This window comes from Marmota monax, unplaced genomic scaffold (assembly GCF_021218885.2).
Source record: "Marmota monax isolate L192 unplaced genomic scaffold, Marmota_monax_Labrador192_F-V1.1 WCK01_AAM20220418_F8-fsc00414, whole genome shotgun sequence".
In the NCBI taxonomy this organism is placed as follows: domain Eukaryota; kingdom Metazoa; phylum Chordata; class Mammalia; order Rodentia; family Sciuridae; genus Marmota; species Marmota monax.
In genome coordinates, this window is record NW_026694289.1 from 377,634 (window position 1) to 449,722 (window position 72,089).

Genomic DNA, 72,089 nt, shown 5'->3' on the forward strand with positions numbered 1-72,089 from the left:
TATGGTTCTGAACATGATGGAGTAAAAATAATTCCTTATGTTTGGTAGAACTTAATTTTTCTAGTCTCATAAGTATCTCTCTGAAGACATGTAACCTCAGCAGAGGCCTTAGATCAATTTTTGCTTTCCATGTGCAGGAAACAATGCTCCCAAAGGTATGTAATGTACATCTGAGTAGCCCAGAGGGTGACCCAACTGGGTTCCAGGTGTAAGCCTGATGGGCATTGTGTCTGAAGAAGGTGAGTTATAAAGGGGACACTCTGCTATACGTGCACACAGCCATGGACAAAATCATGGATGAGAGTAGCAGCCTCCATTTAGGTGATATCCTTCATCACAATCAGGGGTGCAGCATGTGCAAGATGGCTCCTGTCATCTGAGTCAGGGATTAAGAAGGGTGTGAAGAATCCAGCCTAGCAGCCTCAGGAGACAGATCCCTAGAGCATCATGACCACTGCCTGAGACCTATGCTCTGCTTGGCTCATTCTCCTCCTTACTACAGGTGAGACATTAAGAAGGGAACTTTCTGGCAGCCCAGGGCTGACTGGTCTCAATCTGCCCAAAGTTCCTCTGGGGTGATGAATGGAATTTACCCTCTCCACATGCTCCTCTTCTCTCAGGGTTGTGGGTTTGTTGTGCCTAACATAAGCACTTTCAGAGTCTGAAACTTTGGACAAAATGTCAAAGTCTCCCACTCTGGAGGCAATGACATTAGGGGTTTTAATCATGTAACCTAGCACCTACAATTGGCACACTGCTGCTCACTCCCCAGATGTCACCCTTGAGCTTTGGGTCCTAGCTCAATTTTCCAGATATAAGTGAGACCACAGGACTCCCTGGCCTCCCCAGGTGGCACTGGAGGACAAGGATATGCAGTCCTGTTTCTTACTTTCTAGGAGTGATCCACACCCACAAGAACTGAAATCAAACATCCCTGAGCTCATGTACCCTTTCTATTTAGACACCCTGCACAGACATAGTCTTTGGTGTTTGATTATTCTGAGCAGAAATTCTGAGCATAACCATAGTTATGAGAATAGGATCCCCAACAAGCTAGGACTGCTTCTTATAAAAAGTAGAACATGGGGCTGGGGATGTGGCTCAAGTGGTAGCGCGCTCGCCTGGCATGCTTGCGGCCGGGTTCGATCCTCAGCACCACATACAAACAAAGATGTTGTGTCTGCCGAAAAAACTAAAAAATAAATATTAAAATAAAAAAAAAGAATTGTCATTTAAAAAAAAAAAAAGTAGAACAAATGAAATGCTCTGTGGAGGAAAATTATTTGAAACAAACAAACAAACAAACAAAAAGGTTGCTCCTGATTCTGCTGGGAGAGGCTTCAGGATAAAGACTCTCTCTAGCTCCTTGGTGACAAGGTAAAGGTGGTGAAGGGCCACTCCAGGCAACCTACATGGTACAGGGACTAACTTACCTGAAACGTCTTCTGCACACTGACACAACTCTGACTGGCCTCAGGTCCTCCAATACTTCCTTTTCCAGATGTCCTACTGTATCAGTCACAAGTTTCCAAACAAGTCTGTGAGCAATAACCAAAATGCTCCAAAAGCAATGAGATCATGTTTTAACATAACTAGTTAGGAAGCAACAGCCCCTGCCATTACTGTGGAGAAAACAGCACTGGAGCCTCAATCCTGCTCTTCTATATTTTATTAATATATTTTTGAGGTACTGGGGATTGAATTCAGCAACTCCCTACCATTGACCTACATTCCCAATCCTTTTTCCTTTTTATCTTGAACCATGATCTCACTAAATTGCTCAGGGTAGCCTCCAACTTGCCTTCCTCCTCAGCCTCCGGAGTTGCTGGGACTACTGGTCAGCACAACTACACCTGGCTTCGATCCTGTCTTTTGGGAGGGAGTCTACTTGTCATCCCAAACCTTAACACCAGTTTCTTTCAGCTGAACTGGAGGGCAATTTGAGTGGCAGACCCTGTGTTAGTCACAATTGCTCCTTCCCCTCAAGTACATTGACCTGCAGCCAATTTTCGGCCCTCCTCTCACCCTCCTGAGCTGCTAGCTTCTTCCTGGAATTCTGATGCCTCTGGCTGAGCTGCCCCCACCTCCTAGTACCTCCTGGATCCTCCAGAGGGGCCAATCCTTAAGAGGAGCTACCCCAGGCAGCAAATGAGATCAAACCGTAAACCCACACGCCTCCATAAGATGAATTACGTTGTCTAAATCGCTTCCCTATGGCTACTTCTCCGAAGCAGGTACTTTGGCTAATTCAAGTTATATGAAGTTATTATGCTCTTCATCTCAATTCTAAACTGTGATAACCCACTTTCGAATGGAAAACAGGGCCCTTGGGGAAGGGGTGGTAGCTGGGGAGGCGGCCAAGGTTGCCCTACGAGGAAGGGGAGGAAACAGAGTTTGAACTCACCCTTTCTTCTATGCCGCGGGCCTCGCCACGTGGCCTCTCTCCTCGCGCAGCTGGTGGAAAGAAGCAGACGCTGACTCAGCAAGTTCCCTAGAGCTCCGAGACCGGCAGATTGACCAATCCTGGCTTCTCTTTTCTTCTCGGGGAAATCTCACGAGATCAGGGCGGGGTCAAACAGGGAATCCAGAAAGTTCTCTAGGGCTGGAACAAGATAGGGGAGAGGGATGGAAGCTGGGTGAAGTGAGGATGAGTGGCACCCAAGGCTCCGCCTACCTTGGCTGGGATAGGCATGGATTGGAAATACACGAGGCAGGAGTGAAGCGGGTAGAAGTAGGAGGAGGCAAGGGTGGGGACTGTGGGGTGAAGGGGGAAATAGGAGGAAAACAGGAAGTGAGATTGAGGCAGAAGGGTGAAGGCAGTAGGGTGGAGGCATGGATTCGAGGAGGAGGAGAAAGTAGAAGGGGGAGGGTGTATGGGGTCAGATTAGGGACCCTGGGATGGGGAGAGCAAAGTCCAGACCTGGACACATCCCAGGGCCTGAGTTTGCAGAGATTGGAGGGGGAGGGGACTCCTTTTATTCCATGGCATTTGGGGTACAGGAGAACCTTCAGTTCCTTGATTGAGCTGCTTAGCTCCACCCCACATTTTTTTTTCCTGGACCAATACCACAGCTCTGGGTGGGTCTCATGACCCCATTTGTCTGGACTCATTTATGTAATGTTAAACTGAAGCAACCCAGACAGATTCAGTTCATTTTTCCTTGCTCTAGAGTGCTTTCCTCAGTCGTCCCTTAGATTTGTTTTCCCCCTCCGATTTGGTTTTCCAAGGTTGTTGGTTTTATTTTTTTTCTGTACCTGGAATTGAACCCAGGGGTACTCAACTATTCAACCATTGAGCTACATCCCTACCCCCCTCCCCAAAAAATACACATGCACACATATACATATATACATACATATAAATAATTTAGAGATAAGGGCTCTCTAAGTTGTTGAGGCTGGCTTTCAAGTTTCCATCCTACCTCAGTCTCCTCCTGAGTTGCTGGGATTGCAGGCATGCGTGGTCGCACCTGGCTAGGGCTTCTTTTTGGCTAGGTACCTGTTAGTAAGTTGGGATCTGGGAGCAGGTGAAAGATGTGGAGCTTTGTAGAGGCTCAGGTTGCACCTGTGCATCTTGACCACTAGGGGGAAATTGGGACCAGCAGGGACAGTTGGGGGCATGGAATCTCTGGGGAAGATTGCAAATCCTGTGTCAGATTTTGGTACTTGCTTCCTCTCAAATCTTTTTGAGGGGTTTGGGGGTCCGGGAGGCAGTCATACTTCTGGAGGGGTATGGAGGCTCCTTCTTTGGTGAAGAAGTAGAGGAGGGTTATCAGCAAAGTGGAGGCCACATTCAGCCTCACTCAAGTTGGGCAGGGATCTCTTTGGGTCTTTTGAATTCAGCTTCTTCACTCCTGCCTGGGCAGTAGCTCACATAAACTGTTTTTTCTCAATGAGAGTAGGAGGAATGGGGTCTAGGACTGCTTTCCTGTTATCTAAGAAATATAGGGTTGCTGTTTTTCCTGGATCTGTCCTGACATTGGGTAAACATCCCCAGGTTTGTTCTAGAGGGGCTATGAATAGACTGATTCAAGATTAAAACAAACGAAAGAAACCAGCGATTGAACTCAGGGTGTTTAACCGTCAAACCACTTCCTCAACTCTGCTTATTTATTTATTTATTTTTTAAAATTTTGAGATAGGGTCCCACTAAGTCATTCACACGGACAGGGAGTCTTCCACACTGCTGAATGGGGCCTGCCCTGGGTGGCCCTTGTTCATGGGGTCATGCTGTCCTTGGAGGAAATTCCCTGCCTTGAATCCCTCAGGGAAGACAGGTTCTAACAATTCAGGGCCCATTAACTGTTAGAACCAACCTGTGGCATTATGTGGCATTATACATGAGACCCCTCTGCTGAGTGCACTTGCAGGTCTGCTCACTAGAGTTGTCAAGACAGTAAGGCTCGGAAATTGTGACCTCATTGCAGGACTGGCTACACACTTTAAGTGACTGCTATGGTTTGAATGTGCCCTCCAAATTTCACGTGTTGGAATTGTAATCCTCATTGTAAGAGAGTTGATAAGTGGCATCGTTGAGAGGTAATTCAGTCATGAGTTCTGTCTCCCAATATCCTTTTTGTGGGAGTGGGCTTTTAATTTTGAGAATGGCTTTCGTATAAAGGTAAATCCAGCCCTTTGTTGGCTTCTCTTGCCCTCACTTTTTGCCATGGGAATAATACAGCAAGAAGGCTAATCAATTGCCTGCATCCTCTTCTGAGACTTCCCAGGCTTTAGAAAAGATAAATAAATGTCTTTTCTTTATAAGTTATCCAGTTTCTGCTGTTTTGTTCTAGCAACGCACAACAGTCTGAAAAAGAGACCTAAGGCAAAAAGAAATTTCGGACACACCTATGAAAAAAAGCAACAGAAAAAGCACAGTTACATATAATGAACCATGATCTTTTTTCTTTATTATTTATAAAGCACAATGTAATTGATAAAGATGCATGAGGAACAATACTTAAGAAAGTGTATGAGGACATTAATTTTTCAGTGCTAAAAAAAGAGAACAGTCCAAGGTCAGGAGTGTTTCAGAAAGGAGACTGTGATCATGAATTAGAATCTTCTTAATGTGTTTTTGAATGCAATTTGACAAGATTTTATTGAAGAATTTTGTATTTGTTCATCAGAGATACTGGTCTGGATAACTCATAAAGAAAAGACATTTATTTCTCTTTTCTAGAGAAAAGAGCCTGGGGAGTCTCCAAAGAGGGTGCAGGCAAATGGATTCTCAGGTGAGTACTATAATACCATTAAAGAATACATACCAATCTTCCTCAAATTATACCATGAAATACAAAGGGAGAAAAGACTCCCAAATTCATTCTGTAAAGCCAGTAATCACCCTCATATTGAAGTCAGGGAAAGATACATCAAATCATAACAACACAGATTACATGTTACAAATAATCTTTTTGGTTATCCATTTACAATACAACACTTCATCAATAGCTTGATAAATCCCATGATGTTTCTAGTTAACTTTTACATAAATTTACTGATTATGTCATGATATCATGTAGTTTTAGCAAGTGGATATTCAACATATCTTGAAAACAATTTTTGTCACTGTGGGAAAATGCATGATGTGACATACTGTTAATAATTTATGACTCTGAGGACAATGTCTTTGTGTTTCAAGCATAAGTGGAAGTATATATGGTATTTCCCAGAATGCAGATTCCATTTCCAGAACTTCCTCATCTTGTATCACTGAAACTTTGCCTGCCTTCACTAGCAGCTCCCCATTTTTCCAAGACCCACAACCATGGTAACTATCATTCTACTTTCTGCCTCTGGGGGTTTAGCTGGTTTAGATTTCAGATGTAAATTAAATCATGTAGCATTTTTTCCATGTCTGCTTATTTTCCTTAGCATACTGTCCTGTATATTCATAATCATTGTTGCAAATGATAGCGTTGTATTCATTTTAAGGATGAATGTTACTCTCAGCATCATATAGCTGATATCTTTTTATATGTGGACACAATATTTAAAAATCAATAATGAAAACTGAAGATTATTTTTTTCAGAATTTATTTCCAAGATATGCAAAATTGAACATGGGGGAAGGATTTAAGGACAAGCTTTGGGGTTCTGGTGACATACACAAGGCATCATACGTCATGCCTGAAAACAACAAAACCCATTTGCCAACAAAGTTGTAGGTCTGGTTTCACATGACCATGCACATGCATGTTTGTGGATATAAAGGATTTAAGACACAAAGACACACACTAACCAAATATTAGCTCTCACAGCTTAAAAAAATCACTTCAAAAATAGTCCCAGAAATAAAGTGAAAACTTATAACTCAAAATCAGATAACTCAAAATATAAGGATCAAAGGACAAAAATATTTGGTGAGAGAAATAAGCCAGTAAAAACTACTAGTCGATTATTTTACAATGAAACAGATAAATATAAAGAAGTAAATAATTCAGAAAGGAAATAACATTGTACATAGTAGGAAAGAAACCACTATAAATGAAAGAAACCATAAAAATGAAAGCCATTTTAAGAAAATGACTACAGATTTTAGGAGCATGGAAGCAGTTGTACCTTTCTAAGATAGACCTGACATGGAGAAGCAATAACTAGGTATGGGATTACAATAGAGAAGGACAGCTACAAAAGAGGTAATGAGATAGAAGAGTCACTGAAGGATGGGGGAAGTACAAAGCCAGGAATTGGCAGGAAGAAAGATGTCTTTGTTTTGAGAATTGCACAGACCCAACAGAGAAAAGCTCTGTTAAAATGAAAAGTTTTGCTGAATCCTGTTGCTCTTAAGAATTTATAAAAACAAATTTTATATAAAGTTGGGTGACAGAGAATGTTGATGGTAAACCATGTACAAATATTGTAGAGGAACAGGGAAATAAGTACAGACTAAGGCCACTATGAAAGTTCTCAGTTTTAATGAGACTTACTTTGGAGGATGAGTCTTTGTTAAAAAATGAGGTAAAGTTACTAAGAAAAATGATACAAAGCTTGAAGAGGCTTCATTGATGAGATTGAATTCCATCATAAAAGGATGGATAGAACTCCGGAGAAAATAAGCAGACACTGAAAAAAATCACTTGAGCAAAGAATAGTAAACCAGAAGAAATAAAGTGAAGGATATGCCTTAAAAGGAGATGAAAGAAATGGGAATATAAAAAAATCTGGAGTAAGAAGTGGGAAAAGATTGAGAGAAATGCCTAGAGTTGTTAAATACCATAGGAGTTCTCATGTATAATTGATAGAGTTGCCTGACAGAGAAAAAACCAAAGCTAAGATGAAAAGAAAATATGGAAACAATAACTCAAGTTGTTTTCTGGATATAAATAAAATGCTTTGCAATAGTTTCTTCAGGAGAATCCTGAGCACTGATTTGGAATGTCTATTAGAAAGTGATATTTTAATAAAATCTAGAATTTTAAAGAAAAGAGAAATTCTTTGGTCATCTGAAATCAAAGAGCAAATGATGGACAACAGAATGAGAAGTTCATTTGTAAGCTATTTAGAGAGAAATCCTCTGTGCTAAGGAAATGGAACAATATATTGAAGCTCTTCGAGGGGAACAATGGGGAATCAAGGAATCGATACACTAGGTATAAAGTTCTAAACATCTCAGTGATCATGGAAGATCTTGGCTAAATTTGTTTCCAAGGTCCCTTTTACAGGAACAGACTTGAGTCAACAAAATCCCTAGAGACAAGTTGAAATAAGGACATATGCAAATTGCTGAATTGAAAGTTAACATGAAAAATGTTGATACCAGTTTTTTTTAATTAAGACAAAATGAGGGATATAGGAGTGAAAGAGTGAAGTAGGAGTAGTAAATAGGATGGCTGCTTTATAATACATCAAGTTTTACCTTTGTTTTCCTATGATTTTTTTAATTGATAATATTTTTAATACATGATAGTGAAATGCATTACAATTCTTATTACACATATAGAGCACATTTTTTCACATTTCTGTTTGTATATAAAGTATGTTCACACCAATTCATGTCTTCATATATGTACTTTGGATAATGATGTCCATCACATTCCACCATCATTGTTAACCTCCTACCCTGTCTTCCCTTCCCACCTCTCTGCCCTATCTAGAGTTCATCCAGTCTTCCCAAGCTCCCCCCCACCCCACTATGAGTCAGTCACCTTATATCAGAGAAAATATTTGGCATTTTTCTTTTGGGGACTGGCTAACTTCACTTAGCATTATCTTTTCCTACTCCATCCATTTACCTGCAAATGCCATGATTTTACTCTCTCTTATTGCTGAGTAATATTCCATTGTGTATGTATGCCACTTTTTAAAAAAATTTATTCCTCTACTGAAGGGCATCTACGTTGGTTCCACAATTTAGTTATTGTGAACTGTGCTGCTATAAACATTGATATGGCCGTGTCCCTGTAGTATGTTGTTTTTAAGTCCTTTGGGTATATACCTAGGAGAGGGATAGATGGATCAAATGGTGGTTCCATTCACAGTTTTCCCAGGAATCTCCATACTGCTTTCCATATTGGCTGCACCAATTTGCAGTCCCACCAGCAATGCATGAGTGTACATTTCCCCACATCCTCACCAACACTTATTGTTGTCTTCATAATAGCTTCCTTTCTGATTGGAGTTAGATGATATTTTAGAGTAGATTGCTAGAATATTTTTTTTTATATATGCCGCAGTCTGGCTGGGCACAAAATCACAAGCCACTCAATCAGGAACAAACTTTATTTCCAAAACTCCCGTGAATGCCACGCACGTGGCCTTCTCTCGAGACACACTACACCAACAGGAAATCCCTCCTTTGGAATTCCCTCTTACCGCACTTCCCCAACCAATGGGAACTCTCCGTTTAGAATGATGTTGACCTGAGGCTTAGCATAGATAGCCTTTACGATGTTGAGATATGTTTCTGTTACCCCTAGTTTTTCTACTGTTTTGAACATAAAGAGGTGCTATATTTTGACAAATGCTTTTTCTGCATCTATTGAGATGATCGTATGATTCTTATCTTTGAGTCTATTGATGTGATGAATTACATTTATTGATTTCCTTATGTTGAACCAGCTTTGCATCATTTTAACCATGTACATCCTGAACTCCTTCTCTGAAATTTCTTCTGTTGTGGCTGCTAAAGATTCTAATGATGTGGTGTCTTTATTTGTTTGGGGCACTTTCTTTGCTTGTCTTTTCATGTTCTCTTTTGTCTTCCTTTCCAGCTCTGTGGGTCTGGGGTATTATTGTTTTTACCCTATAGGTTTGTAGTGCTCTTATAAGGTTCCAAGACCTCTTCTGGCCGCTGGAGATCTGGTCTGGGAGCTGCCCCCACCTAATATGGCAAGAATATTGAGCCCAGAGGGAGGCAGTCTGCTTTTAGTGCTGGGGTGTCTGGTGGGGTTGGGGGAGCTGAGCGATGGCATTGTGCTGTGGGTAGATAGCAGCTGAGTAACCTGCATGGGAGCGGAGTAAAGTCTTGGAGATCTGTAGATGTGTTGATAGGTGATTCAGCTAAGGCGCTTCTGAGTCCTGCATGACTAGAACTTTGGACTTTGGGTGTTGGGAGCCAGGAGTCCTGCTTGAAAGCTCAGTGTCCTGCTTGAACCCTGAGGCCTAGAGCCATGTGTGGGGTCACAGCGCTGGTGATTTCTGCAGAGAGCAGCTGTATAGGGATCTTCTAACACTCTCAGAGATAGCAGTATTCTTACTAGGTGAGATCTGGATCATGGAGTGACACAGAATGCTGCCTCCCTTTGGCCTGCCATCTTTAACCCTCCCTATTTTTTTTTTTTTTTTTTGGACAGAGAAAAAAATAGAAAAACAATTGGCATCAAGTGACTATCATTTAATACAAAACATCCAATATTGAAAACAGAACTTATTTACAAAAATTATTCATTATGCATACAACTACATAAATGATATCTAATTGAAACTATGGAAAGGAAGAGTAGGATATGGCTTCTGTCCTTGTGCTTCTTCCCTGATTGGAGCTTCTCATTACTAGGGAAGCCCCAGCTCTTCTGATCCCCAAGATTGCAGGTACTCTCCTCTAATGAGTGGGAATAGAAATCAGCAATACAAACACAGGTGTGTCTCCCTGGGGACATACAAGGGAGTAGGAATACCTGAAGCATGTTCAGGAGCACAGGATTCCTTAGGCCCTGAATAGTGACTTTGGGTCATGAGCACCCAGGACTCACATTCAGGGGGTACATAGCCTCTGCTATGGGTGTTATCTGTAGGTACATAGTGTCTATGAATGTCCTCCAGGAGCTAATTCACCTAGACATCCACTTGGGCAGCCTCAGGAGCTGTTCATCTAAACAGTGAACCTGATGCAGAGGAAAGGAAAAGGGAGTTTCTGACACTAGATTGGTAAGATCCAGTCTCACACACTTGGGACCCCTGAAGGTCAGAAGTCTTGGTGACATGGGAGGGGGGCTGCGAATGAAACGGCCCTGCCCCATAGCCCTGAACTCCCTGGAATGCATCAGGTAACCCAACATTAAATATGGAAAATTTGCTGTTGCTCATTCTCTTTTTCTCATGTACATTCCCATCAAACTGTCAATGTTCATTTTAATTGAAATAATGCATTGGCTGTGAGTTCACATATATCTCATCATTTTAGAATATTTCATCATAAAAAGAGTTGCAGAAGGCTATGCCTTTTAAATGTCATGAAACCAGGTATACTAATGTCATTGAATTCCAAACTGAGAAAAATGAAATAATGTAAGAAACTTGCAATATAGCTCCTTTATCCCATCCATGTGAGCATTACACTGTATCCCCTACAAGTGTTTGTTTTGTTTGAATTTGAAATATGTATTCAAGGGCTGGGATTGTGACTCAGTGCTAGACTGCTTGCCTAGCACATAAAAGGCACTAGGTTTAATCCTCAGCACCAAATAAAAATAAATATATTGTATCTATCTACAACTAAAAAAAATTAAAAAGAAATATGTATTAAAAAATTACAGAAAAAAAAATCCAATGAATCTCTGTATGAAAAAGAAATATTGCCATGAGGTGACTCTATGCCTCAATGGAGCTCTACACAGGCTGAGGGCCCCCAGGACTTGACCAAATTCCAGCTGATCTTGGAGAATGTAGTATGCCTGCCTAGATGCCATGTCTGTTAAGTATCCCAGGGATGCACACTGGGGCCTGGTTGGCTGTCATTCTTGCATGACAGGGATTCCTGGTTTGCTTCTCTCTACCTCACATTCTTCCCAGGATGCTCAAAAGGGTGGAGGGTCAGCATCATCTTCCAGTGTCTCCCCATAACTAATGATTCACTGGTCCCTCTTGATTTGGGCAGGAGTAGGTTCCTGTAGAGTGAGAGGTTGAATAACATTTGTGGCATATTCACAAAAGAGAAAAGGAGCAGCCCCCTCTGTATTCATGGGCATGTTGGTCCTACCAGTTGCTACAGCCTCTCCTGGTTGAATCAGCAATATGAACCTCAGCCTGGCAGGAATAGAAGCAGGTCATACAATGGTGTCCATTCCCTAGGAGCATATTCTGGTGCCTCCTTCACTTCCACACAGGGATTTTTATCACTCTCTTATCTCTACTTGCATGCTCACACACACCAGCTACCAGTGCAGTGTTCTCCTTGGTTTTCTTGATGTACCAAAAATAAAATGTAGGCAAGGTGTAGAGAAGATTGTGTACTTACCTACTCACCCTTCATATACTCCCTCCATACTCTCAAATGTTCCTCTTCCTCCTTGAAACCCCTAAATTCTGGCTGCTTTCAGTTACTCCAGATAAAGAGATGTTTGTGACGTTTGGAAGGAAGGCAAAACTGGTGTCTGGAGCTACCCAGAATAAGAACATGTTTATGTTACACAGAGAAGACCAGACTTTTCCCCATTTCATTCCAGGAGCATGGGTTCCAGCTCTTCTGTCCCCAGCCCAGCTGCTAGCTGGCCATGCAGGGTTGCTCAGTATAATTCATTATTGCAGCCTCAGGATGGGAAACTAGGATGATGGTAATAAAAGAGAGGGAAAGCAGTGAAATTTTATAGACATTAAGGGGTTGACCATAGTCATGTGCCCCCAGATGATGTGTGGGTCAGTGAAGCACTGCATAGGCAAGAGTGGACCCTTAAGATCATTCACCTTGTGAGATGTTAACTAACTTTATTTGCTTATGTACACTACAGGATATTCACACAGTGACCAAATCACATGAGGACAGATTTCTCAGAATCTAACCCCATCATTCATAGGAAAGTGACTGAATGAACTGCCTAGATGAAACCAGCTTGTTCATTAACTACCAAAAGTGGGAAAAAAGATCTAAAACCAGGAGCTCATGAACAAAATGGCAGAGGACAGAGAAAAATTGTGAGAGAAAATGAATTACATGCACTTTGTATCTGTGTGTCTCCAAATCTTCACAGATGGAAAACTGAAGAGAATCTTCTGCGTGCCAGAAATGGTGGTAGTGATAAGGTGGCGATGGGAAAGGAAAGGAGAGTGTTAAAGCTGAGGTGGGGACTCAGATCCTGGATACTGCTGGCTACTGTGTCGCTCAATTTCAAGACCCTCTTGAATATCTATATATACTTCTCCAAGGCCTAGATTGCAACTATGCAATGAGGAAGTGGTCTCTGATCTCCTACATCCTTTCTCAGCCCTCAGATTCCCTAACTGCAGCCAGGTGTCTGTGTCATCCCCTTCCTTTTAGAGACAGCCAGTATCTGCATGATTTTCTTAGCATGATAGTGATTTCTTTCAGACTTCTCTTCTTTCATTGCCTGCTCTCATTCTCTTGTATCATGCCATTTACTTTTGCTTTCTTAATCTCTACCCATCATAGTGTTCTCCAGTGTTAAAACTCACAAGGAAATACTCAAGATGGACTCCATCTGTTTGAAAAACCCATGGATCCCTTCCTATATTGGGACCTGTGTTAGATCCTGTGGTAGAAAATGACAACCAACTCTACATACACAGTGAGGATTTTATGTCTGTGCTAACCTAACGTAATTAGGAAATACTGCATCTTTGCCCTAACCCCATATATTTCCTTGACATTAGAGATGGCAAGCACAAGTTTAGAAGTACTATGACCTTTCTAAATCCCTTTAGTCTATAAGGGAGACAATGAGTGAGAGTCATATAAGTAAATGGCACCTGCTGGAGTTTACACAGAATCTTGGATGGACTAGCCCGAAAGGCTACTGGTAGGCCTGATAAAGGGAACAGGAATGGACATGGCTTCAGTGCAGAAACAGAATAGCACAGTTTGATTGGAACCGTGTGTCTGAAGGGTCAGTGACATTCTGGCCTGCTGCCTAGGGGCTACATCTTGGGTCTGCTTTATTCTACATGATGAAGCCAGTGGGCCATGAGGGCAAGTTTTCAGCAAGACCAGCAGCTCCTTTCCACCCATCTTCCAGTATTCCTGCCTGGCCTTGGAGGGGATCATGGGACAGTTGGGCACGGTTCTCACAAATAGTAGCTAACTGAAATCATTGGCTTTAGGTGATATATGGAGGCTGATGTGAGTTGAGGTTAAACTTCTCTCTTCTCTAGGAGGTACACACAGTAATCCCAGAGGCAGTATTCTTGAACCCATTCTATCCTCCACTTTCTCTATGCTTTAACCCAGGAGTGAGGACATACAAGATGTCCTAAAACTGCAGAGGGAAGGAATCGACCCCTCATAATTCCACACACAGAGAGACATTTCAGAAGTAGGATGGTCCCAAGTATATCTTGACTTTGGGCTTCCAGGGTGAAAAAATAAATTTCTGTTATTCAAGCCAAACAATCTGGTACTTTGTCATGGAAATCCAGAAAAACCTTTTAAAAAAAGCACTATCATTCAACCAGACCTAATTGGCACTTGTACAATGAATACTTCAACCATGAGAAAATATACTTTCTTCTCAATGTCATGTAAAACATGAATCAAGATAGATGACACTGTGGGCCAGAAAGCACATCCCCAAAAGTTGAAAAAATGCAAAAATGTAAAATATGCTCCCATACTACTGTGGATTTAAATCAGAATTCAACAACCAAAAGATAAATGGACAACCCTCAAATATTTGAAGATTGAACAATATAGCCTATAAAACAGATGAGTCAAAGATTAAACCTACATGGATGTTTTTATATTTTGACCAAAATGAAATGAGAATGTGCCTTTTAAAAATTGTGTGATGCAGTGAAAACAGTGCTCAGAGAGAAATCTCTTTTACTGCATGCAATATATAGATAACAAAAGGCCTAAAACCAACAATCAAACCTCACACCTTTGGAAATCAGGAGTGAAGGCATTTTTACAAAGCAGACAAACAAAAACCCAATTATAACAAAAATCAATGTAATGGAAAAAAAGAAAATCAATATCAAAGATCAACATACCCAAAATGTAGTTATTTAAATGATTGGCAGTGCTGACAAACCATTAGCCACCTTAACCATGAGAAAAAAAAAAGAAGAAGAATAAACAATGAACCAATACTACAAATTAAGACTTGTTATCATTACTAAGTCCATGGAAAATTAAAGGAAAACAATGGAATACAGCTAGGAGCAGTGGTGTAATCCTGTAATCCCAGTGTCTCAGGAGCCTGAGATAGAAAGGTCAAAAGTTTAAGTTTAGCCTCAGCCACTTAGCAAGGTCCTAAGCAACTTAGTGAGACCCTATCTCAAAATAAAAATCAAAAAAGGGGCTGGGGATGTAGCTCAGTGGTAAAGTGCCCCTAGATTAAGTCTCTAGTACCACACACACACACACACACACACACACACAAAGAAGACGACAAAAAAGAAAAGGAAATGACAGAATACTTTTAACCATTCTCTGACTATATATATATATTTGCTTGGTTGAAATGGACCAATTCTTTAGTGGCAGAAATCACCAATATTTATACATTGAGAAAGATAGTCTGAACAGTTCTTTATATATTAGATAAATTGAAAAGTCAATTAATAGCATTTAAAAAGAGAAAGAACCAGTCTTAGATGGGTTCAATGAGCCTATTGTGTTATCATTTTGTCACTGTGACCACAATACCTGATAAGAGCAACTTAGAGGAGAAAAAGTTTATTTTGGTCCATGGTTTCAAAGATTTCGTCCATGGCAGGCTGACTGCATTGCTCTGGGCCCAAGGATGAGGCAGAACATCACAACAGAAGAACCTGGTAGAGGAATACTGCTTCATTCATGGTGGCCAGGAACCAGAGAGAGAAAAAGGGACAGTGACTACTTTGCAAGGCATCCCCCCAATGAACCACCTTGTCCATCCACAGCTCCACCTGCCCACAATTAACACCCAGTTAATCCATTCAAACTGATGGACTGATTAAGTTGAAACTATCACAATCCAATCATTTCACCTCCCAACATTTCTGCATTAACATAGTGTTATGCTCGAATTCGGGACCCCTAAAAGACCACCAGAGACCAAGATTGATGTAAGCAGCAAAGAGGTGTTTATTGAGAGCTAGCTCGGTCCTCCGCATACACACACAGCAACTGGTGACGCTGAGAGGCCCTGAGCCCAGGGTTTTCAGCAATTTTATACATTCTTTGGAGAAGGCAGGGACCCCCACATACATCATAGCATCTCTTAGCAAATCATCACACACCGTGGGAAAATCAAATAACAACTCTAAAACATGATTAGTATATCAAGTGGTGGGAAAGAATCTGGAAAAAATATTGGTTAGTTCAAAGGGTTGACGCACTTAAAATTGATTGGTTTAAATCGTGAGGATGTCGCAAGGGGGGTACGTGCCAAACTGCAGGGCTTCTAGTTCAGATATTGGTTACCACACCTAGGTGGGAGCCATCTGGAATTTCATATATTTCAATATCTTGGCCTATCTTAGGCGATCACCATCTGCGGCTTTTCCGAGAACTGTTTCCACAGAGCTTTTCTGTGGTATTTTCCTGACTTTAGGACTGCAGTCAGTCAGAGGTTAAGTTTCAGAGAAAAATTAGGTCCTAAGTAGAATGAGATTGCTTAGATCTTTCAACAGGAGCTTTGAGCAAGCACCTCATATCTAAATGATAACATTTACCAAATTCTAACTTTACCATTCAAGGAAGTGATCATAATCCTAGGTAAATATACAGTTATATTAAAAAACTATGTCTATAAAAGTAGAAGGGAAACTGTTAGAGAAGAGGAATGGGATGGGGTAGGGGTTGGAGTGAAAGAGAATGGTCAAAGTAATGGCCAAAGTAATGTGATCTGAATGCACAACATGCCACAAGGCAATCCATTATTCTTTACAGCTAATGTGCACGAATAAAAAAAATTTAAATTACAACCACAGAAAAATCTAGGAATGTGTTTATAGCAAAAAAACCAGGAATGTTTATAGCAACTTTATTCATACTTTCCCAAACTACAGAAAAATTGAGATATCCTGCATAGTAAGTGGAATGTACAACAAACTGTAGTACATCTACCTAGTGGAATATTATTTAGTAATAAAAATAATTGAGTTATGGAGTTCCAAAGAGATTTAAAAAAAGAAATCTGGAACGCATACTGCTAAATAAAATAAATAAGGCTGAAAAATTGGATACTCTGTGATTCTAACTATATGAAATTATGGGAAAGAAAGTCAATAAAGAGCAGAAATTCAATGAATGCTAAGGTTTCTGGGAAAAGGGGATTGGGATTCACATGGAAAACAATTTGTTAGAGCAAGTTAACTATTTTTTAATGGCTATGAATGATGTCATACATTTGTCAAAATCCCCAGAACTGTGCACCACTGAATCTTCATGCAAAATCTGGACTATAGTTGCTCATAATATATCATCATTTACTCATCCAAGAAATGTACCATATGAGTATAAGCAATCTGGCCAGTGCAGGGGAGGGTGTGAGAACTATTTGTACTATCTGTATAATTTGTTTGTTAACAGTGTTCCTAATTAGTTCTATTAAATCAGAAGACACTGTTTTAGGAAGAGATCTATTTCAGCTAATGTTCAACAATTGGTTAAATATCTAAATATTATCTTGAGTTTTTACCATTGCAAGTGAACAAAACTTTTTAAGTTGTAAATATGTTACTTCTGAATGTGTAGCAATACTGATTGTCTTTAAGAATTTAAAATTTCACATATGAAATATAAGAATATGGTATAAAATTTTTAAATCTTCTCTTAAATATGAGAGAGGAATTAACATTCTTGAGTAATTTAATGATGGGATTTTCATAGTACCTTCATTTGATGCATCCGTAGGATGCACTTTGTTTCCATGACAAATTATGATTTTGAAGAATCACTGCCTTGGGTGGGCAGATTTTCTTGATTCTTGAGGAATGACTCTTGGAGAGGCCAAAACCTGGGAAATGTTATAGAGAAAGCTGTCTTGCAGGCAGAAAAACCATAGGAAACTAACATCAATTTTGTCACCATTCTACATTTTTAAAAAAATTCACACATAAAATATGTGTATATTCTTGTATTCCAGTATCATGTTTTAGAACATGTATATAATTTGCAACATAGCATATCCAACACTTTAAAGACTATGTTTCTTTTTCTTGAGAACAATTCTGTCATTTGCAACAGCACAGATGGTCTAGGGGGACATTAAGTAAAATAAGCTAGGCACAGGAAGAAAAATTCTGCACAATATCACTCATTTTTTTTTAAAGGTTATCTCATAGAAATCGAAAAAGACAGAATTGTTACCAGAGCCTAAGGGGAGTTTGGTCAGTGTGTGCCATGTTACAATTGGACTTTAGGGATCACATCTGGTGTTTTATTGTGTAGTAACTATAGTTAGCAATAATGCAATATATATATATATATATATATATATATATATATATATGAAGAGGATTTTGAATTTTCTCACAGTTATAGATTTTGATATCCCTTCTCATGGATTAGTCAGCAAAATCACCTGAGAGTTGGATTTTACAAGATCTCTCAGAGTTGCATATACTTAAAAGTCAACAGACTTGATGTAGGGCAAATGACTTCACTGAAATGGAAAGGCAGAAAACAGTGACTGACAGCACAGGAGCTCTCATATTCTAGGATTAAATACTGCTTATAAGTTGTATGTACCACTAAACACTGAAAGATCTCTCTGTGCCTCAGTTCCTTATTTGTAGATGTGGAAAGTTACCTATGGTAGTGTTAATTGTTAAATGTATGTAAGCTGTAAGCTCTTCTTCCTTTACACGAGCCCTACACTTTGCAGCTCATGGTGAAGCTGTTATTTGCCATAATCCCCACTTCAGTCTCAAGGTATAGGCAGCAAAGTTTGCAACTCACATTTTTGGTTCAGGAAATTGAAATTTAAGAGATTTTAAGAGCCTTGTGGAAAGTTACAACACCTATAAATAATAGAGATAAGAATATATTTGGTTCCTTGGGGCCAGTGATCCTTAACATATGAACTCCCTCCGCAATGCCCTGGATCCCTTAATGAAGAGCTGTTGTCACTCTTTTCTCAAATCCTCTTGTGCCAAGGTTTCCTTGGGAAGTCTGATGCCCTGGAATAGGCATCTGAGCCAAGAGAAGAGTCAACACACAACCCAGTGTTATGTCCCTTACCTTTTAATGTTTGACATAAAATATGGCAGTTTTTTCTAGTTAAAGTCCCTCTTAAGAAAAAAAGAAAACCCATCCTGCCGGGCCTCTTTCCCCAGTACCTTCTCACTATCAATTCAGTGAGCCATCTTGATGATCAACTGACTACCCCAAGTGACCAGTAGTCTCTATGGCTCTCAAACTGACTTGGAACTCAGGATATTCTAATGCAACTGCCACTTGCTGGCTGTACCAAGAAATAATCTTTTTTTTTTTTTTATTCACTGCCCAACTGTGGATGGGCAGTTAATGCTAATGAAGAGGGCAATTGGGCACTGGACTGGTGGTCTGGTGGTGCAGTAAATCGCTACATCTGCTGACTACTGAGATGAGCAACTGGCTGAATGGAGCAACTGGCTGAATGGAGCAAGGCCTCACTGAAAACAGGTAGTGATTGCATCCACTTTGAACATCTGCTCATGATGTGCCTCATCCAAACCCAGTCTCATATCCCCTCATCTCTTTCTAGACCCTGCAGGGGCAGGAGGCTGGCTCTTATCTACCTTAGAGGGACCTGACCTAGGCCCCAGTTTTGAGAAGTGCTCCCTGAGGGAAACTTGGGCCCTCATTCATTCTATCATAAAATGAAATCTCCACACCTTTGCCTGATAGTACTGTCCTTTGTCTTCACTCTCTCATAAGCACCCAAACAGAAGGGATCCTGGCCTTCTCAATTCTGTGGACATCTTACCTTGAAATCCCAAGTTTTTTCCTTTCTAAGCATGTCTGGGTTTGCACAGATATAACACTGGGTTTTGTATTTTGACAATGACATTCAGAACAGTTTGGCTTGTAATTCCCCTTACATGAATGTCTATTGCTATGTTTAGATTTCACACCTTCTGCCCCTTATCTATTATTTCAAAGAGTGTACACAAAATTGGCATAAAGAAATGAACATTTCCTAAATTTAAGAAATATTTAAGGCAACCATCTTTATAGAATGATAAAATACAACTGAGTAATAAAGCCAAACTACAAAAACACATTTAAGAAATATGTGGTTGGGCTGGGGATGTGGCTCAAGTGGTAGTGTACTCACCTCAGCACCGCATAAAAAATAAAAATAAAGATGTGGTGTCTACCGAAAACTAAAAAATAAATATTAAAAAAAATTCTCTCTCTCTAAAAAAAAGAAAAGAAAGAAAAAGAAATATGTGGAGAAATTGAAGGGTGGAAAATCAAATAAACATGAAAATAGGTTGTGTTAAATTTAACTGATTAGTTTGAGGAAATAACATCCAGAAGTTCTGTCTAAACATAACTCCATAGCAGCAAGGTTTCCCATCTCAGAGGATTCCTGATTATAACCTGAGAACCTCACCACTGCTTTCAAATTTGACCCTCTCTGTTCATAGACTGACAGTTGCAATGGAGGGCAAGATGTGCATCACCAAATCACATGGTGAGAGACCATCATGGAATTTTCAGAGTGAGCACATGCCACAGTACATGATGCTTTTATTCTGCTCTCTAGACAATTTTGTTTAATATGTCTGTGTTTGTCATTTAAGAGTACATGTTTTGGGGCTGGGATTGTGGCTCAGTGGCAGAGTGCTTGCATAGCACTTGTGAGGCAGTGAGTTCAATCCCTGGTACCACATAAAAATGAACAAATAAAATAAAGGTATTATGTCCACCTACATCTAAAAAATGTTAAAAAAAGAATACATGTTCTGTTTCAAAAAATAAACTCCCAACCTATATATTATTATTCTTTGTTGATAAAACATGTCAAATGAATAATCAAATAACTTTTCTTCAGTCCTAGTTGATTAAAAAAGCTTCAGGGTGAAGAGAAACAAAACAAACATATTGAGAATAAAAATGTTTTCATTCTTGATTTGAAATACCATTTGAAGTATCTATTTTCATTATTCAAGAGTCACCAGATATAATTTAAAAGTTGTCCCATATTAAGTAAAAAAATGCTTTAATGAAAAAGAAAATGAATTCTTCTGTTTTGGTGTTAAATATTCTGTAGATGACTGTTAGGTCCATTTAATTGATGATATTATTTAGGTCAGAAATATCTTTATTGATTTTATGTTTGGATGACCTGTCTATTGGTAATAGAGTGTATTAAAATCAACCAGTATTATTGCATTGGGGTCTCTATGGATTTAATGTCAAGAAGTAATTTAAATGTAATTAGGTGCATTGACATTGGGACATACATAATTTCTCTTTCCATACCTTTTTGTTTGACTGGTCCCTTTACTAGTTATGTAGTGGTCTTCTTTCTCTCTTCTGATTGATTTTTTTGCTTGAAATCTGCTTTGTCAGATATGAAAATAGCCACTCCAGCTTATTTTTTTACTCAATTTGAATGGAATCTTTTTTTCCATCCTTTAACTTTCAGCCTATGAATGTCTTTGCCTAAAATATTAGTCTATTGCAAACAGCATGTAATTAGACCTCAATTTTTAAATTCATTCTGCCTATCTATTTTGAGGAGTTGAGACTATTTACGTTCTGTGTTATTATGGAGAAATGATTATTATTACCTGATATTTTTGTTAATTTATTATATTTAATTCTGCCTTTTAAAAATTAGTAAATTGCACTTCTATTGATCTTCAACTCTTTGGAAGCTTTGGGGTTTGCTTTTGGGGTCATTTTTGTGAGAATAACTTTATGTATTTTTTGTAGTGCTGGTTTAATGGTCCTGAATTATTTCAACTCAAACTTATAATGGAAAGATTTTGTTTCTCATTTGTTCTGAGAGATAGCTTTGCTGGATAGCAATCTTAGCAGGCAATTGTTATCTTTTAGAGTCTGTAATATCTTATTTCAGGCCCTTCATTATTTTAGGATCTGAGTTGAGAAGTCAGATGTGAGCCTTATTGGTTTGCCTCTAAATGGGATCTGATATTTTTCTCTTGCAGCTTTTAATATTCTTTACTCAATTTCTCTGTTAGGTGTTTTGATTCTAATGTGTCTTGGGGAAGTTTTTTGCTGATCTTGTCTATTCAGGGTTCTATATGCATCCTGTATGTGGGTGTTTTTTCTCATTTCTAAAGTGGGAAATTTTTCTCACCACCGAGTTTCTAAATATATTTTGTCTGTATCTCCATGCTCTCTTCTATCCAAGCAACTGTCAGATTTGGTCTCTTGATTTTGTCCCAGGGTTCTTGTATATATATATATTTTGTACTGCAAATTGAACCCAGGGGTTCTTTTTTATGATCTATTTATTTTTATTTTTTAATTATTAGTTGTTCAAAACATTACAAAGCTCTTGACATATCATATTTCATACATTTGATTCAAGTGGATTATGAATTCCCATTTTTACCCTGTATTCAGATTGCAGAATCACATCGGTTACACATCCATGTTTTTACATACTGCCATACTAGTGTATGTTGTATTCTGCTGCCCTTCCTATCCTCTACTATCCCCCCTCCCCTCCCCTCCCCTCCCCTCCCATCTTCTCTCTCTACCCCATCTACTGTAATTCATTTCTCTCTCTTGTTTTTTTTCCCTTTCCCCTCACTTCCTCCTATATGTAATTTTGTATAAGAACCTGGTTGAATCTGGTGTATGCGGACTTTACTTATTAGACATCATGCATTTCTTATATGTCAGACCAGAAACTAGAAATCCTTTTTGATTAAAAAAAAATAGAAAACACTTTTCCTTCTCTAGGTTTTACATGAGGGGACAGTTCCTTGCTATGACTTGAAGGTCATTAGTCTTTCTTCAGAGATCAATCTTCTCCTACCCCTATCTAACATAGTTCTCATCTGTGGTGCTGCCACTTTTTGGCTCACTCTTTCTTTTGTTTCCTTGCTGTAACTTTGTCTCTCTCATTTCCAGATACTTTGACATTATTTCTATAATAATCAGTTTTTAAAGGTTGGTGTAAAATCTTTGCAATAGAGTCTTAATTATATATCAGCTGTCCTACTTGGTCAATAGGATATCTGTTCATTGTTCTTCTAATATCAGTAGAAACTTCCTGGTTCTTTACATGCAGTTGCCTTGTATTTTATATGGGATATGTCTAATTATATATTATTATGATGAGAGTATTTAAAATCCTATGTTGATGTTTTTGCTTTAGCAGACTATATGCACATATATACTAAACCAGCCTTCTGTGGAATGTGGTTTCAACTTTGTATCTATTTAGAAACCCTTTGCCTTGACCTTTGGATCTTTGTTTATTGTAAGCCTTGCAGGGGTCAGCTGAGGTCCAGGTAGCAGTCTACATGTCAAATCTTGTCCATATTCTTTCCTATCCCCTGTGGGATCTGGTTGATACAAGGGTAGCTCAGAATTGAGCCTGAGTTGCAGAGTGATTTTTCCAAACTCATTCCTTTCCACAACCTTCACCACTGTGTGTGGGTCCTCAAGCCTTCCCTTCTGGTCTTCTGGCAATGAGACTGGAACTTTTGTTTCCTTGAATATTTGTTCACTCCCTGTGACAGAGGCCAGGACCACATCCAGTTCTAAGAGGACACAGAGATTAAAGTAGTGTGATTACATGATACTCTCTTGGGAAATTAGCTTTTCAAATGAAGAAAAGGCCCGACAGTCTCCATTGCCACTGCTGTGACCACAGAAGAATTTCCCAAGTGAGGATCAAGTAGAATGAAGGAAAGAAAACCACTGAGACAAAGAAAACATGCATATTCCAAGGTTTCTCAGAGCATGAGGAATTCCCTTTCTCCTCTGGGGCCTCTTCTAGAATTCTTTCTGTCTATATGCCCATTCCCTATCCAGGTCTCAGGCTTCCTAAGAGCAGGCCTGAGACACAGGATAGAAGTGGAAAATTCTCCTCTGTGTATTTTTAATGTGCTGGTCTCTTCTCCAGTCTGCCTTCTGTGATTTGCTTGCCTAGTGGTCACAAAGATCTTCCATGTATGCAGTCTGAGGTTTATATGCTGAATTCAGTCTGAAAAGATGGTGTGTGCTTACTACACTCTAAATGAAATCTAGAAACAACAGTGATATTTTTACTTAGGAAATTAAATCAGTCTGAACCACAGGCCACACAAAACATACAAAGATAGAAAAGACTTTTAAAAGTATTTTCAGAAAATGAATGGGGGACTTAGTGTCACAATTGTGTTATTTTTATTATATGCTCCTTAAGATAACTCTGCTTTGTCATGCCATGTTCATGGGGTAGGATGGAAACAAATCAAGAAGATAGAAAATAATTTAAATAACTAATTCTCTTTGACTAGACACGTAAGTTAAACATAAAATTGAATGTAATATTCAGTTAAGTATGAAGTGTATAGTATAAATAAAAGAATCTTATGCTAGGTGAAATAAGCTAGGCACAGAAACATAAAAACTAAATGATTTCGATTATATGTGGAAACTATAAGAGAAGTACTAACAGAAGTGGAGAGTAAAATGGTTCCACAACAGGGGTAAGGTGGGAAACAGAACAGGATAAAGTATGATTTAATAGAAGGGGACAAATTTTCAATCAGAGAAATAATTTCTATTGGTTTACTGAATAGTGTGGTAACTACAGTTGATACTAAAATATTATGTATTTCAAAATTGAATAAAATATAACTTAAATATTCTCCTCACATAAAAGTGATTTTAAAATTTTAGAATAAAGAATCATCTAAAAATGAAAAGAAGATAAGTGATTTCTTTTATAGGTAGGCATAGTGAGTGACTATGTTGAGGGAGAGAGCAACTGGGAATGACTGTTAATGGTCATGGATTTTCCTTCTTGGGTGATGAAAATGCTCTAAAATTAATTGTAGTGATTGTTACACAACTCTGAACACAGTAAGGGGCATTGGAGTGTCTACTTGAAATGGCTGAATTGTTGATATGTGAGCTACAACTCAATAAAGCTGCTTTAAAAAACAAAGTGAGGTAAGTTCATTAGCCTGACTTAATCATTCAACAATTTATCTATTTTGTAACAATAACACACTGTACCAGATAGTATAGACTAAGATATAAAATATCAATTAAAATATAAAATATTTGGCAAGGCAAGGTGGTGCATCCCTATAATCCAAGCAGTTTGAGAGACTGAGGCAAGAGGATCCTGAGTTTAAAGCCAGCCTCAGCAACTTACCGAGGTTGTAAGCAACTCAATGAGACCCTGTCTGTAATACAATATAAAAACAGCTGTGATGTGGCTCAGTAGTTAAGAAACCCTGGATTTAATCCTCCGTACCCCCCCAAAATAATAATTTAAAATAAAATAAATAGCCCTTGTTTGAATAGAAATAACCATTTTCAAATCTTTGCCTTCTCATTTTGCCCTCATGTCCTTGTAGATACCCTACACAAGAAGTAGGACTCTTGGAATTCACTTCTGAGAGTGAGATTTAGCCACTGAACAAAAACTGGTCATTACTTGGGAATGGTCAGACGGGAACAAAACTGCAAAATCAAGACAAGATGATGGCTCTTTGTGGAGCACTCTGTTTCCTCCATGAGACTCCTTCTTTGACCAGAGGATGGTCCATGAGGCATGTGGTGAGTGTCCAGGGAGTGACTGACTTACTGGTGGAATTTGATGCTACATATTTTTCCACACATAGCACAGGGGAGGGACAGAAACACAGCTGCCTCTGGGGATACCCCACCAACAACCACCATAGCAGGTGTTTCCTGGGGCCAGAAACCTAGTTTACTAGCAGTAGAGTGATCTTGGAGGATGGACTCCAGAAGTGGGCACTGTGGGGTGTGACCTGGAGGTCTGAGACACAGTGAGAACTCAGCAGAGACACTGAAGAGCTAGAAGCTCACAGAGATGATGGACTTCAGCAGATCTTTCTCTCCTGTGCAATCAAGGATAGAGAATTTATGTTTTTGATCCTCAGGAAATCTAAGGCAGGGAGATAATATCCTCTCAGCTGAACTCTTCAGGAGGGGGATGCAAAAGTGTATAGAGTTCAGGACAAGCCAGAGTGGGCAGAGGAGTGGAAGATGCAAGAAGCAGATTTGCATTGAGGACCTCCTTCATTTCTCTGAGGCAATGAAGCAGATAAATAAGTCTGGAGGTGCCAGGTCCAGTGCTGGAGTCTCAGGAGGCAGTGTTCTGGGGCACCACCACCATCATGGCTTGGACTCATGTGACATTTGTAGAAATGGGGTCTTGGGGACATCTGGGCAAAGGTTTTGCCTTCTCCTACTCAGGTTTGCCTTGGCAAGGGTTTGATTCAACATAGTGTGTTTTCCCCTCTTTTCAGGTTTCTGGGCCCAGTCTGCTCTGACTCAGCCTCCCTCAGTCTTTGGAACTCCTGGACAGTCAGTCACCATTTCCTTTGCTGGGACCAGCAGTGATATTGGGAGATTTAATGATGTCTCCTGGTACCAAAATCATCCAGAAACAACCCATAAACTCATGATTCATAGTGTTAGTAGTCGGCCCTCAGGGATCCCTAATCATTTCTCTGGCTCCAAGACTGGTAACACAGTCTCTCTGACCATCTCTGGGCTGCAGCTGGAGGATGAGACTGATTATACTGCTGTTCATAGGCAGGCAGTTATAATTACCACAGTGGGCCAAGTTTAGGGGGAAGTGAGACCAAACCTCCCCTAAAGACAAAGGTTCCTTTTTGCTTTGATGAGTTTCCATAAACTCTGTAAAAAGATTGCTTCCTGCAACATGGATTAGAAATTCAGTTCCTTCTCAGCTGCCCTCCTGTCCTGTGGTGAAATTTCTAATCCCACATGGAAGAAACCATTCAGGAGAGAATGAGAGTGGGATCTCCTTCTTTTATAGAATCACAAGTCCCTCAGGTCAATGAACCCCTGTATGTGAATTTTCTCCAGGGCTCTTAACTAAATGACTTCTTCTTTTTCTTTCTTTTTTTTTTTTCAATAATGAAAGAGATATTTGGAGGGTGAGAATTCCATTTCTCAGGGATTCTCAAAGTATATGATTTCCATGATATGCAACCCAATTATTAGGTGGAACCCCAGTTAGAATGAAAGGTTAATTACATATGCAGACATATGGTCCTCAACTTACAGTGGAGTTACATCCTGACAAATCCATTGTGAATCAAAAATACAAATAAAAAATGCTTTGCATATACCTAACCTACTGAAAGTCAATGCTTTGCAACTCTATACACTGTATAGTTTAGCTGCCATCTTGATTGCAAGGCTTATTGGAGCTACAACTCCCCAGAACCCCGAGTTATAACACACATGGAACTATCCTGGGAAAAGATCAAAATTGAAAATTGAAAGTATGAATTTTGTTGATTATATTTTCAGGAATTCTTTAAACAGCTATCAACCTTCAATAATCAACCTTCACCAGTTTGCCAAAAAATTTTTAGTGTTAGCAATGAAATTTTTACATCCTAACATCTCACATGTTAACTCAATATGACATTTCTGTACCTACCATTGTACTTTGTAGTTTTTGGATGTGAAGATTCAAAGTACATCAGTATCTTCCTGTGCTTTCTCTAATAATTAAACTACACATGTACATATATTTTTTTTAGGGTGGGGTTACCAGAATTCAACTCAGGGGCACTCTACTGCTGAGCCACATCTCCAGCCCTATTTTGTATTTTATTTAGAGACAGGGTCTCAGTGAGTTGCTTAGTACCTCACTTTTGCTGAGGCTGGCTTTGAACTTGAGATCCTCTTGCCTCAGCCTCCTGAGCTTCTGAAATTACAGACATGTACATATTTTTTGAAAAATATGAGAACATTCTTACTTACTATGGATAAGAAAATTTGAATTTTTGAAGCTTTCGTATTTCAAAACACCTGCCAGAATTTCACTCTTCGATGCCATGGGGGCTTAGGACTCAAGGAAATTCCCATTCTCTCTAGGGAATTCCATGGCTGAGAGAGAGACAAGGATGCATTTTTTGCCTCATTTTTGGAACCTCCCAGGAATTCTACTTTCAGGTGCATCTTTCCTTCTTTTCCACCTGCTGCATGGATCTGTTCTGGACCTGCTGGAGGTGCAAGGAGTAGGGTCCAGGCTTCCACCTGAGCTTTATCATAGCAGCATGGGGTCACAGTGCTAGAGCACTGGGCCCATCTTTTTTTAATTTTCTGGGTTCATGGATTCTGGGTGACTTTGTTCTGCCTCATACCAAAATAGGAGCTTCTTTCACCCTACTCTTGCTTTATATTTTTCTTATAGAAATTGTCTCTACGTATAATTTTATTCTGAGTCCCTGTTCTTTGTAGTTAAGGAAAGGGAATTAATTCAAGTTTATTTAACTTTAAAGTCTATTATTGTATAGTGTACCATATCAAAAGAGGATTCTGACAGATGAATAAATTTTTTTTGCAGTACTAGAGATAGATAAAATAACTATTTACAGTACAATGAAAACCAAAAAATGGTGACTATATATCCGCCTCCTCCCATTTCTTCTCATCCCAAGAAGCAGGCATCATGGTAAAAGGTAAGGCTTTCCTTGGTTGGCCATCTGTCATTGATATGTTCTTTTGCCAGGAAAGTCACATCCAACAGGAATTTTGTTAAGGGTAAGTTTCCTCATATCCTCTGCTCCTTAGCTCAGCAAGAGTTCCAGCAGTGGGTCTGGTAACAGTTTTTTTTTTTTTTTTTTTTTTTTAATCGAGGATTGAACCCCTGGGCACTTAACCTCATCTGCAGCCCTTATTTTTATTTTTTTTTATCTTGAGGGCAGGGTGTTGCTTAGTGCTTAGAGCCTTGCTAAGTTGCTGAGCCTGGCTTTGAACTTGTGAACCTCTTGCCTCAGCCTCCAGAGTCACTAGAGTTATAGGCATGCACCACCATGCTAGGCTTGATAACACTTCTTTTGAGAGGAAGAAGATTGATGAAATTCTGAATGATGAGGCTTCAGGTAGAAGGGAAATTAGGAAATTCCTGCTCCTGATCCTGATGAGACTAGCAGAGAAAGGAAAGTGTAGATGAGAATCTGGCCCTCACCCAGGCATAATATCCTTAGCAGTACAAATGTCTATGGTGCAAGTCCCTTTGAAAGTCAGATTCACCAGTTGAACAAGTCTCAATAGGACACTTCTGGGAAGGAGGTGGTCACACCACTTAGCATTCATGAGGTTCACAGAGTTCTCCATAGCATCAGCTCCACCTGGACTCATTTTCCACAAATCTGTATTTGCCTTTCTGCAGAGAACAAACCAGGGTAGGGAGGACCTAGAGGCCAGAGCTATGGATAGGGAAAGGATAGAAAATTACTCCCTTCTCTAACCAACCATCTGCACTCACTGTTCTGATTTCATTCTGCCCCAGGCCCATCACTGCCACTGCAGGTGTTGAGACTTGTGCAAGTATTTTTACAAGGGCTCTCATGGCACGCTGAGAATCAGGCTTTCTCAGGTCTAGCACTTTTCAGTATGGTTCATGGCTTCAAATCTGTGTAGCTCTCCATTATCCTGTTCCTGACACTCTTGTTTGTGAACCTTTTAAAAACGTTTCAGTCCAGTTTCAGAAGGGCACACTCTCTCAATCAACATAATAAATGTCGCCAGAGGCATTTTTTTTCCTGAAGTCTTGCAGTCCTCAATCAAAAGCTCACCAGTGATGCTGTGAACAGAATCCAGCACCCATTCTGGGAGAATGAGGAGATGTCTTGAGACTGGAGTTTGTTTTGTGACTATGGTGGGAGGGAGTGAGAGAAAAGGAAACTTTCTAATGAAATTTCCAGGGAGCATATTTCATGGCTGACATTTTACTAACTGACCATGCTTTAGAAAGTTTTCATGACCATCCCGGGGTCCCCAGGGGTTCCCACCCGTCCTTCACCAACGCCGGCCGGCCTGGCGCAAGTCCTTGTCTGGGCCCTGGCCCAGCCCCAGGTTGGAGAAGCCAAGGCGGCGGCGCTGGGATCTGGAGGGTCCATTCTTGTGATTCTCAATGGAGAGTGATAGCACAGATTCATAATGAAAACCAGCCCCTGGCGGCCACTAATTCTCAAAAGACGGAGGCTGCCTCTTCCTGTTCAAGATGCCCCATGCGAAACACCAGAGGAGGAACCTAAGAGACCCCCTGCCCAAGAGGAGCCTAGTCAAGCACAGGCCCCAAAGAGGTGGCTGAGTCCAACTCTTGCAAGTTTCCAACTGGGATCAAGATTACTAACCACCCTACCATGCCCAACATGGAGGTGGTGGCCATCCCCAACAATGCTGATAATCCAAAGCATCATCACAGCATTGATTGCCAAAGGAAAGGAGAGTGGCAGCAGTGGGCCCAACAAATTAATCCTTATCAGCTGTGGGAGAGCCTCAACTCACCCTTCAGGACATCAGCCTCAATTCCAGACCAGCAATGATTCTAAGAGGACAGAAGTTATTACAGACATATTGGGACCAAACCCTGCCACTAGGGATGCAAATGTTCTTAGACCACCTGGACCCATTCTGGGGCAGAGACTGGAGAACTGTGCTGGTGGAGACACAGCAGCCTACACCCTGGACAACAGCTTAACCAACATCCAATGGCTTGGAAAGATGAGTTCTGATGGCTCCTGTAGCATCAAGCAAGAGATGGAGGAAAAAGAGAATTGTCACCCGGAGCAGAGTCAGGTTAAGATGGAAGAGCCCTCAGGAACCTCAACATCCTGGCAGGACTCTGTCTCAGTGACTGCCTTACTCTTACATGGCCATGATTCAGTTTGCCATCAACAGCACTGAGAGGATGCGCATCTTGAAGGACATCTATACTTGGATTGAGGACCACTTACCCTATTTTAAGCATATTGCCAAGCCAGGCTGGAAGAATTCCATTCGCCACAACATTTACCTCCATGACATGTTTGTTCGGGAGACATCTGCCAATGGCAAGGTCTCCTTTTGGACCATTCACCCCAGTGCTAATCGCTACTTGACGTTGGACCAAGTGTTTAAGCAGCAGAAATGACCCAATCCTGAGCTCCGCCGGAATATGACCATCAAAATGGAACTCCCACTGGGTGCACGGTGGAAGATGAAGCCTCTGCTTCCTTGGGTCAGCTCATACCTGGTGCCCATCCGATTTCCAGTGAACCCGTCACTGGTGCTGCAGTCCTCAGTGAAGGTGCCACTGCCCCTGGCAGCTTCACTCATGAGCTCCGAACTTGCCCGTCATAGCAAGTGAGTCCGCATTGCCCCCAAGCTTCTGAGCTTCCAGTCTTGGTTAAGCAGGTCACCCTACCCTCAGATTGTGCATGTAGTCTTCTAGATTCTCTTTTAGGATTTCTGCTACTAGCTGATGAGGGCATAGCCCCTCTTCCTGCTGTGGGACCAGTGAAGGAGGAGAAACCCCTGCTTGGAGAAGGGCTGTTGCCTTTGCTTCAAGTTCAGTCCATCAAGGAAAAGGAAACTCATCATGGGGAGGACATGCCACAATTAGTAAGACCCATTAAAGTGGAGAGCCCTCCCTTGGAAGAATGGCCCTCCCCATGCCCATCATTCAAAGAGGAGCTGTCTCACTCCTGGGAGGATTCATCCTGCTCTCCCACCCCAAGACCCAAGAAGTCCTACAGTGGACTTAAGTCCCCAGCCTGATGTGTCTCAGAAATGCTCGTGATTAAAGGAAGGGAGAAGAGGGAGATGAGCCAGTCTTGAAGGAACAGCATCTGCAGCCTCCCTGTCTGGATGAGCCTGAGCTGGTCTTCTCAGAGGGCCCAGCACATCTGGACGAGCTACTGAGGCCCCCTCCTGGCAGAGCCTGTCTCCCACCTGAGCTGCCTCCAGGAGGAGGGAGGACCTTTCAAGACCCCCATTAAGGAGACTCTGCCCATCTCCTCCACACCAAGCAAATCTTATCCTCCCCCAAACCCCTGAATCCTGGAGGCTCACACCTCCAACCAAAGCACAGGGTCTTGATTTCAGCCCAGTACAAACCCTCCAGGGCACCTTTGGCTCCCTGCCTGACTCCCTGGGGCTGATGGATCTGAGCACCACACTGCTGAAAAGCATTTCCCTCTTTGACTCACCCTGAGAGCTCCTCAATTCAGAACCCTTTGATCTTGCCTCTGACCCCTTTAGTAGCTCTTCCCCCTCTGATCTGGAAGTTCCCAAGCCAGGCTCCCCAGAACTACAGGTTCCCAGTCTTTCAGCCAATCGTTCTCTAACTGAAGGTCTGTTTCTGGATATGATGACTGACAGTCTTAGCAAGATGCTGCTGGATATCAGCTTCCCTGGCCTGGAGGAGGACCCATTGGGCCCTGACAACATCAACTGGTCTAAGTTTATTCCCGAACTACATAGAGACTGGACTTGACCTTGCCTTGCTGCTCAAGCTGTCCACCATTCCAGGCATTCATGTGGCTGGGCAGTCCCAAGGCTCAGTGTACCCCAATTCCTCTGAGTGAGGATAGCAGGTAGGGACCATGCTGCTCCTCTTAGCTCCCCAGCCTGATTATGCCAACGCAGCAGTCACACCTTAACTGCTGCTGGGACCTTTGCAAGCAGTAGGGTAAATGGTCTCTGTGCCACCTATGCTTCTTGAGAGAATCTAATTCCTCTACTCTCCCGGCCATAAGCTGAAGGGTGAGAATGTCAAAAGTAACGGTATCCCAAACCATTTTCATTCTGTGCCCAGCAGTCTCACCTTCCCGGCTCCTTGTAGGGTGACCCTTGTAAATAGTGTAAATTTTCCAAATTATCCTCTAATTATAAATGTAATAAGCTTATTTCCTTAGATCATTATCTAGAGACTGCCAGAAGGTGGGCAGGGTAACAAGGGGTTGCAATTTGCCTCTGGTCCTTGCTTTTGGTTCCTGAAGAAGGGCAGGACCTGCAGTGCAGGTTTCTTCCTGACCCAAGGTACCTAGCTCAAGGGTTCTTTACTGTAGGCACCCAATCTGCTTCCCAGGGTCCCTCTTATTGCTCCTTCCTCCTACCTCCCCATGTTTCCAAGTCAGCTTTCCTGCAAGAAATCCTGGTTTAAAAGGTCTCATATCGGGTCAAGAGTTGAATTTTGGGGTGGTTGAATAAATGCTTCTGCAGCAAAGAGAATAAGTGCCCAGATGTGCCCCCTATTATGTTTCTCTGATAATGTCCCTAATCATGCCAGGGAGACTAGAATTGACAAGAACTCAGGTGGAGGCTTAAGAAGGTAGAAAGGACCCCTGACCTGCCTGGCTTCCTTAGCTTGCACCTCAGCTTTGCAAAGAGCCACCCTGGGACCCAGCTGACTGCATGTACATGAGCCAGATCAATCACACTATTGTAACTACCTACCAAATAAAATCCAGGGTGGAAAAAAAAAGTTTTCATGAAAACAAGATGCATTTAATGAGCCCACATGTGGCTCTTTCCATGTTCCTGTTCTGACATTTGAACTTTTTGAATGTGTGGATTTAATTGTACTTGATGAATCACAGATTAGACTATAATTTCTATCTGTTTGTTCTCCTTTGAGGACACTCATTTCCTATATAATAAGTCACATGATTATCCCACAGGTTACTGATAATTTTTTTTTCTGTTTTTGGGAAGATTCTTTTACTGTTAAATTTTCCCTTCTGTGTATTTTATTGATTAGTTTATATTATGAGGCTAATCAGGGTGACTCCTGTTTAGCATCTATTTTTCATTTCATATCTCCAGGAGAGTGTCCATATGTAATCATTCCACACATTTCTCTCCTTTAAACTTTAATTTCCTTCCTGTATTTTTCTAGATTTCCATTCACTTCAATAGTGTTTGCCCTTATTTCTGGGATGGATTTTGCAAGGGGTGCCCTAAAGCCTTTGTCAGAGAAATGTAACACTTCTGTCATCTCCTGACTGTCTTTCACATGAATGTTGAGCTTCCCTAAATCCATTATATATCAAGATAGTTGGACTCTATTCCAGACTTCCAATATTATTTTATAAAACTCTTGCATCTTGTTAAGATCATATTTGCATATTTCTGTCTTAGCAGGCAGTCTGCTAAGTTGAGTTCAAGATACAAGTTCTAACTTTCCATGAGTAGGTTACTTTATAAAAGTTTTGCAATACTCTTTGCATTTACTTTGTATATACACCATACAGTCTCCCACTTGGAAACTGGTTGTGGACTATCCCTACCCCTCAACCCTGTTTTCAGTTTTTGCATCTTTAGTATCAGATCCATGTGTCTGCAGTATAGAGGTAAGGCCATAATAAGATCATAAGTGATCTGGGTGGTTGCTTTCCCAACCTCATCTCAACCTCCTTAAACCTTATCTGTGGTGCTTACCCTTCTCCTGCTGGTTTAACAAAGTGTATGTTTATTGCTGAGCACATCTATGCCTATACATGTGTCCAGGCTGAGTACCAGGAAGACAAGGCAACAGAACCAAGGAAGCTTCATGCCATCCTCTTGGATGCACTCTAGATCAGGTCCTTACGCCTTCTGCTGTGACTGCTGTCAGTGAAGCCAGATGTCCTGAAGGATGGGGTATTGAAAATGGACAGCAGGAAAACAAAACATGATTTCTCAATCCTACTCAGAGCATCAAGAGTCACCTTTCTCAGGATGGAACACTGAACAAGGGGTTTGTCCTGTCTCATATGGGATCCCTTTCAGTCCCAGGGCTGCCTGGAGTCCAAGCCAGGGAGAAAAAAGGACAAGCAGAAATCTCACCTCTGAGTCCTGTCTTCCTACCTTCCCTTCTATGGCTTGTATTTCAGGGTTCACACACAGCTGTTTCATGCATTTTGGGGCCCATTTTCTTTTTTAACTTTTTTGATAGAGAAACTATTACCTGCAAAAACAATAACATGTTGTTTTCAATATGGAAATTTAATTAGGATAAAGTAAATAAATATGAAAATACAGAGACTGAAAAAGCATTTCATAAATTTTTATGAGAAGCATCAGGAAGAAACATTTCTGTTGTTCTGTTTCTCCTGTGTTCCAAGGTTCAGAGAGCTGGTTTTATCATGGACAATGAGATACAGAGGAAAATAAAACAGAAAAGCAGAAAAAACACATCTCTGTGACTCAGCAAATAAAACAGATAAATTGGAATGAATTTTCAATTATGGAGTTCACCATAAAACCATATGACTATTGTAGATACAGATGACTTATTTTTCTGTCTTCCTGTTCTTTTTCTCATTCATTTGTCCATAGATTACCTGCATTAGCAATGCCATTAATAGTGTTCATTTCAAAATTTTAGTTCAGAGAGGTATGCAGATGTTCAGATGTTTATCTTGCAATCACACAACTTGCTTCACATGAATATAGCTGTGTATCTCAGATTAGCTTACTTTAAGAAGAAAGATACTTTCTGCTGTCATTGAGAAGTTCTTTAAGAATTGCTTACTTTAGCTGGGTGCAATGGTGTACACCTTTAATCCCAGCTACTTGGGAACCTGAGGTAGGAGAATCATGAGTTAAAATCCAGCCTCAGCACACTTAGAGAATCCCTAAGTAATTTAGCAAGACCCTGTCTCTAAATATCTCAGGTTTCACTAGGTGGCATAGTCTAATATTAGAATCCTTTCCTTCCTCTGAAGAGATCTATGAAATGGACTCAGCAAACAGTGATTTTTTTGTGAAGTTGGCCTAGACTTCATTAAGACTGAATAGAAGGATTTTTTTTTCAATTTCATGGGAGGCTCACACCAGTCTTATACAAAAGTCTTCCACCATGAACTAGTATTTCACCACACAGTTGGCTCAATTTTTATTCCAATTTTTTTGGACATGACCATTATGAGATTTTAAAAAAATTGCTAGTATCACTTAAAAGTATTTATTACTAAATTGTTTTTGATGCAAGATTAGGATGCACAGAGTACTCATGATTATACATTAATGTGCTGGTAAACATTTTGTAGTGAGAGGGCATATGTGATGAAATAAAAATAATTGTAATAGCAATGATGATGATGGTGGTGGTAGTGGTGATATTGATGAGAACAAGGAAGAGAACAGGAGCAGAAGAAGAGGGAGGAGGAGGGAGGAGAACAGGGATGTTGGAGGTGGCATAAGCACACAGATGAACTGTGGTACCAAACACATCCTGTGTTCTGTAGCATCACCCATGCTGTGATGGGAGAAGGAGTAAAATCAGTTTTGATTCCTATTTGTGAAGTAAGGAAACTTCCCTGAGGGGTGTCACATAGGTCCCTCTGAACCGGACCCTTTGTAGTAAGGCTAAAGCTTATTCTGCACTTTTCACTCTTTTATCAAAACACATGGACCAGAGAGAGATTTTACATTTGGACATTCAATTACGTGGCCCACTGTCAAGCACACTGCAGAGGCCACTTCTCTGTGCTGTGCTGAGAAGGACAGGGTGGGTGAGGCAACATATAGTGAGACTGCACTCCCTGTCCAACCCTCTCAGGTAAAAGATGGTTTAAGGGTCCCCTGCAGAGGGAAGTTCCTGCTCTGAGGCTCATACACTGGCAGGGGGCAGCAGAACTGCATCAAGGAGCAGTCAAAACAGAAGCTCCAGATGCCCTGGGGAGCCCAAGAGGAAGGCCAGCTGTGGGGTTCAACGGGTGTTTAAGGAGCAGTCCCCAGATTGAAAGGAGAATTCATTCTATGGCCTTGGGTTGTAATGAGCAAAGGTTTTGAGGATCAAACTTAGAGTGTGCCAACCCACAATTATGCCAGGAGCCTGGGCAAAAGAGGGCTTTCCCTGGGAAATGCACTAGAGGAGCTGGTCCCAGGTATCAGGCTGGGCAGCTGCTGCAAGGCTGACTCTTTTGCATACAAAATGAAATTAAACCTGTCTCTCTCCCTGCACAAAACTCAACTCAAAGTGGATCAAAGACTTAGGAACTAGAACAGAGACATTGCACCTAATAGAAGAAAAAGTAGGCCCAAATCTTCACCATGTCAGCCTAGGACCTGACTTCCTTAACAAGATTCCTAAAGCACACGAAGTAAAATTAAGAATCAATAAATGAGATGGATTCAAATGAAAAGCTTCTTCTCAGCAAAGGAAACATCAATAACGTGAGGAGAAAGCCTACAGATCAGGAGAAAATCTTTACCACATGCACCTCCAATAAAGCATTAATCTCTAGGATATATTAAAAGCTCAAAAAACTTAACACCAAAAAAAAAAAACCTAATCAATAAATGGGCTAAGGAAATGAATAGACACTTCACAGAAGAAGAAATACAATCAACCAACAAATATATGAAAAAGTGTTCAACATCTCTAGCAATTAGAGAAATGCAAATTAAAACTACACTAAGATTTCATCTCACTCCTGTCAGAATGGCAATCATCGAGAATATAGGCAACAATATATGTTGGCAAGAATGTGGAGAAAAATGTGCACTCATATATTGCTGGTGGGACTGTAAATTGGGTGCAACCACTATGGAAAGCAGTATGGAGATTCTTCAGAAAACTTGGAATGAAACCACTATTTGACCCAGCTATCCCACTCCTCGATTTATACCCAAAGGACATAAAATCAGCATACTACAGTAATGCAGCCATGTCAATGTATATAGCAGCTCAAATCACAATAGCTAAACTATGGAACCAACATAGGTGCCCTTCAATAAATGAATGGATAAGGAAATGTGGTATATGCAATGGAATATTTCTCAACTTTAAAAAAGAATGAAATTATGGCATTTGCCAGGAAATGGATGGAGCTAGAGAATATCATGCTAAGTGAAATAAATCAATCCTGAAAAACCAAAGGCTGAATGTTTTCTCTAATATGTGGGTGCTAATTCACAATAAACTAGGGAGCCCTAGAGAAGAATAGCAGTAACTTATATTAGGTAGATGGAAGTGAAGGGAGGAGAGGGGAGGGTATGTGGGGATAGGAAAGATAGTAGAATGAAATAGATATCATTACTTTATGTATATATGTGGCTGCATGACCTATGATTCTACAACATGTACACTCAGAAAAATGAGAAATTATCTATGTATGATATATCGAAGTGCATAAATGCATTCTACTGTCATGTATAACTAATTAAAAGAAATAAAAAAAAAAAAAAACCTCTGTAGACTGACATGGACTCTTGTGTCCCTCTTTTCACAGCTCTGATGATAGCCTATCCTTGGTTCATTGACAGGGTCCTCCTTACAGGAAGAACCCCCGATCACCCACTTTCAAGAGTCAATTCTGTACCTGTGACCATGATAACATTCAGAGGCCACAAGTCTAAAGTGCAGTTCTTAAATAGGTCTGGTTTCTGGCCTTTTTAACAAGATAATTTGAAACACTGATAAACAACTAAATAAAAGAAAGTATTCTTGTTCTGACCCTTAGTGCCTTGTGAGAAGGGGGATGCCACAGAAGGAAGAAAATACCAGATGTGAAATGAGAATAGAAGCTGTGATGAATACAAAAAGCAGGTGCGTGCTTACCAAGCAAAATGTATATATGAAATGATTTACCAGAAAGGCTAATATTTCCAGACCACGTTCAAACGAAACAGCAAGGATGGGACAAAAATGCACTTGGGGACACAGAAAGAGAAGGAGGAAAGTTAGGTACAATGATTCACTGTCTGCTGAATCAGATGTTATCAATGGCCACAGTAGGTTTCATCTCAGCCCATGACCAGGCTCCTAGAAGGTCAACAACCCTGCTGAGCTGGGCCCAGGACATACCACACCTTAGGAGGTCTGGGACAATGGTCATCGTGTCAATTTCTGAAAGGAGACTCTATCCTGGAACTTGGGGTTCAAAGCTGATTTTCTGCCCAGAGAAAAATCTGGAGGAAGTTGGGACTCCACTCCTCCTCCTCAGTCTCTTCTTCTCACTCCCACTTGCACTCAATGAAGAGACCTAGGGGAGGAGAAAATTTGCATGACAACCAAATATTACCCCAAAGGACATGAGAGGAAATAAGAGAGGCCTGGGGGAGCCCAGCTCTCTTGTGATTCAGGAGACAGAACTCTGGGACATCTCCACCATGGCCTGGATCCCTCTCCTTCTCACCCTTCTGTCTGTCTGCACAGGTGATCTGCTAACCTGTCCCCAGGCTCAGCTCTCACAGGATCCTGAGCTGGGTCCAACCCAAACCTTGAGCTCAGCCCAACATAGTCATTAAGGGTACCTGCTAATGGGTCCTTCATCCTCAGGTCCCCCTCTCTTCTTCTCTCTTTCAGGTTCCATGGCCTCCTATGTACTGACACAGCCACCCTCAGTGTCAGTGACTCCAGGTCAGACAGCTATAATCACCTGCTCTGGAGACAAACTCTCTGAAAAATATATTCATTGGTACCAGCAGAAGTCTGCTCAGTCCCCTGTACTGGTGATTTATGAGGACAGTGAGAGGCCTTCAGGGATCCCTGACCGATTCTCTGGCTCCAGCTCAGGGAACACAGCCACCCTGACTATCAGCAGGGTCCAGGCTGAAGATGAGGCTGATTATTACTGTCAAAGGTGGGACAGCAATGCTAAAGCACACAGTGTTTCAGGCAGATGGAGAAGTGAGACACAAACACTTTCCTTTTCTGTGTCACATTCTTATAGTCTTCAGGAGGACTGGCAGTAAAGCCATAAGAGAGTCTGGCCCAGCTTATACAGATCTGAGGCCCCTAGACTGCCCTTTCCTTCCAGTTCTCTAGGTAGGCTTTGCAGAGGGGATATCATGAGTGGATTTTTGGGTGACATATCAGGCTGTCCTGGTGAGTTTTTGGCTTGGGTGTGTGTCAAGGATAGAGGACCTAAGTGGGAGGACAGACACAGGTGTCAATGAACTCTGTTCTTGATCCCTGAATTTACACTTTGTGTAGACTGGGCCACTTTTAGGTCCATATAACCTGGATTAGTCAGAAGTATCCAGCCCTTGAAAAGCTTCTGAAGCCCCAAGCTCATACGAAGCCTATGAATCTGAACTGAGCAAACCAGTATAGTGGGCCCTGTGGTATCTCCTCAGGTACTCCTCTGTCAGGCTGGCCCACCCATTCCCACACAGGGTGATTCTGGTCTGATTGCTGCCTGAAGTCAAGTTGCCTGGCTCTGCCTCTGTAGGAATCCAGCTTCATGAAACCACTAGGTGACCATGGTATGCATTCTAACCCTATAGAATAAACAGACATTAATACAGTGTGTTTCACACCACACCGGGACAATTTCTTAACTGATGTTGGAATTGTTAATAGTTTGGGGAATGCCCTAGTACATGCTGAATCTCACACAGGCAAATTTCTTTTCACCAAGGTTAACCAGAAATGTAGAATAAAGGAAATTCTGGAAACTGTTAACATAAAGTCCTCATAATCCACCCATTGGCAATGGGAAGCCACACATTTTATAATCCACCAAATCTCCGAAGAAAGATTATGTTGAGATCCATGTTCCTACTTAATAAGATGCAACAATCCTGGATAAAATCATAAACAGACTCACTGTTCCTTGGTGAAATTATGCAAAATCCTTTCTGACTTTTGGGTGACATTATTCTTCTCAGAGCTAATTCACATTTTATTTTCAAACACTTCATCTCAAAGTCAAACATATACTGTCAGAATGTCTTATGTTGGAAAATACGAGGAAGAAAGGGGATGAGAAAACAAGAATATTTGGCTAACCTGTATCTACATGTTCATTTCAAATACTTGAACCTCCTTGTTACTGGTTCCAACGTTGTAGCTGATACTCATTATGACTCTTCCCAATTTATTCCACATCACCTGAACCTTCAGCAAACACCTCCCCTTCCAGGTGGGAGGAATCCAGAGTTTATTTCTGAAGTTCTTGGTCCATTATCAGCCCTGCCTTAATGGTGGTAGTGATTTTCTGTCTTTAATCAAGAACCATGGGAGAACTGAAGGACTGCCTGCATATGATATTTATTCTTTATGCTATAACTTGAATGTCTCCACCCAAACTGAGGTGGAAATTCATTCCCCATCATGAGATAGAGTGGAGAAATGTAATCTATGTATTTAGAGGTCAGACCTTAGAAAGGTAATAAATGTTAATGAGGTTATAAAGACCAAGTCTTAATCCAATGGGACTGCAGCTTAAGAATGCAAAGAGAAACCTGAGCAAGATTTGTCTTATTACATGATGCCCTCCACCATCTCAGGACTCTGTAGCCTCTCTGTCAGCAGAAAGGCCCTCAGGAGAGTCAAGAATATGATGGTGCTATGTTGTTGGACTTACAGAACTATGAGCTAAATAAACCTCTTTTCCTCATAAGTTACCTGTCTGTGGTAATCAGATACAGTAACATAAAAAGGACTAAGACTGAAAATTGGAATAGAGAAATAAGACTGTTTTTAACAACCAATACATGAAAATTTAGAAATAGGGCTGGGAGATCTTGGAGAAACAGGCTAAAAAAGCTTAAAATGCTGAACATGGAACAATATGGATGATTCTGTTGAGGAGCTAGATGGCAAAAAAAAATTAGGAATAGTTTATAACTTCTTAAAGATTGGTTATGTGGTCATGACCAGGATGCTACTAAAAATGTGGACAGATGAGGGCATCATGCTGATGAGGGCTCAGATGGAAAGGAGCAATATCATTTGGAAAATGGAGTCAAGCAAAGAATCAAGCTAAACTGTGCCTAGGCCTTAGGGCTTGATGGAAAGCCAAAATTAAGAGAAAGTAAAATGTGGTGGAAGAAATTTCTAAATAGAAAAATCAGTGAGGCTGTTGCCTGTGTACCTTTAACCAATTATACTAAGATAAGAGAGTAAGGAATTATTTAGTAGATATGGTGCAGAGACCTCCTACTTGGCAGCTATTTACATCACACACACACACACACACACACACACACACACACCAAAATACAAAGAATGAATGCAATGTTTTCTCTGAAATGTGGATTTTAACACAATAAGGTGGGTGTGGGTGGAAGGAAGAATAAAAGATCATTGGATTAGACAAAGGGAAGGGAGCTGGGGTAGGAATGAAAAGATAGTAGAATGAATCCAACATAACTTTCCCATGTTCACGTACTACATAACCAGTGTAACTTCACATCATGTACAACCACAAGAATGGAATCTTAATTAGAATAAGTTATACTCCATAAATATATATTATATATAATATTATATATATAATGTTAAAATACACTCTACTGTGATGTATATCTAAAAAAGAGGATATTGCTAAATTGCTAAGTCTGGTCTTGAATTTGAGATCTTTCTGCCTAAGCCTCCTCAGTCATTGATGTGTACCACAGTGCCCAGCAGTGATTCTTTTATAAAGTTGTGGTAAAATGTACAGAACAAAATTTTATCAACTTAATCCTTTTACAGTGCATTAGAAAAGGCTAGAAGAAATGATTTTGTAAGTTTTCACTATAAATGATAAATGTTTAGAGATATTAATAAATTTAATCTTATTTAAACTTTTTTTTTTTTTTTTTGAGATGGGGTCTCACTATGTTGCCTAGGCTGTTTAGAACTCCTGGGTTCAAGTGATGCTCTTGCCTCAGCCTCCTGGGTGGCTAGGACTATAGGTACATGCTGAATTGCCTGATTTTAGCCTGATTTAAATATTATACAACATGCACATGTATCAGAATTTCATGTTACCCCAATATATGTACAAGTTTTGTGTGTGTGTGTATATATATATATATATATATATAAATCTAATTTGGGGCTGAGGCTGTAGCTCAGTGGTAGAGCACTTGCCTAGCATGTATGAGGCACTAGGTTTGATCCTTAGCACCACATAAAAATAAACAAAAAAACACATTCTGTTCATCTACAACTACACAAAGAATTAAAAAAAAATAAATTTAATTAAAAAAAAATAGAACAAACCAGGCTCCTGTACTATTCATCTAAGGAGATTGCAAAGAATCCTAAGAAATCTCTGACAAAATTTCTGGCTACATTTCAGAAAACACAGCCACCCTGTCCATCAGCAGAGCCCAACCTGGGGGTTAGTCTAACTATTACTGTCACAGGTGGGACAACAATGATAAAGCTCACAGTGAATCAGGCAGACGGATAAGTGAGATACAAACATCTTCCTGGTCTGTGTCACACTCTTCCTCTAGCCCAGGAGGCCTGAAAGCAAAGCCAGGTCAGGTCTGGCTCAGCTCAACCAGATCTGAGGACCCCAGTTTGCCCTTTGTACCCAGCCTTCCCATTTGGTATCTCAGGAGAAGATACAAAGACATTTATCACAACTGTGTTTCAGTTGTTCAAGATCCAGAGGAATGAACAAAATATCACACAAACAAATAGAGATTATAGATATAGATACTTGCAGAGATGAAAACTGGAAGTGTGAGATTAAGGAAAAGTAAATAAATAAACAAACTGAGTGATAGTAAATGAGATACATGGAAGATCAGTGAACCTTAGAAACTACTAAAGATAAAACTGGGGGATAATAAAAACAATAATCAATACATCACTGTGTTGGGGAACAGCTTCTTTCAGCATAAAGTGTGTGTGATTGAAGTCAGGAAGGCAGGGTGGGTATGGGGCATGAATAGATAGAGTATTTGAGAAAATAATGGCCAAAAATATTCCACAATTGGGGAAAACCCGAAACCAACAAGCAAATAACTCACTAAAATCAATCCCAGGAAACATGAAGAAAACAGTATCACCACATATGATGTCACTTGATTAAACTAGGAGTGAATGGGACACTTGGACCTTAATGATAGGAGCAGATTGTTTACCAGAAGCAGGAGAGGAAGAAGACTGGGGAGCAATACCTTTACAAAATGAAAGGAAAAATATGTCAACCTCAAATTCTTTACCCAGTGATGCTGTCTTTCAAAAATTAAGGCAAAATGAAACTTTCCCAAACACTGAAATTCACTTGAATTCAGGTATGTGGTGTCTACGTGTAATCCCAATGACTCAGGAGGTGGAGGCAAGCAGATTGCAAGTTTACAGCCAGTCTTGGCTGTTTCTTGAGACCCTTAACAGTTTAGTAAAACTTTGTCTTAAAATAAAAAGGAAAAATTACAGGGTTGTGGTTCAGTGGCAAAGCACCCCTCCAATCAAATTTCATTACCCCCATGAAAAAAATTTATTAAAATAATACCTTCTTAAAGGTATAGATGAACTGTATTAGTCAGGGTTCTCCATGAAAAGAGAATTAAATAGGAGATATAACAGCAATAGGACAAGATAGATGTAGGTATAAATATTTTGACAGATGACAGAGAAAGATATAGGATAAAATAGGTAGGTAGAGATTATAGATACAAATTTTTTTTGTGTGTATTTTCTTGTTATTTGCAGGATTAATAAAGAGAAAAATGAAACATACATGTTTAGTACAGATACAATTTTTAGAAAACATTTGCAACATATGTTTGGTGGAATCTAAAGATGCAGAACCTACAAATGTTGAGAACCAACTGCAGGGAGATATGTACACATATTCCCTACAGTCCTGCATCACTTAGCAATAGTGGTATGTCCTGAGAAATGCATCATTAGGCAATTTCATCATTCTGTGAATATCATACAGTGTACTTTACACAAATGTAGATGGTACAGCCTACTACACACTAAGGCTACATGGAGTGTGTGTGAATATGTGTTGTATAAGTACTATATGCTTATATATATATATATATATATATATATATATATATATATATATAAAACACATATTGTACATATAATATATGTTGAAACCTATTGCTTCTAGGGCCATGAATTAAGCAACATGAAGTTGAATCCAGCACAGGAGAAATGAAGCAATCAAGAGACGGTAGCAGCCCTCTTGGTGTAGTGAGCAGTGCATCAGTCTCATAGTCTGAAGATACAGGAGAGGTATGAGGCTGTTGTAAGCATACTACAACATACAGCTTTATACTCAACATTTTTATAATTACAAGGAGTACACTCTGATTAAAAATGAGAACTATACTACAAGAAACACAGGATAATATCATACTTATTTATTATCATGACAAGTATTATCTACTGCACATAATTGTGTGATAGGGTTACATGATTGGTAATACAGTAGTATTGTTTGCTTCATTATCATCATAAACATAAGTAATGTGTTGCACTTCAACCTTAGGACGGGATGACATAACAAGGTAAAAGGAATTTTTCAATTCCATTGTAATCTTATGAGACCACAATAATATATACAGTCTATGATAAACAAACACCATTACAGCAGTGTAAGATTGGATGGATACATATAATAGATACATAACCAGACACACATTCAGAAAGAGGCAACTATTCTATTGAATTGCTTCATATAATCATTGTGGCTGGTGAGGTTAAATTGCTGGGCAGGCTGCAGCCTGATAATTCAGTAAGAGGTAAGGTCCAATTCTTGAGTCTGAATTCAGCAGAGCAGTACCTTGGAAATCTCAGTATTTGCTCTAAAGGCTTTTGACCGTGCATGAGGCCCAGGGACATCTTAGAGGGCAACCTGCTTTACTCAGCAACGACTGATTAAATGTTAATGTTAATCACCTATGAAAAACAATCTCAGCACCCATACAAGGTGTTTGAGAAATCATTGTGGGAAGGTGGCCTAGACAGCCCAAAAATCAACTATCACTTAAGCTAGCAAATAGATGAAAGGGGACACTTTTTTAAAAAAACAAAATCAAGATGAAGAACAAATGAATGAATGAATGAGAAAAATGAACATAAAAAATTGAATTTTAACAGACACTAGTATGGCAATATGTAAATCAATGGATGTGTAACTGATGTGATTCTGCAATCTGTGTATGGGGTGAAGGTGGGAGTTCATAACCCACTTGAATCAAAGTGTGGAATATGATATGTCAAGAAATTTGTAATGTTTTGAACAACCAACAATAAAAAATTAAAAAAAAAAATAAAAAAAAAAAGAAAGCAAAAAAAAAATGAATTTTGGATTTTGGGGCTGTAGCTCAGTTGTAGAGCACTTGCCTAGCATGTGTGAGGCACTGGATTCAATCCTCAGCACCACATATAAATAAATGAAAAAATGAGGGTCCATCAATAACAACAACAACACAAAATTGAATTTTAATCATGTTGTATACCTTAAGATCACACAATTTTGTCATTTATAAAGCTGGAAAAAATGAGAAAAAAAAACCATTGAACTTAAGGAGAAACTAGAATGTGAAGACACAGAAGGTATATTTCAACAAATTATACTATGAATTATATTAGTTATAAGTTATTAATTGCCACTACTAAAAGACATACATGGTCAGACTGAATTTCACACCAAGATCCAACAGTATATGTTGCTTACAAGAAACCCAATTTAAATTTTAAAAACAGAAATCAGTGCAAAATAGGGCAAATTTTCAATGCATAGAGACAAACCCACATATCTATAGCCATCTGATATTTGATAAAGGCGCTAAAGATATATAATGGAAAAAAGACATCCTTTTAAACAAATGGTTCTGGGAAAACTGGGTAACTATGTGCAGCAAAATGAAATTAGACCCCTGTCTCTCACCCAACACAAAACTCAAATCAAAATGGATCAAAGATGTATGAATAAGTCTGGAAACTTTACAACTGCTAGAAGAAAACACAGGGTCAACTTTCCATCATATAGGTGCTGGCACTAACTTCCATAACAAGACCCAAAGCAGAAGAGATAAACCAAGAATCAATAAGTGGGATGCCATCAAACTAAAAAAAAATAATAATAATTCTGCACAGCAAAGGAAACAATTAAGAATGTGAAGAGGGAGCCCATTAAATGGGAGAAAAGTCTTTGTCAGCTATTCTTCTGATAGGGGATTAATATCCAGAATATAAAAGAACTATAAAAACTAAACACCCAATTAATAAATGTGTAAAAGAACTAAGCAGAAATGTCTCAAAAGTTAAGAAATATAAATGATCAGTAAATATATGAAAAAAAATGTTCAACATCTATAACAATCAGGGAAATGCAAATGAAAACTACACTAAGATCACATCTCACTCCAGTCAGAATGGCAATGATCAAGAATACAAACAGCTCTTTTCTTGAATGCTGCCTACAAAGGTGGCCACCATCTGTATCCAGCATCATGGCTTCTTGTGAAGCCAAAAATTGTTAAAAAGAGGGCCAAGAAATTAATCTGGCACCAGTTAGACCTATATGTCAAAATTAAGCATGAAACCCAGATGTATTGACAACAAGGTGCAGAGAAGTTTCAGGGCCAGATCTTGATGCCCAGCATTGGTTCTAGGAGCAACAAGAAAACAAAGCACATGCTCTTCAGTGGCTTCCAGAAGTTCCTGGCCCACAATATTAAGAAGCTGGAAGTGCTGCTCATGTGCAACAAATTTTACAGTGCTGAGATTGCTCGCAATGTTTCCTCCAAGAATCACAAAGCCATCATGGAAAGAGTAGCACTGACCATCAGAATCATCAATCCCAATGCCAGGCTGCACAGTGAAGAAAATGAATAGACAGTTCATGTCTATTCATGTGTCTTTAAATAAAGCCACAAAAAATGCAAAAAAAAAAAAAAAAAGACAAAGAAAAAAAAAAGGAGAATACAAACAACCATAAATGCTGATGAGGTTGTGGGGGTGGGGAAGGTACAACTGCATATTGTTATAGTGGGACTGCAAACTAGAATAACCACTCTGGAAAGCAGCATGGAGATTCTTTAGAAAACTAGGGATGGAACCACCATATGACCCAACTGTCCCACTCTGGTATTTTCCCAAAAGATTGAAAATAGGCAGGGTGAGAGTGGTCTAATTTCATTTTTCTACATGTAGCTAGGCAGTTTTTCTAGCATCAGTTGTTAAAAAGGCTGTCTTTTTTCCAAGATATATTTTTGGCACTCTACTGTAATATAGCCACCTCAATGTTTGTAGTAGTACAATTCATAATAACTAAATTATGAATTCAATCCAGACATCTGTCATTAGATGAATAGATCAAGAAATCGTGGTGTATGTCTAAGAAGGAGTTCTAATCAGCCATTAAAAAGTGAAATTATGGCATTTGCTGGTTAAGTGGATGGAAATGGAGAATATCAAGTTAAGTGAAATAAGCCAAACTCAGAAACTCAAAGGTCAAATGTTTTTTCTCATCTGGGGAAGCTGGAGTAAAATCAGGGAAAGGAGTGTGGGGACAAGTGCATGGAGTGAGTAATGAAAAAACGGCATATGTTTAGGGCATCTGAGTGGCAAACCACTTTCCTGTGCTAGGCATGTAAGCAGCAAACCACTTACCCCAAACCACTTACCCTGTAGGCACAGCCCTGGGTGTGAGTCTGTGTGTTACAGTCCCTGCGCTTGCTCCATAGCCCACTCCTCCATTGGTCGCTGTAAGAACAGTTAGCAGAAATTGCATTGGTGGCTGCCTGTAATCTGCTTAACTACTGCCTGAGTATATATACATGGTAACTGCACAATAAAATCACACCTGCATCTGGAGGTCTTGATTAGTGACTCTGCAGCCACACTCTCCTCTACCCTGTTCCTTTGACCTCCTCCCTGGAGGAAAGAGAGCCCACACACAGGAGGAGGGAAGGATAGGATAATATAAAAAACAAAACAAATGCAAATTAACAGAGGTTTGAGGCTGAGTAAAGCAGAGGAAGAAGGATGAGAGAGGGGAGGGAGGAAGGAAGGGAAAAGGAGGCATCATGAATTAAAATAAATTTCCATGCATGTATGAGTTTGTCAGTATGAACCCAATTTCTATGAATAATTATAAAAAAATCTAATAAAAAATAAAAAGAAGTTTAAAATTCAAAGATCCTTAATGCTACTTCTAGTTAAAAACAAAGCAAGACAAGTAATTTGCCTCATATGGCCTGTGCCCATTTCTTTTAGATCATTTGGACTTTTAGTATGATTTTTTATTACCATGTTTTATTTAGAAAAGTCTCAATTTTACAAAAAATTGAGATACAATATAAATGCATTTAACTGAATAAAGGAAATGAATGGGAAACCACTGGAGCACTTCCAAAAAATGGACAACCTGTGTTTGCTGGATGCTGGGGTGGTGCAGGGACCTCCTCTTTAGCAGTTATTTCCCATCATCAGTGACCTCACTTCTCAAAAATTCTGGATTCAGGTTAAGACTTTAGGATGACTATTACAGCTCCACCTGTGACACTCATATTTAAGAAGAAATGTACAGCACACAAACAGTTGGTTTCTGTCATGGAGAAAAGTTTCCCTGTGAAGAACACCAACCCAAAACTTTTTATGCCTGTTTTAGTTAGTTTTTTTACTGTTACAACCAAATCACCTGACAATAACAATTAGAGGAGGAAAAATTTGTATGGGTGCTCACAGTTTCAGAGGTCTCTGTCCACAAACAGCTAATTACATTCCTTGGGTCTTGAGGCAAGGGAGACCATCATGGCAGAAAAATGTGGTGGAAGAAATCAGTTTAAGACATGATCAGAGGAAGTGGGTGGTTCAGCTGCTCTGGATACTGTTGTTTGGTGTTTGGGCCTCTTGAGGGGTTACTCTAGAGGGCCGCTGGTGCTGGCCTCAGTGACAGGGCTGGTCGCCCCTGCAAACCCAGTTGCTCCAGTTTTCAGTGTCTGTTGGTACCCTCTGCATCCTGCAGGCCTAACATGTTGTTGCAATACTTGAGCAGGAACCCACTGGTGGCTGCCCAGGTGGAGGAGTTGAGCTGCAAGGAGATTGACAAACACTGTCAATACCACCTGGTGTTTTTGCTCCACAACTTCAGGGACCTGGCCCCTGTGGGCGATGCTCTGTCTGCTAACATGAGGAAGCTGTGGACACCAGGATCAAGACCAGCAATCTGCAGCTGCAGCAGCTCTTCTCCTTTTCCATGATCTGGACAAACCACATCTTCCCTGGGTGCGGGTGCCCTCAAGAAGTTATGGATAAAATTCTTACTATGGCTGAAGGAATCCAAGTGACAGATGTTCCAATGCATAGAAGAAGTGGGACGAGCTGGTTGCCAAGAAGGGGCAGAAGAGCAATCCAAAAAACAAATCATAGAAGGAAAAAAAAAAAAAAAAACAACTCTGCAGTTGAATGAGATCTTGCAAAAATTTCTGCCAAAATAGAATGCACATCTGCTTAGCAGGCAAACAGTTCTACATATTCTGGGTCATCCACCAAATCAAAGAGAAGTGAAAACTTCATTAGGGAGCTCTGGCATCTCCAGTCAGAATAACTCTAGGAGTGACAGAGAGCGATCTGTTTCCAGCCAAAGTAGCAACAGCATTTCCTCTCAGGAAAAAAACATTAGGATCTGGAAAAGCTTCTGAATCAGAAGCTCCAGATAAGCATGGTGCAGCATCATTTGTTTTCTCCTTATAGAAATCCTGTGTGAGGACATCACCCTGGGCAAGGATTACTGCTTCTCTTGCATAGAGAGTGAGTTCTCTCACTTGAGTTTTTGTGAAAGGAGCAAGATTAGCCCCTGAATCTCTGGCTTCCCATGTGTTCTCTTCTGCCTGTGGAACCACTATAGTGATGCATAAGCTATGAGATCCTGACCAAAGGCTAAACATATGGGGACACACAACCATGTACTTTTCAGCCTCCCAAACTCTGAATTAAGAACCCTCTTATTTTATATTCCCCTGCCTCTGGTATTTTATTATAGCAACAGAAAACAGACTGATGCAGGGGCACTGTTATCTTTATGAAATTGAGTCATCCTATCCAATAGCATGGAAAGTTTTTCATATATGTTTGAAAGTCTACTTTTGTCTTTTTCAGGAGGGTTTTATAACTTGCCTCATACAAGTTCATATAACTAATAACTATTGATTCAGAGGTTGTAAGGATTCAAATTTCAACTTACAGATGAGAAACTGAGGATTAGAAGGACTAAGTGATTGCTTGACGTCACAGGGTCAGCTCTGTGACCAGATCTTCTGGCTCCCATCACAGCACTTCCTGTTATACCACCTGTCTTTGTCAGTTATGTGTTGCTCTGATGGAATGCTGGAGGTTGGGTGTTTTAAAAATAAAACAAGTCTGTTTAGCTAAAAATAAATAAATAAATAAATAAATAAATAAAAAGAAATCCTGTGTGAATAGTTAGTCACATGACCCAGTCCACTGATTGCAAATAATAAAGTGGCTCACCTAAAAAGAGTGCTTTTGAAGGTTCTTTATTCTCTGCTTCTCAGAGCAGCTCAAGAGATTGAGGTGCCCATGTTAGGTTCCTCTGGAAGCTCAGGAGTAGAGTTGAAGCCAGAATTAGACAGGCAGTCAGTGTAGATAGGTAAATCGAGTTAGGTCGAATCAAGGAGGCCAATTTTGAGTGAGTCTGGGAAGTTTGAGACTGTCCTCTGAGGGATCTTATCAAGAACCTGCCGCTGCTCCAACCTGTTGCCAAGGTAACCTATCCCAGGAATTTCCCCTCCTACAAGGAGCTATAAAGTTGTTAAGGTGTCCTTGGCAACTCCACCCTGCCCTACCCCCCCTCAGCCCACCTGCTTCCCATCTTTTGGCCCTCCCACTGAGCATTCCTGGGCCTAGTCACTTATGCAGGAAGAAGAAAGGTTAGAGGGAAAAGGCAGGAGAACAAAGGAAGTCTAGGACATATAAAAAGGGCAGAACACCCCCCCTCTTGGGATACCAGGATACCAGCTATGGCCCCCTTCTTCCTCTGGGGGGAAGTCTATGTTACCCCTTTTAAAATAAGCCTTGCTTCATATGCTTTCCTCAGCGTGCTTCTCTAATGTTCAAACTTCAATGTGGGGAAGCAGGACTCATCATCAATAACTGGCAGTATCAGAGTCGCCTAAATTATTATCTTTTAAACTTATTTCATAGACAACTTAAAGTGGAGTAACTTCCAAAAGTAGTTCAGAGGCAAGTGTTTCATTATCAGTTTGTAAACACAATTCCTCATCAGGCACATCCTTACTAACTCCCAACAACAGCTCAACAAATACATCATGCTAACTTCCAAAAGCACTTCCCAGGTAGCTGCATCACTGTTAGCTTCCATGGGCAGATCCCAAACCAGTGGATCTCTGGTTTTCAAAAGCACTTCCTTAGCAACTGTGTCCAACCTAGCTTCTAAGAGTAGTTCTCAGAGCAGCATCTCAAAGTTGCCTTCTAGAAGTACTTCACAGTCAAGTCAGAGTTCTGTCAAGTTTTGCATGGCCAAGGCAGAAGAGGAGTGAGGCAAGATGGTATGGGGTGGAGATGTCTGCCAGACTAAGACCAGGTGATGAAGGAGCAGCCCCTAGGTTGAAGGTGGGGTTAGAGGTCTACTCCACCCCTGTCTGTGTCCCCAGGGCTGCACCCTCCCCTAGACAAAATAAAGCTCCTCTAGCAGTGCAGGCTCATTTACATAAAGGGCAAAAAAATTTCAGTAAGCGGATAAGAGATCCTTGGGAGGAAGCCAGCCCAACCTGGGCCTCAGGAAGCAGCTCTGGGGGCAACTTACCATGGCCTGGACAACCATCCTCCTTGGCCTACTTCTTCGCTGCACAGGTGCTGCTCCAAGACTCTCACCCACCCACTCAGCCCAGGGCTCAGAAACCAAACTAGCCCTGACTTTCAGTTCAACAAGGCCCAGCATGCAATTGGCAGGATGATCTAGATGGGGGCTATGTGAGCCTGAGGGGCTGCAGCTGCCAGGAGACAGGGGTAATTTTGCTTTTGTGTTCAAAAGTTCCATCTTCCACCTAAGCCCCCCTGGCCACTGGTGCTGAGGTTGATGGTACGGGTGCTGTGTGGGCAAAGAGAATCCATGAAGTTCATCCAAGCCTGGCAAAGGGATAACCTGGGATTGTTCCTTCATGTTCATGAATACAACCACATTTTTTCTTTTTGCAAACTCTGTGGCATCCTATAAAGTGACTCAGCCATCTTCAGTGTCAGTGGCCCCCACAGCAGACAGTTAGGATCACCTGTGGGGGCAACAGCATTGGCAGCTATCTTGTGCACTGGTACCAGCAGAAGCCAGACAAGGCTCCTGTAGTGGTCATTTACAATGACAGTTGCAGACCATCAGGCATCTCTGACTGATTCTTTGGCTCCAACTCAGGAAACAGCCACCTTGACTATCAGTGGGCCCCAGGCTTGGGACAAGACTGACAATTACTATCAGAAGAAGGATGGCAATGCTGCCCACAGGGACAAAGGCAGACAGGGCAGGGAGAAAAAAAACCTGCCACCAGCCTGGCTACCATGGCCTCTCCCTGCCTTGGTTACAGTGAGAGGAAAGAGCCTGTCACATGGGTGTTTCCAGTTCTGCCCCTGTCCTCACACTCCTGAGAGATGGGTCCTTGTTTCTGAACATTTCCATGTTCAGCTGACTCTATTTTGACCTGAGCAGGACATTTTGAATGATATGAACTGCCAGCTTCTTAAGACAGCAGCACTATGGTGTCAATCAAGCACCAGCAAGTCTATGAGAACTAAGGGAGAATAACCCTCAGACATGGTTGTCCTGGTATCTCAGAAAAGGGATGTCATTGGAAGAGGACATTATGAGATAATTACTGAGTCTTGATTACTAAACATTTGTTTGATAACTGAACAGTTTGCCCAGGTGAAAATTGTAAACTCAGAGCAGCCAAGTGTTTGTGTACAATTGCTTTTCAGGAATGTTTTGAAGCAAAGTGTTACTGATTGTTCCCTCATCTTCTTGGGCACAAGAATTCTGGGTCCAATATTTGAGATGATAAAAGTGGTCCATAGCCCCAACACATATTTACTGAAGAATGATGGTGACCATAAGAGACAGAGGAACATGTGAGGTTTAAAGAGGGAAACACACACACACACACACGTACAACCTCTCTAGCTCTAGGGCTGAGACCTCCTTGATTAATGGGCCCCCCAACATGCAGTAGTCATCTCCCCTTGGATAGATATGACCTTGTGAATGTAATTCTAAGTGCATACTAAAGTGGGATTGGGATTGAGATTTTGGTCTGGGATAGAGCAAAATGCAGGAGGACTGAGGCCTGGTCATCACTACTTCAATTCCTTCCCTGCAATATCCCTAGGCTCCTCCCTCCTGCTGTAGAGCTCCTTCACTCCTTCACTTTCTTCCTCACCTTCATGGTCTCCCCTCCCATTTCCCCCTTCACTGAGGCCTCCCCTCTGCACAGGAAGGCTCCTCCCAATGCTCCATGCCAGGCCCAGAGACATGGCCAGAATCTTCTCTTCCTATCTAGCTATAGACCAGCCATGGAAGCACCCAAGCAAACTGCCCCAGAGATTATCAACCTCTTTCACAGTCAGGTAGGTGCCAGCAGTATGGCCTGAGCAACTGGGGAATAATTTAATATTCTCCAGAGCAGCCCAGCAGGAACTTCTAGCAGGTCTCCAGAACAAACAAGCCTCAGAGGAGAACCTCTGAGTTTGTCTTGGATGCCTCTGGCTTTATAAGCCTCACTCAGAATCTCCTGTGTGGATAAAGGTCTTTTGTTACCCAATTGATATCTCTTGGATTCATGCTCATTACTCAGGGTAACTCAACAATTAACTGCAAAAAAAAAAAAAAAAAAAAAATTCAGACACCAATTTGAACAAGGAGAAACAAATAATACTCATTTATTCATTTATTTATTTTTATTTTTTTTTAAATTTTTTTTATTGGTTGTTCAAAACATTATAAAGCTCTTGACATATCATATTTCATACATTAGATTCAAGTTGGTTATGAACTAAGTGTAATGCTTGTAAAAAGTCTAAATTTTATAAGACTGACCCCTAAATTTAAAATATGGCAATATTTGAAGAAAAAAATCTGATGTATGGTTAATTTGCTCATTATTCTTCATGCAAGAAGTGGTTCCTCCCACTACTTCCATGGCCACAATATGCTTATGCCCTCTGCAGTGTGAGTGTCCTATAGTAGGTACTGGATGGCTACCTTAGAACCACATAGAGCAGCACCTACCTCATTACAGGCTGCAAACCCCAGAGCTTCATCCTTTCCAGGTAGATGACAGAAGACAGGGTCCCTGTTCAGGTGTGGGCTTAGAACACAGAACTCTGGGGTGTCTACACAATGACCTGAATGGTTCTCTTGATCCTGTCTTCACTGACCACTGAGGTTTGTATCCAGGATTAGCCCCACTGACAATAACACAAGGACTGACCCTGATCCTGAGCTCAGCCCTGGGCATGTTTCAGCAGGCAAATTTCTAAGAATGAGCCCTACAGTCTCCTCAGCCTTCAGCCCCTGGGATCTCCTAAGACCCAGTTGTCCCAGATAAAGTCCCTGAGACATGTGTTACCCATTTCCTCAGGAAAGGAGATCAGGCAACAGTTAAGATAGAATCAGCAAAAGCCAGGCCAGCCATGAAAAGCACAACAGACTCCCGACTCTCCATAGGTTCTCCAGCTCTAACTGGGCACAGCCCTAGCAACCTCCATCTTCAGGCTGAGGTGGGCTCCTGGTGATGAACAAGCTATGGTTGGTGGGACAGCAATGAACAATGCAGTACACAAACAAGCCCTGTGGCCCAACCTGGCCCTCAAGATAACCCCTACCCATCCTGGCCATGCTCTGTCACAAAGAGCCCAGGACCAGAACTCAGCACACCTTGGTCAGTTTCTGACTTTGACAATGCTGATGTTGGAGGTAGCAATTGAGGCTTTCTGGGCTTCAGTGTTACCTGATATGAAATGGGGACACCTATACTTATCTTAAGAAACTTGTTTTTCAGACATAAATTACATAAAGCCATGAGGAGTGCCAGGTCCTGGGATCTCTCTGTGGAAATCCAAAGGAAAGAGCTCAGCTAGGAGTGCGCTTTCTTTATGATGGGAACAGGAGTCCATCCCTAGGTCTGAACAAGGAGGGAGTCTGGGCTTATCAAAAAGGCACCCAAGGCTAAAGTGGAAGTGCATGACCATAAACTCAGGTGTAGAATGAAATAAAAATGTTAGCTATGTAGATGATGATGATGATGATGACGATGACGACGACAATGATGATCATGATTGAAGAGCCATACAGAGCTTTAGTAAAGAGAGACCCTGTGCTCCCCCTGACCTAGCAACTCTTCTCATTGCCAAGGTGGGTAGCACTAGACATGGCAGTAAATATACAGAAGTCTGGCTCCACAAAGAGTACCATTCATGTTTCTCTGCTCTTTTGTTTTTACAGATCTTTTTCTTCTTTCCCTAAAGAGAACAGAGCACCAGGGTGGGAATGTTACCCTAGACTGGGTGACAGGAACTCCACCTGCCTTACCTGCTTGTGTACCTCACATGCCACCTCTTTCTGTTGTTCTGGTCAGGGATGGTTAGGGTAGCTGGAATAAGGGTGGACTCCTGTTCACACAATTACAGGTGATAGACACTTTGGGTTCACCTGTGAGAGGGATGCTCAATCTCTGAGTCTCTTCCACCAGCAGGAGGTGGGAAAACTGCAGCAAGGATAAGCCAGAAAGGAGGCTGGCTCTGTCCTGGGGGATCCCAAGAGGGAGGCCAGCCCCTGGATCAACAGGTGTACAGGGAACAGCCTTTGGAATGGAAGTCAGGACAATCCATTCTATGCATGGGCTGCAGTGACCAAGTTCTGAAGGTCAAATACCTTGTCAGTGTCATAGGGCTGAGGGCATGAGTAGGGACTAGAATTCATGAGAAGCCTAACTAGAAAATGTACTGGAAGAATCTTGTTCAAGCTCAGTCTGGGCAGTTTCTGAAGGATTATGGATCACTGAAGAGACCATACAAAATTCCAGGTGCTCCTAGAGGGAGCTCAGAGTGACAGAACAGGGAGTCTAAGTTCTGTGTTCTTCAACCAGGATGGCTCTGGGCCTCCTCCCATTCTCAAGGCACATCCTCAGTATCCAGCAGTAGTGCCAGCACTTATTCCTTTTTATTTGACACATTTACCCTCTATCCCTGCCTCTCTCCATTCTCCAGAAAGATCTTTCCTCGGGACTATAGTTCCTATGCTCAGGTGCAATGTCAGATGGTGAAATGGGCACTTGGGATCTTTGAATCATCAATCTCATTGAGGAATCTCTATATAATGACATGGATTCTCATCTGCTTTAGGTCAGTTCTCTGACCATTGGGCTCCAGATTGTTCAGTGAGAGTATCCTCTGGGATAGAGGGAACCCTGACCAACCACAATCTACAGTTTAGCTCTACACAACCTGACACTGAGGAAATTCAGAAATCAGGTAGACTGACATGTTTTCCTCAGGCAGGTCTGGGTTCTGGAACATTAATTAGATTATAAAACACTGAGGCAATAAAAAATTCCAGTGGCAGTTGTCAGTCTAATATGGGAAGGAGGCTGTTGTAGAAGAGAGTAATCACCACTTGTAAAATGAGATTAGATGTGGTGAATCCACAGAAGCACCTGGTTGTTTATCAGACAAAGTGTCATATTTTAACTGATTTCACAAAAGTCCTTAATGACACACTGCCATATTATAAAGAAGTGACAATAGTGGAACACGAATGCATCTGGGTGACCAGAGGGATGGAAGAGGACGTTAAGATCCATAGTCCACTTTCTACTGACTGAGGTATGATCTCAGGAGAGCCCAGCTCAGTCCATGACCAGGCTTTTGGAAGTTTCACAGCCTTGCTTACCTAGGCCCAGGACACACCATAATTCAGGAAGGATGGGACAATGATCACGGGTAAATACCTGAAAGGTAACTGCAATAGGGGTTTAGAGACTAAGATGTATTTTCTGTTCAGCTAGAGGAAATTGGATCTCTATCTCTTCTCAACCTCTTTTATCTCCAGAGCTTGTAAGAAGGTTCCCCAGAACCCCCCAATGAAGAGCTCCAGGAAAGGAGTAAATCTTTATAATCTCTAAACACTCACAGAATCAAAAGGCCAGAGAAGGAAAAAGAGGCTTGGAGAGTCCAGCTGTGCACAGACCTCAGGACACAGAGCTCTGGGGCATCTCCACCTTGACTGCCACAACCACCTGCTCTGAAGATGATCTTGCCAATGAACATGCTGTACACTGTACCAGCAGAAGGCAAATTGTTCCTCTGTGCTTGGTCATCTATGAGGATGACTTCAGGCCTCAATGATCCCTAACCAATTCTCTGTCTCCAACTCAGGGAACATGGCCATCTAGCCTTCCATCTTGCCAGGCTCCAAAGAGGGTGGACCAGAGTGAATTTAGTACTAGAAGGATAGGCTATCCTGGTGTTATCTGGGCCAGAGTGCAAGGATAGAAAGAGGACCTGAAGGGAAGGGTAGATAGATGGACTCATATGTTCTTATAATAGCTGTGTAATCTGTCATATGGTGGTGACTTATAACCATAGATCAAACTTCCATAGTGGACACCTGGGATATGCATAGATCCCCTCCATCCATGGCAGTTACCAACCAAAATGTGTAAGAAATGCATTCTCCAGAATAAATGTGAAAGGCCCATCCTCCAGGAATGGTCATGCCTTTGGGCATGAAGAGGTCTTCTGTCCTCTTGCTGTCTGATTCTGTTAATGCACCACTGTTTCTCATCATGTTTGAAAATGTCAACAAGAGAATAAAAAATCATGTACAAACAGGGCATAACCATTATTTGATCCTCAACATGTTCCTCTATCCGTAATTGCATGTGGCCTCAAGAACAAGAAAACATCATGCATATTCTGGATCAGTCACTTGCTGTGGACAATCTACCTAATGAGAAAGATGTGTTCTGGCATGTGTGATTATGTTCCCCTGTGAGTGTATTTCTTCTAGATTCATATTCTCCTTACATTATAAAATTGCAGAAGTCAGACTTCTTAGTAAAAAGATTCCAATATTTGGCTTAATGGGAATATAGGTAGGACAAGTGGGTGGGCCACAATATAATGCTGACACTTAAAATCCAGTGGTAGCTGTAGATCCCACAACATCAGGACAAAGTCTTCCTTTCATAAGGCTGCCCTTAACTTCAGACACCAGCTACATTTGGGAGGTTCCAGGCTCACCTGCACTACTGACAGACTTATTATAAATTTGAGATTATTCCTCAGGCTCAATAATTTATTAAAATCACCCATAGAGCTCAGGAAATCCCTATCGTCCAAAGATGATTATAGAGGATACACACAGGGTGAGGTCTGGAATGGAAAATGGAGGTCCCAGACACAGAACTTTCATGCCTCTCCCTGTGAGTCTATAGATTATCACCTCCCAGCATGCTAGTGTGTTCACCAACACTCAGGGGGTTCCAAAGTCAGTTCTAGGGTCAAAGAAGTCACCTGTTCTTGAATACCCTGGCTTTTGGCATTCCCTTCCAGCATCTCCATTTGTAAACCATTTCCATTTTGCTATGCAACTCTTCTGGGTATGTTCCTTCCTATTAGAGTGTTTCTCTGATATCCTTTAAGATATTATGGGTGCTTTAGGTTTCATGATGATTATACATACTTGAGATTTAAAGTCAGTTTTAATTAATGCCCACTAGAAATTCAATAATTGTGTCTTAATTGAGAATTCTCTAACATAATTCCAGTTTTATTGGGGGCATCTGACTCCACAGAAGCCAAAGTTTTTGAGAACTCAGAGGAAAGAGCAAGGAGATTTTGTATAATGTACTAGGTTAGTCTGTTTTTATTGTTATAACAAAACACCTGAGGCTAGGTACTTTATAAAGAGTTCTGAAAATTCAAGAGCATGTCAGTGACATCTGCTTGGCTGTGATGGAGTCCCTCCTAGGTACATCACAACATGATGGGTAACATCTTTGGGGGTGCCCATCCAAGAAGGAGAGATTACATGGTAAAAGGAAGCCAGAGGGATTCAGAGGATTGATTTGCTGCTTTTATAACACATCACTGTAGAAGAAACTAACCAGGTAATGAGTAAACTACATTAATTTTTTGAGGTTGTTGCCCCTAATGACCTAGTAACCTTCTGCTATATCCAAATCTTAAAAGATTTCACCACTTCTCTACATTGCCACACATATTCTAAAATAAGCTATAAGGTTATAGATCTGTCTGACTGAAGTTTAGAAGGTTAAATTAGAGGAATCTATATTGACAAGGAAGAAGGAAGAGAGTTTCAAAGATGGACAGTACAAGTTAACCTGTGCTCCACACTTCTTGCAGAAGTGAAAAGTCTTCTCCTCTCATGGTGGATGAGAAGAAATCCTGTGTATCAGGGAAGATGCCATGAAGAAGCCAAGAGTGTTGAGGCCATCATGGGAATTAATGACCACAGGACATGGTCCAATTTGTTGCTCAGACCTGCCATAATCTCTTCACCCATGTGTCACTTCCCTCCAGAGTTATGGGGTTTGATAGCATTTTATGTAGTCAGGATTATCTCTGGTACCCTGGCAAGGGAGCCAGAGTGTGAAACTCAGCTGATACCCACAGGAATAACCCCATCGATCTTCATACCAAACTCTTCAACCTGGGACAAGTTCATGCAGTGAAGTGGGTATCAATTTAAACTGTACATTGGAATTTACTGGGGGCTTTTAACATCAGACTCCTGAGCATCTCAACCAGAGAGAAGTTCAGATTCAGTAGCTTTAAGATTTGTTACTCTACATGTGGTCACCAAGCCAGAAGTAATAGAAATTCTGAAACTTCTAAATTCACGATCTGCATTCAAACAAAGATTCCCAGGACTGTACATTCATTAAATTTTAAGAATTCCCCTGTGGCAGTTGTGACACAACCATTCCTATTTTTTTTGTGAAAGACCACTAGAAGACCCTACTTGTTATCAAGGCTGATAATAAGCTCTCCTCCTCCAGTGGGGAGATCCCTTTAACCTGGTTGAAGCACCATGATATTAAGTGCAAATAGAGTACTTAATCACCCCAGTGAGTTTTTTTTTCTGGTTCTCTAGTGAAAAGAGGGTAATATGTGCATATGCCTTTTTCTGGGACTGCCCCATCCTTGGGTTCATCTGTAGAGTGGCCCTCAACTTGGGTTCCAGTTTCCTTCTTTATCCAAAGCAGGAAGTTGGTATTATTTCAGCATTTCCTAGAGTAACCTCCAATTATCTGATCTATGAATATGAGAAATATCCCTTCTAGAGCTCTGGAACATAATCCAAAGTGACTTTCTACCGTTTCTACAGTGGGGGATGCAGTAGGATTGACTTTCAAACACTTGATCAACAGACAGCACTTGTTAGAATCATTAAATGCCAAATTCTTCCCCTCACCTCTATCTTATCTTTACTGAAATTTCTAAATATTTGAGAAGAAGAAGAAGAAGAAAAAAAGAAGACACAGAGTCAATTAATCTCTCCTAGACTCTTCCATCCTCTAGCTGCTTCCATAGTAGTTCAGGTCTTACATTAGGAACAGAGCAGGGCATTTTGAAGGATAAGATTTCCTTCTCTTTCCCTGGCCTCACCTAGGCATATTTCCTTCACCTACACATTTTGATTTAATTATAAAAGAGAAAATGTTTTGATTGGTGATATTTCTTACACTGACAGTACCATTAGTCAAAACCTTAATTCTAGGAGTACATTTTTCTTTCATATGAAGATAGAATTAAATTGTTATCACTTTATATTAGATTACACATCACATACTAATTTTACAAGATTATCTTAGAAATATTTCCCATCATTTTGTTGTAGAGATGGTTCCTCTGATATATATGATGAACTGAAGACTTGTATATAAACCTAAGGTATATTATTCAATTTTATTGAAATTGCAGTTTTATAAAATGGTATAAATTCATATATATTAGATCCAAATGTCATATGTGCATGCTTCTACTGAAATAATCTTAGGTAATTTTAATTTACTTACATTTGTTTATCTCTGATGCTGAAATTTTTGGAGAATTTATAAGAATAACCGAGAATGATATTTAATTTTTTAATGAGTTTCAGGTACTTTGCAGATTTCTAGGAATGAGCTATGCTGGAGAATAAGGAGCATTTTTCTCAGGGTGCTCCTGTGATCACACACAAATTGTTCACAGTGAAGTAAATTGTACTTTCTTTAAATTGCTATGGAGTCTTTTCTTTTTAATCCCTTTCTATGCACTGACATCTTCATAGTTTTGCTTAAAAAGTTACATTAAGTTGAATATAATGTTATTAATTTTTCTCCTTTCACAATGTATCTCATACTAAATCAATATCCTTATTTTGCATACCTAATTTTTAGGTATCTTCAACCATGACTTCTTGTGGCATGAGATGACAGAGTCAGATGCTGATTCATCAGCAGGAGGCATGGAAGAGGAAGACTAATTCAAATGAATGGATTAAGTCATGCCAAATAGAAAATAGTTTTGTTTTCAAATTCCAATTAAGGGGGATGTACACTTAAAATTCCACTCCCACCTGAAAATCTCTCACTTATTAAATAACTCTTTGTATATATTTTTATTCTGAATCTAAAAGAAAATTTAAATTTAAATCTACAAATGTCTAGAGATTCAGAAATAGTGGGAAATGTGTAGGGTTGGTGTTTCAAACTAGGAATAAAATTTCTTGATTCTCAAAATTGTAGCTATGCCTCCCTTTCACCCCAGGCTTTATGAGCAATAAAATTATTTGTGGAGTAGATCATTTTTCCTGATTTAACTTATTTTCATGAACAGAGAATGTGTGGGTCTAGGATTAAATTTTTGAATCAATACACATACCTTCAACAACACCTTTGACATGTAAAATACACTTATTTAGGGAACAGTAGCACCTTATAATATGACTTGTGCTCACATTGAAAATTCTATAATGACCAGTCACTACGGTAATGTGGGCTGCACATCTTACCTTCCATTTCAATTTTCAGTTGGTGTGTTGAGTGAATTGGTATCAGTTGAAATTGAGAGGAGTAGTAAGGTTTTTAGTTGGTGATGGGAAACTTGAACTGCTGTGGTGAAGGTATGTTGACATAAATGTTCTCAAGGCTGTTTCTTCAAAGGGATCAGTTAAAAGTTGACTTTTTCATCTCCCACACTTCTTGCTGAGTTTTAAGTATTTTGTGATTGTGTTTTATCACTCAACTTATATATTTGCTTGTTCTATTGAACTGGCTGCCTTACCATATTTTCCTAAATTTAGTAAAATAAACATTTCCTACTGTCAATATCATGTGTACTCTTGAAGTGAATAAATAAACAGGGTGAGGATATCCACCTTGCTTTAATGAAATCAAAAAACAAAGTGAGAGAGAGTCTATGGATGCTAAGTATGACAATATATATCCTATGAAAGGGCAATTAGAGGCCAAATTCATCTGAATGCATATGAACATATAAAACTAATGTTAGAAAAGTCTAAATAAAGTTGTTAGTAGAAAGGAAAAAATATTGAGATTTAGGGGCAACTTTCCAAGTGGTTGATGACTACAAGATCCCTGGTGTTTGGGAGCTACTGGGAAGGAGGCGAAAAGGACAGTGCTGTGAGGTCAGTGGAGTGGATGTCTGATAATGGAGGAAATGAGGGCCTTGGTGGTCTTCAGGGAGGATCCATTGGTGGAGGTTCACAGGTTGTAGTTATTGGTGGGTCCATCTAAGGCAGATAAGACTTTGGCCCCTGGCCCTGTAGGATGTAGGAAGAGGTGTGGAAGGCCAGGAGCAGGAATGTGCCTAATCAGAGCTGGTGCATCTGCAACAACCATGTTTTCAGCCAGGCCTTGTCTGGCTGCTCAGATGATAGCTCAGAATATTAGCCTGCAGACATGGGGGCAGACCAGCTTCTGACATGGAAACACCAAAGCATCATCCCTGGGTATTTGTTTTCCCCCATTAATTCACATTAACAGGCCATCCAGGTGGGAAAAGCACAAGGAAACTTAATTTTTGGCATAGCCATCAAGTGGCAGTTGGTTTAGAATGCCCCAAGTCCTGAAATAGTTTGTGAGCCCTTTCTGATGAGCAGGTGACCAACCAAATGGTTGGTCACCTGCTCATCAGAAAGGCTTATATCAAGGCAGTTCGCAGTGAGAAGACCCTGGGAGAGGATGGCCACAGGTGTGGACTATACCCTTGACCTTCAGACCTATAGGTTTCATTTGGATGAAATCATCATATTTTTAGTCAGTAATTGTAATGAAGAGGCAGGAGCCTGGGTTATGACTTGAACATTTCTCTTGGGTCAGTCAACACTTCTGGGACTGAGGCTCCTTACCAAGTAGGCCTGAGGGGAGGAGCATTTGAGAAAGAGTGAGAAGAGTTCTGGGCTCCTTGTTCTAGGGTATCAACTAGAGGACTCAAGTACTCAGGGATCTCAGGTCCCAGGTAAACAACTACATTCCTGTCCCACATCCAATGTTCATCACTGCTGTGATTCTGGGCAAGTCACATAAAATCTCCAAATATCAAACACCTAAACTCAAAATTATGGTTGACAGGCTCTGCTCCATCCCTCCCTTCAGGCTGCTATGGGGTCACAGGAGGTCACAGATATTCTCCATGAGCTTTTCGAAAATCCATCTGGAAATAATAAAGAATAGACTTTCTTCATCCACTGCCCTGGAGGATGATATCTGTTTGACACCTCTCTGTTCAAACACTGTCAGAGAGTGAGCTTATTCTTCCACACGTTTAGTGACAAGACACTTCAGCGCACATAAGCAGCAGCAGTCTTCTTAAGGCTTCCTGTATGTGATCATTGTCAGTCTTATACCATTACATAGGTCAGATGAACACTTTTGCATCTACAAACAAGCAGTTGAGGCACAGAGGAGTTTATTTAACTCTCACACGTGTGTGAAGTTTTGAGGTGGAATTTGAACATAAGCCATGTGGCCACAGCCTCTGCTCTTTATCATTCTGCCTTTCTATGATTTCACCTTAGTAAAGGTGTTTGGGCACACAAAAATCTGTTGGGTTCTATACATCACACATTGCAATGTCATCCTAAAGCCCAAATCTGATTCAGGTGCTTTGCTGTCCCAGTGGTGAAAAATGAGTGCAAAAATGTGAATTCTAATAACGTTCAAATCCCTTTTTTTCTAACTTTATTGAAACTTAGATTGTGTTATTTTTAACTCTGGTCACAGACTACAAAACATACATCATAATTTTTCCCCTAATATTTATTTGTAACATTGTCTCCCATCCTCTGGTAACTAATATTCTGCTATCAATTTCTTTTTTTTTTAAATTTATTCTAATTTGTTATATATGACATCAGGATGCATTACAATTCATATTACACATACAGAGCATGATTTTTCATATCTCTGGTTGTATACAAAGTACATTCACACCATTTGTGTACTTAGGGTAATGATGTCCCATCTACTCTCAACTTCTATGAGATCAGTTTTTCAGCTTCCACCTAACAGTGAGATTATGCAGTATTTGTTCTTCTGTGCCTGAACTATTTCAGTTAATCTAATATCCCCCAGGATTATCCTTGTTGAAAATGACAGAATTCTTCTCACAGGGTGGGGGTAGTTCCTCCCAGAACTAAAACAAATATTTAAGTTGTTGGGCGTGCTATTAGTGTATAATATATAATTGAATTCAAAGGTCAAGTTGTAGCTCCAGATATTTACAATTATCACTTGTCAATTAAAACGGTTTGAACTGTTACTTGAATTATTGTTGACAACTCTATGTTTTCTTGCTAGCATGTTGTCAATGGCTAACTCTGTTTTATCATATTTTCCAGGCTCTTGTCTCTCACATAAGGTTTTTAAGAAGTCAAAACATTCTGAAGATTTCTGCAGGCCTTGGACTAGAGGAGTCCATATGTGGCCACCAAATAGTGTGTTCCCCAAAGAAAAGTCAGACAAAGGTACTGTGGAAATCCAGTCATTGTATCCATTCTTCAATAATGATTCTAATTTATTCAGAGTTCCAAGTCTTTTGTTTGGTGTGTGCAAATTTACGTGCTTTGAGTCATTCAACAGTGCTATTGCTTGATTCATTCAACTATTGATGGACATATTGTGAATTGGCCTGCTGCAAACATTGGAGTGAATGTATGACTATAGTATGCTGATGTTTAGTTCTTGTGAATAAGCAGAGAGGAGTGGAATAGCTGAGTCATATGGGTTCCACTTGTAGTTTTTAAAGGAATCTCCATGTTGCTTTCCAGAGTCATAATAATTTGCAGTCCCACCAACAATGTATCAGTGTACCTTATTTCTTACATCCTTTCTGGTATTTCTATGGGTATCCAGTTTTCTCAACATCATTTGTTTAAACCACTATCTCCTCTCTAACATATATTTTGGTGCCCTTGTCAGGGAGTATAGAAATTCTATTGATTATTTTCCTGTAAGTATCAGGTGGGTTGTCTCTGTGGGAATATTCTATTCCATTGATCTTCATATCTATTTCGAGACCACTACCAAACTGTTTTTGCTACTCATCTCTGTATTATAATTTGAGATTGGGTATCATGATGTCTCCTATATTGCTCTTATTATTCAAAATGAATTTCAGGACTGGTTTCTCAAACCTAAGGAATGTCATTGGTATTTTGAAGGGGATTGTATTGGATGCATTGAATCTGAATATTGCTTTTGGTAGTATGGCCATTTTGACAATATTAATTCTGCCTATTCAAGAACATGGAAGGTCTTTGCATGTTCTGAGGTGTTCTTCAATTTCTTTTTCAGTGTTCTATAGTTTTCATTGTAGAGGTCTTTCACCCCCTTGGGTAGATTAATCCCCAGATGCTTTTTCAGAATATTTTAAAATGGATGGTTTTCCTGAATTCTATTTCAGCTGAATTGCTGTTGGAGTATAGAAATTGTATTGATTTATGAGTGTTGATCATGTATCCTGCTAGATTGCTAAATTCATCAGGTCTAAAATTCTTCTGGTGAAAATTTTTGAGTCTTTAAATATAGAATCATGTCACCAGGAAACAGGGATAATTTGGCTTTTTTCTTTTTCTATTTGTATCCCTTTAATTTTCTTCTTTTGCCTGATTGCTCTGACTTGGCTTTTGAGAACTATATTGAATATAAGTGGTAAAAGTGGACATTCTTGTCTTGTTCTTGATATTTGAGGAAAACCTTTCATTTTTATCTCTGTTCAGTGTGAGGATGGCTTTGTTTCTCATATATGGCTTTTAAAATGTTCAGGTTAAGTTCCTTGTATCCCAAGTTTCTCCATTTTTAAAAATATATATATTAAGTTATAGTTGGACACAATACCTTTATTTTACTTTATTTTTATGTGGTGCTGAGGATGAAACTGGCAAGTGCTCTACCACTGAGCCACAATCCCAGCCCTCCATTATTTTTGAAATGAATGGTTTCTCTATTTTATCAAGACCTTTTCTGCATCTATTGAGATGACTTTATCAATTTTGTTCTTTATGTCAGTTACGTGGTGTGTTAGTCAGTTTTTAATTTTTACTGTTTGAACCAAAAGCCCCAAAAAGAAAAATTAGAGAAGGAAAAGTTTATTAAGGCTCATGTTTCAAAAGGTCCCTTGACAGCCATCCTCATTCCTTAGGACTTGAGGTGAGATAGAACATCATGGTGGAATAGTGTGGTAGATGAAAGTTGTTCAGAACATTTTCAGCAAGCAGAGAGACTACACTCTCCAGGGACAAAATATATAATCATAATGCATGCCTGCAATGACCCCCCTCCTTAAGCCACACCCTACCTGCCTTCAGTTACCACAAAGTTAATTCCTTTCTTGGGAATTATTTACTGACTGGGTTAAGGCTCTCAGAACCCAACCACTTTACATTAAACCCTTCTTGCATTGTCTCACACAGGAGCTTTTGAGAAACTCTCTGATTGCTCTGAAGAGATTATACCAATGTACACATAGGGTCCAGCTTTTTTTCAAATCTCTGCTGGGAGACTATTTCTTGAGTCTCCCCAGGATTCCACTTGTGTGGTGGGGGAGCCAATCCTTCACCTGCTCTGCTGCCTGTGGAACAGCTTTTTCATGTTTCTGTACTTAGTTCCTGAGAGTGTATTGACACCAGCTCTTTCAAATTCTCAACCCACTTCAGTTGGTCTTGTGAGCCATCAGACTCAAAGGGGGAAGGGAACAGGGCTCTCCTCCACATCTCTGACTTGAGTACCCCTGGGTAGAATGCTCTCCATGCCTTTTGCTCTAGTTCTGCTAGGCAAAGCCTAGGTCCTGCAGAAAGCACTTGTCAGACTGTGCAAGCATCCCTGCTCCAATCTCCTAGTTCCTGGCTCCTGTAGTGGCTGCATAAGCTTGGCTATGTCAAGGTGATTCCTGCCTTACTCTCTGTGGACAATGGGAATCAGAGCACCCTTCTTGCACCAGTGTACTGTGCAATGTAGCCTCTGAATCAGCCAAGGGAAGGCTGGCTGCCTTTCTGATCTCAGGATTTTCCACATTAAATCTGTGTATTTTGTTTCTGTGCATTTTCCCTCCCCCTGTGACCTAGTAGCACCACTACTGCTGCTGCCGGTGCTGCTGCTACCAGCTTGGCTTCAATGTACTCTTTTTTTGTTTAATATACCCAAGTTTTTGAATCTCTAAGCCTCCCTGACTTTCTGGTATTGAGTTTTAGCAAAATCCCTCTTTCACCCACCTCAGAGTGAAGCAGTATTCCCGCTGTTTGCATTACAGGTCCTAGAGCTACAAGAAATAAAGGCTTTTCTACCTTGAATGTTAGCTTCTGTCTTCTAATGTATTATTTATTGAATTTCTGACTTTCTATGCCTCTATGATCGTTTTTTTCCTACAGCTCACTATTAAATTTTGGTGAGTTCATTTAGTTTCCCACCTGAGAAGAATCAAATTTTGCTCTTTTCAAGATGTCAAGGTATGTTTAGGGCCAAATATACTCTATCTTGAATACCTCATGTAATCTTGAAAAAAAAGTTTTATTCTCTCATTGTTGAATGAAGTATTTGTACAAATGCCAATTAGATCTATGTGATTGGTAGTGGTTTTGCTAGTTTCCTAGGGTTACCATGTCCAAGTACCAGCTTTTTTTGGCGTGAAGAAACACAAGTGTACAATCTCAGAGCAACTTTGCTTCCCTTTTCTAATGTATTATTTATTTTATTTTACTTTTTAGAACTTTTAAATTTGTTTTAATTAGTTATACATGACAGTAGAATGCATTTATGAACTTTTATATATCATACATAAATGGGATATAATTTCTCATTTTTCTGAGTGTACATATTACAGAGTCATATTGGTCATGTAGACACATATATACAAACAGTAATAATGTCTGTTTCATTGTACCATTATTCCTATCTCCACATCCCCTCCCCTTTCTGACTTTCTATATCTCTCTGAAATTTTTTTACAGTTCACTATTACATTTAGGTAAGTTCCTGAAGACTTTAGGGAAGAATTTTTTTCTTGCCCATTCTTAACTTCTACTGGTTTGGTGGCCATCCTTGTATTGCTTGGTTGTCAACTGCAGCACTTTACTTTCTGCTTCCATCATCCCATGGCATTTGTACCCCATGAATGTGTCCCCTCTTCTTATGAGAACCGACGTCATATTTAGAGAATGGGTCCACCCTGCTCCAACAGGATATCTTTAATGGATAAGATTACAATATCTCCATTTTCAAACCCAATAAAATTTTGAGGTACTGGTTTTAGAACTTTAACATGAATTTGGGTGGAAATAATTTAACCTACTACGGGACTTGTTGATTCAATGGTATACTTTTTCTTTTCTTCCTGATGGATCTATCAAATACTTTAAAGGAATGCTGAAATCTTCTACTGTAACAGTGGAATATTTTATTTCTTATTGTAGTTCTTTCCATTTTTTCTCATCTTTTCATTTTTTCCCCTGGTTCACTCCTTCTCCTGCCATCCACTAAATATCATGTTCCAGCACAAACTGATCTGTGTGTGCTAAACAGCCGTCTCCTTACACTGTAGACCCATGTCCACAGCAAGATAGCCCCCTGCGTAATTCCTCAGTAAACGAATATACTGACAGTTAAACTATATTCCCCTAGATTCCAATCGGGTAATCATGGAAGTGGTATCAATTGATTGGGGAGAAGAAAAACCACAATATGTTTAGGAGGTAATGTGACCCTTCTTTGTCTAAGATATAAATGTTGCTTTCTTTCTTTTAATTCAAATTCAGGAATAAAAATCTGACAGTGTACATGACAGATAACTTATACAATTTCTTTTGTTGTGGAATTACAACTATAAGTTGATACCACTGATGCCTGATTCAAGAGGACATTAATGTATGACAGCAACAATTGTCAAATGATTGTAGTATTTTCCTCAGTCGCACTTTTTCTTGGTAGAAAAAGGATTTTGTGCATGACATCAAATCGTACCTAAGAAATCCCTCATGCAGAGCTGATGTCTTTTCCACAAGTGCCCTCTCTGCCTTAGTTTGTGGTCTTTGCTTCAATCACTGTTTTCCATAAAGTTATTTAATGTCACCACAGCCAAGAGAAGACTTGTACAAATGAGACTCAGCATGATCTTGTGCTCACACTGTCTCTCTTTCTGTAACTATAGGTAGACTCTGTAAGTATTCTCAACTCCCTAACACACTGAGGAAAACCTCTGTACTGAGATAGTTTGGAATTTCCTGCCTGTTTTTATATAGAAAGGTATCATGATTTCAGAATTTTTTTGGAAATGAGAATTGGGAAGTGGTTTCAAAGTGATAATCCAGTGAAGAATTATGACCATCTATCATGATCCTGAAGCAGCTGTCATTTGCGTGCATGAGGGTAGGGAGGTATTTCTGAGCATGTCCATGTGTATGTAAATTGTGTATACATTTCTGAGGATGTGGGAACTTCCTCAGAAATTTTGTTCTAATATTCCTAGCACAAGCATCAATTTTCTACAACCCTCCCTCTGAGTAATTCATGATTTGCATGAATCAATTCCTTCAAACTTCATCACAACCAAATCTGAAGTTCAATTTACTATGCCCACTCTGCACATAGGCCAAATTCCAAGTTCTTGACTCTGTAAGTGGTAGAGTCAGTAAGTCAGTAATGGGCCCCCATGTTGATGCATTGGGATAGAGAACTGTATTCATCACTTAGACATATGTACCCACTCCACATTGTTCCAATATGTTTGTGTAATCATATCCCCTTACAGAGATGTGAAATATTGTTAATCATTGTAAGGTGGCCACGGTGGTCATCTCTGTGGGCAGATATCTCTCTAGGGGTAGAAAATGTAAAACATATGTAGTCCACATGCTTGCAATCTAGCTGGAAAACCAAAGGCTCTGCTTCTTGTTTCTTTCTTGTTCTTCTTTTTGCCATATATTTTTACTACTGTCCATATCAAGAATTGCCTGGAATAATTCATAAACAATAACGTAACTATAATAATAGTCATTCTGTATCTTCCTAGTTTGTTCAAAGGGCATGGTGGAATCACTTTTTGCACAAAGAATGGGTCAGGACCCATCAAATGCCGTGGTAAGTTTGCTTATCTTTCTTTTAAATACAAGTGTTTTTCTTGGTTTCTTTTGCTATTGTATTATGCTGATCACCTGGCTGTATATATTAGAGATAATATACAATTTTGCCTGTGGGAGATATTTAAGGGAGAGTCTGTTGTAAACTGAGACCTCACTGAAGGCAACATTAACAACAACCAGCACCAGCTACACACTGTATGATGGCAAGCTTTGTGCCTGGCAGTGGTTTTCCCTTCTGGCCATCGAATTACTTAATTATCACTTAATATAGACCTGTGACACAAATCCCTAGAGAAGCTTGTGTCATTTGGTGAGAGTACGTTTGCTTTGTCCTTGCTTTGACTTGACCACTTTCTCATCTGATTTTCTAATGTCACCAAGTAAACAAAAGACTTGTGCACACAGGACAGAGCATGGCTTGATCATCATAGTGACTCCCTTTCTGTATTTACAGGAGGATTCAAGAGGAACCATAAGTGGTATGTATCCTGGTCTCACTCTCTTGCTGATGAATAATGTAGATGATGCTAAGGATTAAACAGTTTTACTGCCTTTTGTGTTCAGTGTCACAGAGATTCCCACTTCCTGATGGAAGATGAGAAGTGAGGGTGTTGTGGTAGAAATTTATTTAAACACAAACAAACAAAAATCCAAAACTACCACAAAACTATGGCTATTCTCTGTAGTTCCTGGAAGCAACTGTGCGATTTGAATGGTGTGGTTAGGTCAGTGAGAGATATATACGTGTGTCTCTGTGTGCATCCATGTGATGTGATTCTGAGAATGCCTGTGTATTTGTTTTTGCATATTTGTTTATTTCTCTAGATATACATGCCAGTGTCAACATTTTTAACCAAAAAATGCCATCTCCATTAAATAATGATTATGTATATTTGTAAATAAATCAAATTGTCGACCTTACATGCATGCAGACTCCATGTCAAGAATGCCTCAATTAACTTGAGTTATATATTCCATTAAAACCCTGAAAATTTTTTACAACACTCAATAACATTTCATTCCTGCCACTGCACTGGTAGCAACTTCATTTAACAACAAACCTCACCTGTCTGTAGGCCCTGCATTTAGTCATGACATTTGATTTTTCAACTTATTCACATACATTTTCTGTGAGAGGTGTAGAACTCATCTTCTAAACTGCATTCTAAGCAAAAAGTTCTGGTCTGGGCCATTCTTTAGCAGTGACCCTCTGGTTCACCAACACATTGCACTCACTTATGGTAAAAGTCTGAGACATAGGAGATGCATAGGCCTGAGTTTCCTGAAGCTCAGGAAGGACTCAGTTTGTAAGTTTCAAGTGATTCTGGAAGCTGCCCTATGATGGGTCCTTATGTAGACACTATTTTCTGAGAAACATGTTTAAACTGGAGGGACTTTCATGAGACCTGACCAGTGTAGCTGCAGCACATATAGTTACAGAGCAGGGGTATGGGCTCCAGTGAAGGATAAGCTCACACAGC

General features: G+C 40.3%; 3 pseudogenes and 2 gene segments (V, D, J or C); all 5 read left to right on the top strand.

Annotated features, from left to right (window-relative positions):
* Positions 1–217: 217 nt before the first annotated feature.
* LOC124108957 (immunoglobulin lambda variable 2-18-like) lies at positions 218–29,449 on the top strand. The segment is given in 3 exon segments: positions 218–239; positions 25,786–26,004; positions 29,307–29,449. Coding segments are annotated over 3 exon segments (384 nt in total).
* Positions 29,450–29,464: 15 nt separating this feature from the next.
* On the top strand, positions 29,465–31,784 carry LOC124108958 (forkhead box protein M1-like; annotated as a pseudogene).
* Positions 31,785–38,311: 6,527 nt separating this feature from the next.
* On the top strand, positions 38,312–38,974 carry LOC124108959 (immunoglobulin lambda variable 3-25-like). The segment is given in 2 exon segments: positions 38,312–38,435; positions 38,586–38,974. Coding segments are annotated over 2 exon segments (513 nt in total).
* Positions 38,975–39,070: 96 nt separating this feature from the next.
* On the top strand, positions 39,071–46,811 carry LOC124108960 (large ribosomal subunit protein eL32-like; annotated as a pseudogene).
* A 2,141-nt stretch (positions 46,812–48,952) lies between these two features.
* On the top strand, positions 48,953–51,499 carry LOC124108961 (CDKN2A-interacting protein-like; annotated as a pseudogene).
* The last annotated feature ends 20,590 nt before the right edge of the window (positions 51,500–72,089 follow it).